We start from the raw sequence: 52837 nt of genomic DNA, 5'->3' as shown, positions 1-52837 counted from the left end.
TCATAACATTAATTTTGATTCATTATTATTTTTGAGGCAATAATGAATCAAAATTAATGTTATGAATTATTGACTTATATATAATATATATATATTATTTTTGAGGCTATAATAATGAATCAGAATTTACGTTATGCATTATTGACAGCTAATATATATATATTAGCTGTCAATAATGCATAACGTAAATTATTGACAGCTAATATATATATATATATATAAGCTGTCAATAATGCATAACGTAAATTATTGACAGCTAATATATATATATATATATATATATATATATATATATATATATATTAGCTGTCAATAATGCATAACGTAAATTCTGATTCATTATTATAGCCTCAAAAATAATATATATATTATATATAAGTCAATAATTCATAACATTAATTTTGATTCATTATTGCCTCAAAAATAATAATGAATCAAAATTAATGTTATGAATTATTGACATATATATATATTTATTTACATATATTTACAACATATATATATATATTTATTTATATATTTATATTTATATATATGTCAATAATTCATAACATTAATTTTGATTCATTATTTTTGAGGCAGTGACGGGTTTAAAAAACAAAACAAATTTTTTTATATATATAAAGCCCATTTTGTGTTTTTGCCATAAAAACAAAGAGCATAAATCTTTTTTTTTTTTTTAATGGCAGACCTGTAGTTGACCTAGAGATTTAAGCATTGAATAAAATTATTACAAATATTTTTATATTAGACTTATTTTGAGCATCAATGACTGAGGGGAGCCTAAGGTAAAATAAATGTACCGGTATATATTGAATTGGTTTTGAAAATAAAAACATCAAAATGGCCCCCGCATGCTTTCCTTTTCCGTGTGCAGCCCTCAGGTTTGGACACCCCTGCACACAGTTTGAGAGACGAGTGATAGTTGGCACATCCACGAACAACACGACTCTTATTAGTCAATAAAAGCGCAACTTGACACAAACAAATCCATTCAGAAGCATCTAGAACGAGGGACCAGCCTCCTTTTTTGTCATTCGACATGACTTGAGGCACAAAACGTCATTGGTGATTGCAGAAAACCACAATTGGAACGTTACAAAACGATTGTTCAACACCTCATTTGGCGCCTGGTCATCCATCCTCTTTGATTGGAACATAATAAAAAAATACAGTTTTAGGCGTCCACAAGGGGGAGCTGCTTCAGTTTTTCTTGTTGTCTCCCGGCAGGAAGTAGGGGTTCTGGTGGCCTTCCACCAGGTACGAGTAGCGTGACGGGTTTTTACTCTTGAAGGTCTTCATGGCGTCCGTGTTGAGGTCGTATGAACCCGACTAAAAAGGTGAGCCAAAGCTGTGGTTAGTCACACACCAACACACAATTACACACAAACACAGACTTAAAGTGGACGAGACGAGCTAGCCACCTGGGAGAGCCCACCACCATTTTAGTTAGCAGGAGGCAGGAGTCTAAAAGCCAACAAACCTTACCTTCTTCCATCTTGACTGCTTCAGCTGAAGCCCCTAAAGCGACACACGGGGAGTCAGGAAAAAGCAGGGAGCGTGGGCGGGAAACTAGTTAGCTAGTTAGCTGGCTAGCACTACACACATGATTGTGTTCCAATTCAATAGCTTGCTAGCTAGTTCTACACACATGCTTGATTCAAACTCAAGAACTCGCTAGCTAGTTCTACACCAGGCCTGGGCAATTATTTTGACTCGGGGGCCAAATTTAGAGAAAAAAATGTGTCTGGGGGTCGATATCTATTTTTAGGAACACTAATGCAAAACCTCACAATAATGTCTGATTGAATGCTAAAAACGCTCACCCACCCACACTGCTTGGTGCCTCGTCTGAGCTGCTGTGACTTAGATTACCATAGTAACTAATTAGATTACCATAGTAACTAGTATATCATGCAAAGGCACAGATTCCAACCATTGAAATACTTTGTATAGTTCAAGATTCACGGTCATTTGAAAAAATCAATGCACATCACAATGGCAGCTACAGTTTCCATCTTAAAGATCTAAAAAAAATTTGGGAATGTCCGGCGGGCCAGATTGAAAGACTTAATGGGCCGCATGTGGCCCCCGGGCCTTAATTTGCCGAGGTCTGTTTTACAGATGCTTATTTCAAACTCCATAGCCATTTAGCTAGCAAGTACTACACACTTGTTTGTGTTCAAACTAAATAGCTAACTTGCTAGCTAGTATTAAACATGTTTGTATTCAAAGTCAATAAGTACCTAGGTAGCAAGTAAGGGTATCAAATTGTTTCATTTTCGAATTAATCGTGATTCGTTTTTGTAACGATTCTTAATCAATTCACAAAAATCTAACATTTTTTTACATTTTTTTTTTAATCTGACCTGTAGTTAACTGGCACCCAACGTTATTAAAGTGTTTATTTTGAATCCAGAATCGTTTTGAATCATGAATCGATTCTGAATTGAATTGTGTGGAGAAAATCCTCAGTGCTGAACTCTGTAGAACTTGCACCTGGCTCGCTGACAACAAGCTATCCATACACTTGGGTGAAACGGAATCCATACTATTTGGGTCCCACATCAACCTTAAGAAAGTCAGTGACTTCACTATAAAAGTGGGTGACATTGTTATCACCAGGAAAGATTCTAGAGGCTAATCTTTCCTGTGATAAAATGGCAACCAAGGTAATCAAAAAGGTCAACCAACGAACGAGATTTCTTTATAGGATCTCCTCTCTGGTCAACAAAGGCACCATGAAGATTCTAGCGGGAACTCTCATTCAACCCTTTTTCAATTACGCATGCACCTCCTGGTACCCTAGCACCTCCAAAACCATCAAATCTAAACTACAAACATCCCAGAACAAGCTAGTCAGATTACTTCTGGACCTCCACCCCAGATCACACCTCACTCCTACCCACTTCTCCAAAGTGGGCTGGCCCAGGGTGGAGGACAGAGTAAAACAACTTGCACTGAGCCTAGTCTATAAAATCCGCTACACCTCCCTGATACCGAAGTACATGTCAAACTACTCCATCAAATGACCGCCATAACCACAACACCAGGGGGAGCTCCACAAACCACATTAAACCCAGATTCCGATCTAACAAAGGTCTTAACTCATTCTCTTTCTATGCCACATCAATGTGGAATGCACTCCCAACAGGTGTAAAAGAAAGGGCATCTCTATCCTCCTTCAAAACCGCACTAAAAGTACACCTCCAGGCAACTTCAACCCTAAACTAACACCCTCCCTTCCACATCCCACCTCCCCGGATTGTAAATAATCAAATGTAAATAATCAAATATAGATACTTATTCTTATGCTTTTTGATCTCTCTCTCTCTGTCCACTACTTGCTGTACATATCCTACCAAGTCAGACCTACACTGTTCCAATATCCATTTCTCTGATGATGCAATTGTTGATGACTGAAGTGTTGATATCAACCAAACCTAACCCCCCCACCCCCCTCCACATCCCACACCCCGGATTGTAAATAATGTAAATAATTCAATGTATATACTCTGATGATTATCTTGTGTGATGACTGTATTATGATGATAGTATATATCTGTATAATGAATCAAAAGTGGACCCCGACTTAAACAAGTTGAAAAACTTATTCGGGTGTTACCATTTAGTGGTCAATTGTACGGAATATGTACTTCACTGTGCAATCTACTAATAAAAGTTTCAATCAATCAATGGTGCCCAAAGATTCACAGCCCTACTCGCTAGTGCTACCCACATGTTTGTATTCAAACTCAATAGCTAGCTAGCACGTACGCTGAAAGGTGTACGGCTGCAAAATTTGTTAAAACCGTTAGCATGCGATGTTAGAAGGCCAGCTTGTTGATATTAGCATGCGGCAAGTACCATTTTATATGACTGAGGTGTACGGCTGTAAAATTAGCTGAACAAGTTAGCATTCTAACGTTAGAATGCCAGTTATTTACACACAATGTTTGTATTCAAACTCAATCTTGTGGTGTATGTTGGAGTGCAATGTGGACTAAAGATGGACTATAGGAACATATGTTTGATTTTGTTCATTTTAGTGCTTTACTAGTCTTGGCTTCACATTAGCTGCCTTGTTCAAACAAGTAGTGTCAGAACGTAAGGCTAAAAGCTAAATGTTTACATTTTAAAATTGGGGTGTCCTGATACATTTTCACTTCTGATACTGATATTAATAATCAGCAGGAATTATAGTACATACATACATGAAGTGGAGTGTTAATTGGTTTTTGGTGACACCTAGTGGTCCCAATAATTAATTCAACTAAGGAATATGTTTAACAATGCGGACACGTTTGATACTGGATACTGGATACTCATACACAAACAATAATTAATATGCAACTATACTTATTTTGATACTTGTTTATATTGACAAATGTTGTTTTACACTGCAATATTGTTCCATTAGTATGTATGTATAGCTTGTGTGCTATTGTGTGCTTAGCTGTTGTGTAGCTGCAGGTTCCTAGTAGCCTATAACCTAGCATGTTTACCTTTTATAAAGAATGTTGTGCTTATTGGAGGACATTTAGATGTAAAGTGGCTGTCCAGCTTTGCACAAGTAAACACTCTGCAGGACTGCTTGTATTGCACATTTTACATGTAAGCCCAAATCATCTGGTAGTAGTTTTTTTTTTGTTTATCAGACATTGATATCGGGCACAGGATAACATGTCGCAGTTCTGCTGGCGTCGGACATTTTCCATGCAAGTCAATGTCATCTGATACTTCTTTTATTTGCTGATATCAGACCTATATCTGCAATAAATATTGTGCACAAGTAAACACGCTGCAGGTTTTCTTCTATTGAACATTTTACATGCAAGCCGATATCATCCGATACTTGTCTTTTTGCTGAAATCGGACCAATATCAGGCACAAGTAAACATGCCTTAGGTCTGCTTGTATCGGACATTTTACATGCAAGCTGATATCATCCGATACTTGTTTTTTGCTAATATCTGACTGAAATCTGATATCAATATGGGGCACAAGTGAACACGCTGCAAGGTCTGCTTGTATCTGACATTTTACATGCAAGCCGATATCATCCGGCACTTTTTTGTGTGTGCTGAAATTGGACTAATATCAGGCGCAAGTAAACACACTGTTGGTCTGCTTGTATCGGACATTTTACATGCAAGCCAATATCATCCAATACTTGTTTTTTTTCAAATCGTACTGATATCTGATATCAATGTCAAGCACAAGTAAACAAACACGCCTTAGGTCTGCTTTTATCGGACATTTTACATGCAAACTGATATCATTCGATACTTTTTTTTTTTTGCTGATATCGGACCTATATCCGCTATCATTATCAGGCATAAGTAAACACGCTGCAAGTTTTCTTCTATCGGACATTTAAAATTTCTGGAACACTTGCGATACTGTATTTTAAATATTTTTTCTTGCATTAAACATTACTACTTTGAACATATATTTTCAATTTTAATAAAAATCCTAGAAAATTATATTTTAAAACTGTAAACATTTTTTGGGAATAATTTTACACGTTACATTTTTCATATAAAAATGTTAAACAAAATCATATTTAATTTCTAATACAGTAGAATTTCTGAAACACTTAATATTGTATTATAAATTATTTGTTGTATTAAATTAATTAAATTATCGGACATTTTACATGCAAGCCGATATCATCCAATACCTGTTTTTTTGCTGAAATCGGACTGATATCAGGCGCAAGTAAACACATTGTTGGTCTGCTTGTATTGGACATTTTAAATGCAAGCCGATATCATCCGTTAACTTTTTTTTGCAAATCGGACTGATAGCCGATATCAATATTGGGCACAAGTAAACATGCTGCAGTTCTGCTTGTATCGGACATTTTACATGCAAGCTTATATCATCCGATACTTGTTTTTTTGCTGAAATCGGACCGATATCAGGTGCAAGTAAACACGCTGTAGGTCTGCTTGTATTGGACATTTTACATGCGAGCCAGTATCATCCGATACTTTTATCAGTAAATCAGACTTATTTCCGATATCAATATCAGGCACAAGTAAACACGCTGCAGGTCTGCTTGTATTGGACATTTTACATCCAAGCCGATATCATCCAATACTTTTTTCAGTGAATCAGACTGATAGCCGATATCAATATTGGGCACAAGTAAACACGCTGCAGGTCTGCTTGTATCGGACATTTTACATGCAAGCTTATATCATACGAAACTTGTGATTTTTGCTGATATTGTACTGACATCAGTATCAATATCAGGCACAAGTAAACACGCTGCAGCTCTGCTTGTATAGGACATTTGACATGCAAGCAGATATCATCCAATACCATTTTTTTTTGTGCTTATATAGAACCGATATCAGTATCGTGCACAAGTAGTGTGCAGGTCTGCTTGTATTGGACATTTTACGTGCTAAACTTATATATCACTCTCGTGTTTTTTGCTGATATCAGACTGATATGGGTATCAATATCGGAAAGGGGAACCCCTATTTTACATTCACTTGTCTACAATGAATAAATTAAATCTTTTAATATTTGTTGAGAAATATGTTTCACTAGTTGGATAAACAAACAGATGCACTAACTCGCATTTTGCCAGTTTGGAGTTCAGACTCTAAAACCTAGATTATGCTCGTGGTGGTTTGCACCTCTAAATAGTGAAGAGTTGTGATTTCTCACACGATGCCACATCTATACAACATAATGTCATTAATATTCCACTCAAGCCTTGATAATCAAATCATTCATAACGACCATCTCTAACGAGGATGTATGGATTGGTTAATTGATGTTGCAAGAGTGGCGCTCACCACGCCGTTGGTATGATTCTTTCCGTCCACCAAGACACGAGTGCTGCCTCCCTCGGTCATCTCCATGGACGACGTGTCCCACGTGCTTGTGGCGGTGGCGCGGGGGATGGGCGTGATGTCAGAGGGCCACGGCTTGGCCAGCTCGCCTGTCGGGTACGGACTACTACTGCTGCCAGGCTCGCCTTGGCACCTCCGCCTGGTGGACGCACGGAGAAAGTACAGCTTTACATTTTTTTTTACTGTACATACTTCTAATACAGAATTGTTGCTTTCATACTGCATATTAAATTGTTCATTGGTTTGTTGTTGTAATCAAGACATTTAAAAATATAAAAAAACATTTTAATATATGATAACTTATATGTAAACAATAGATAAAAAGGATTAATAACATTTCAATACTCTAAAACTCTAAAACGTCAATTTAAAATATAATTTAAAAAATCATATTAATTATGCAAGTTGTGATACTGTGACATTTCTGGATCACTTGCGATACTGTATTTCAAATATTTTTTGTTGCATTAAACATTATTACTTTGAACATATATTTCCAATCTTAATAAAAATCCTGGAAAATATTTTAATGTTAACATTTTTTTAAATATATATTACACGTTACATTTTTCATAGAACATTTTTTCAACAAAATCATATATAATTTCTAATACAGTAGAATTTCTGGGACAATTGCGATACTGTATTATAAATTTGTTATTAAATTGGTTAAATTACATTAGAGATATATTTTAAATCTAAATAAAAATATTACAAAAATAAAATTCTAATACTGAATTTTTAAAAAATAATTACACTTAACATTTTTTTTTTGAAAATTTAAAACAAAATCAAATTTAATTTCCAATTCTGTAAAGTATCTGGAACACTAGCAATACTGTATTTTGAATATTTTCTTATTGTACATTGTATTACATTAAAAATATATTCATCTATAATAAATAAAAAAGAATGACTGAAAATAATTATTACATTTAAAAAAAAAAATTACATGTTACATTTTTATCATTATCCCACATAATATTTAATTTGTAATACTGTAGATTTTGCGGCGTTCTCAAGCTTTTGAATTAAAATGTTATGTATTCACAAAGCGTGACACTCAACTAGATACACTAAAAAGTATATTCAATTGAAAAAGTTAAAGATATTCCAAATGAAAACACTTAATGAGCATAAATTCAATCTTTTGTACACTGACTTAAGTTTCAATGTGCTCACCAGCAGCAATATGCGAGCAAAGCTGAGATCAGGATGAGTAAAATCCCTCCTAGGACGCAGGAGACCACCACCACAGCCAGTAGAGATGCTGAAAAAACAGTTTTTGACTCTTTAAGCTCACAACTGTTAGACTGAGAAAGAGTCAAAACAAAGTAACTCACAGTCCCTGCAGTTAAGGCCTCCGTAGCCAAACGCACATCTGAAAGACAAAATAGTGTCAGTGAATGTCCACAGGAGGGCGCCAGTAGTTGCACAACCCATGCAAACTTAAAAATGTGACACTCACGTCTTACAGATGTTGTCCACCCCATGTTGTCCACTTGGACATGCTGCAGAGACAGTAGTATGAACAATACCAACAAAGTGAACACAGTAGTATGAATAATACCAAAAAAGTGTACACAATAGTATGAATAATACCAATAGAGTGTATACTTGCTCCTCAAAGACGATGATTTGCACACACAGTGTGAAGTCTTTTCTATGGCAGCTTTTAGAATGTTTATGCTGCGCCCACTTGTCTCCGTGGCAACCATAATAAACGTAGACTCAGCGCTAAAGAGCTCTCTATTGCTCGCTCCCCGTGTACTCTGGCTGTCACGCTACAGTGTTTCATTGCGCAGCGTGTACAGACCTTAGTTATCTTTTTAATTTAGAGGCTTCAATAAGCGGAGCAAAGTCTTGTCACACACATTAAACACCCCTCGTGAATCTGTATGTCATCCGAGTGGAGTTAAAAAATAAAAAAAAAGTTTATTCTTTCCTTTATTCATAAAAAGCAGCATGAAATAACACTTCAATTACTATTATTCAGTTGGTTTATTATTCCTAATTAGTTTTCAACAGCTACCTATTAATCTGCCCTTTGACCCTGGAAACCTTAATTATCTCGCATTCAACTTTATTTCACAATTCATTATTTACCCTAAAGATTAAATATTACATTTTAAAATGTTAAACATGTATTTTCTATTTATATTATATCCATACTATATTTTTAGTAACTACAATTTATCAATATTTTTGAAACATTTTGATATATTTTTTTCTACATAGTTTTTTAATGTACTTTTATAAAATGTTGTTTTTAATTTACTTTAATTATACAGTATTTATACTATTCTCAACCACAGCAACATTTCATATTTAAAAACTTTTCAAATATATTTTTATTTTTTATAGTTAGTTTTTCCATGTTTTTTTATTTTACAATTTTTAGTTTTATTTACATAATTACTAATAATTTTATTAACCACAGAAAACATTCAATATTCGAGTGGTATTTAAAAAAACTATATATTTTAAAGATTTAGTTTTCTGAAATTTATTTTTCTTCATTCCAATTTAAAAAATGTACTTAATTTTCTATTATATGTATACTATTTTTTAGCAAAATAGTCGCATTTTAAAATATATATATATTTCATTTTTTATATGGTACGGTATTTAGATTTTTTTTTATTTTACAATTTTTTAAATGTACTTTATTGACACTATTTTTTTAACTAACCACACATATTTAAGTGACATTTTTTAAGACATATATATATATATAAATTATATATATATATATCATATATATATATATATATATATATATTTGTATGTAGATTTTCATATAAATTATTCTACAACCTTTAAAATTAGGTTTTGTTGTATTCCTATATTTATTTCTTGTATTTGTGTTCACTACAAGGGATATTTAACTTTCAAGAGCCAGCATTCAACATTTTTCAACTAATGTAACTTCTACATTATTATTAAATACACTACATATTAGTATAGAATGTATTACTAGTTACTGCCAAACAGTGCTTCAATGATATTATATTTTATTATAGATCTTAATAAATGTAATAAAAAGGGTTTCAACGGGAAAAAATATATTTTGTTAAACGTGCTGCATTTCTTTCCTAGCTTTAAAATTACAATCCGAAGATCATTTTCTACATTTTCTGTAATTTTTTTTAGCACCTTATTGATAACAATTACACAGGAAGTAGATATCTATGAAAGATGAGGATTGAATTTGGGATTATTGGGTGAGTTTTTATAATAAAGTAAATTATGATTGTTGCAAGACAAACAGTTTACCTTTGCAGCTGGTGTTGGAGTAGACTGTTGAGACATAGCCTTGTTTACAGGAGCAAATTACCAATCCATTGGTGCTGGTGCACAAAGCGGTGACGGTGTCACAAGGAAATGGCGCCTGACCACACAAGTCTGTGCCTAAAGTGAGTCAATAGAAACAGGATGTGAGCGAAAAGCCAAGATAAGCTATAGTTGCTGCTTTTAGTGCAAGCTAGCTTACTGCTAAATGTAGCGTTTATCAGTAGTCCTTGAGAGCTGTTGGCGATGGCCTCTTTAATGGTCTGCTCCACTGACTCTTGAGAGGCGGCCATGTTGGCAAATATGTTGTTTACCGTTGCTATCACACTTCCTGGTCTGCAGGGAACACAATCAGAATTGTGACATGCTTTCACAACACAAGGTGAGATATTATGGGGGCGTGCAGGGCAAACTTACGCAAGCTGCACCACATCTGAGCGGATGTACGCCGGTTGATCGGAGAAGGCGCCAGCGAGCTGCAAATGAAAATGTTAAGTAAAAACCCCAAAACTGCTGCTATTTTTTGTGACGAGTAAGCTAACCGCTGTGGCGATGTTCCCCGCCGTGTTCTGGAAGGCTTCGGAGGACCTGTTCAACATATCGCTGTTGAAGTCCAAGGAGCTCAGGTGGAGCTGTCCAGCAAACACTTGACCTGAGCGTGACGACGAAGAAGACAAGTTAAGACAAAAAGCTCACTGGCCTAATGACGGACGTTTTTGATGTTTACCACGTGTGCAGCGGCCGTCCACCAGGAAGCTTCCGGAGAGACACTGGCAGGTGCCGTTGAGGCAGACGCTTTCAAGAGGACACGGCTCAGCGGGACAAACTAGGGAAAAAGATGATGGTGCATTCAAGTCATCAGGAAGCTTTTTTTGGAGCAGGAAATACATCAAAGCAGCTTTAAAAAGTCAAGAAAATGTGCATGCTAACTAACATGTGACTAAATAGTTTCTGGAAAAGTCCTCAAATTAGACCAAAAGGTACAAACCCAAAACTGGACCCTGTGTGGGGAGTGGCGAGGTTCCAATGATAGTTGTGTCGGGTGACGTCGAGGTCATGTGACTTGTGGCTTCAAGGCTGGTGGTTCCCGTTTGACTAGTCACTGGGTCATTCAAGAACATGTCAGTCCAAAGACAACACAAACTTAACTTTAAAAAGTCGTACCTTCTGTCGTTGCAGGGGCAAGTGAAGGGGGTCCAGATGAGACTGTGGTCAATAGAGTTGCTGCGCTGACACTAACGGAAATCTCCGGAGAAATTGTCGGGGTAAGGATAGTTGTTAGCGTAGTTGCATTGAAGATCTCGGTGGTTGTTGTGTAGTTGTCGGCTGGAGTGGCAGTTGTCATCCAGGTTGTTGCTGTGTCCTCCTCATTGACGGTCGTCATAGAGTCAGGGTTGTTCGTCCATGCGGCGGTTGTAGCGGAATTGTTCGTCTCTGCTGCGGTCGTTGAGGTCGTGTCGTTGACTGTCAGGGCAGGTGTTGTAGGGCTGAAACTTGTGTTGTCAGCGGTCGTTTCAATTGACGTTCTCGAGACTGTCATGTTCGTCTGACCTGTTGTCGTTAATGTTGTGACGCCAGTTGTCGTCATTGAGCTCATGCCATTGATGGTTGGTCCCGTTGTCGGGATTAAGGTGGCGTCGTCGTTCGTTGTCATGGAGGTTGTGTCATCAGTGGTTGCACTGTGGTTGACTGTCAGGGCGGGTGTTGTTGGGCTGAAGCTTGTGTCGTTGGCGGTCTGATCGATTGTCGTCATAGAGATTGTCACGTCCGTTGGACCCGTTGTCGGTAACATTGTGACACCAGTTGTTGTCATTGAGCTAATGTCACTGATGGTTGGTCCCGTTGTTGGGATTAGTGTTGCGCTGCCGTTCGTTGTCATGGAGGTTATGTCGTCAGTGGTTGCACTGTCATTGACTGTCAGGGCAGGTGTTGTTGGGCTGAAGCTTGTGTCGTTGGCGGCGGTCGGGTCCATTGTCGTCAATGTCACATCCGTTGGCCCCATTGTTGTTAACGTTGTGACACCAGTTGTCATCAAGCTCATGTCATTAATGGTTGGTCCCGTTGTTGGGATTAAGGTTGTTTTGTCGTTCATTGTCATTGATATTGTGCTGTCAGTCGGAGAGGTTGTGAAGTGTTGGTCTGTAGTTGCGGGGGGATAGCCGCTGCCATCTGTCGGGTCGGGAGGCCGCATGGTAGTGCCAGTCTCCCTCGTGTTGCCATCTTGGGTTGTTGACATCAAGACAGGGCTGCTTGGCTCAGAGATGGTGGTCTCTCTGTGAGTGTAAGATGCCGTAGCATCACTCACGGCTGTCATTGGTGTATAACTTGGTGACGGTGAGAGCGTTGTGTTGCTGCTAAATAGACCGAGGCTTGAGAAACCGTCATCAGCGGATCCTCCCTCAGTTGTTGCAGTCAAGTTGTCGGGATCTATACCTACAGTTCCTACAGTCAAAGCAAAGATGGGGAATTAGCTCATCATCGGAACATTCTGTCATTTGTTTGCTGTAAGTGTTTGATAAGACGACTGACAGACAAACGTAATTACTCAAGAACGATGTACAACTGTGTTGTTTTTGGACCAGCAAAGTTGAGATATTTGTACATAAACATTGTAAGATACATTACAACGCTTGTCTCGGTCACACGAAGAACAATTGCCACTTCTGTATTCTGACACTCACAATTGTAAAATAAACATACTAGACGCACAAATCACCATGAAGACCTTTCCTGGATCCTTTTACAACCTTATCAGGATCTGAAGTTTGAAATTGAAACGTTCATCATTGAAAAGATGTCCGCCATTACATCCACTTCTTGAAGCTGGTTATTAGCCTATGTCTGTTCCCATTTAGCCACATGCCGTTTACGAGGGAACCGATGGAAGTTGTAATGTGGCTTTAGGAGCGCTCCGACTGGCGGGAGGTCTTTGAGGCTACTCGTGTACGCTTGCAATTGTTCAGCTTTCCGAATCTCTCAGCTGGCCAGGGAACACATTAGTGCCATCCAGATAGGGCAGCGGACGCCTTATGTAAACACTTTTGAGAAGGCCGAGGGCGCTATCAGCTGCTGCTGGACCTTCCTTGATTATTTTCTGTGTGTACAAGAACTTAACTACGTTTAGACTTGGAGAAGAAGAAAGCTGACTTTAATGGCTTTTGTGTACATAAACACGCCCAGAATACAACACTCAATGATGACGGATGGGAAAGATAATATTGTGAAGAGAACACATTGATGTGTCATTCAGTGACGCTCTTGTCTCGGTTGCGACATAAATACTGATCGTGGATTGGATGACCTTTGATGGAGATTAAGGAAAAAAACTCTTAAATCTGATCCAGGACTACTTGGGTTTATTAGCCATGTTGCTACATTCACAGTACAGAACTACGATCACAGAAGGTTATATTGTAGCTTTCACAGGAACATGTGGGGGGTTTAAGGTTGAGTTAGATTTCATGCTGAGACTCCTTTCTGCATTCTTTCCACTTTTAGAGTTTTTATGTAGTTTGTTTGAAATGTAAAAAAGACACATTTTGTCGATTGTGTTGTGTCACAAAGACTTATCAGATCCTGTTGCCATGGTGTCAATCATATAAAAGCTATGTACGATCCTACTGAGGCTTGGAAAAAACCCATGATTGATTGGCATTTTGGTAAAGAAGGCGGTCGTTATTGTTATGGTAACATAACAATAAGTCTTGCGGAAATGTGGCAAAAGCAAACATTAGTGTGTACATACCTGTGTGTGTTATCAGCACCTGTCATCTTCATAATTGTAATAGAGGAACATCGAATGTGTTTGTCTGCTGCAATAAAAGCGAAGGGAGTAAGAGGAAACAGGCCCTCTTTAAATATTGCATAAATTGTCAAACTTTTTTAGAGTTGCAAGGAGACCAAATTAACTTCTACTGACTTTTAAACTGCAGTAAACTTACACATTTATTGCATTTATTGGAATCATTGAATAACTTTCTTGGTGTCTTTTGTTATAAAGTTGTCTGAATAGGATTTTATTACATTCGCCGTAAGGTATGTGTAATTACCAGAGGTTTTCTGTCGGTCAGTTAGCAACATAACTCAACACGTTATTGGCTGATGTTGATAAAACTCTCAGAAATTGTCAAAATGTAATGAGAAACTAGTTGTTGTTGTTTTTTTTACTTTGTTTACGTTACGAGCCTGAACCTTTCTCCGTGTGTATGTTAGCGGCCCTGCTTCCACCAACAGAGACAAAGAGTTTATCGGTTTATTACAGCAACATAGCTCAAAGATATGGACGCATTCTGATGAAACTTTCAGAAAATCTCAAATGGAATACGGAAGAAGTCATTACATTTTGGGGTTGATCCAGAACACCGTCTGGATTCAGGACTTTCTTTTTTAAAGGACTATTTTTATTATTGTGTCATAGGGCCTGGTGGTGGTCTGCATTCTTGAGTGCTTTTCTAGCTACACACATAATCCTACAATTACTCAGTGAAGAACAAATGCTTTTTATTGTCTTATTATTTTTATGGATTTTTTTTTATACGTGTGTATTTCTCTCTCTGTGTGTGTGTGTGTGTGTGTGTGTGTGTGTGTGTGTGTGTGTGTGTGTGTGTGTGTGTGCAGAAAACATCGCACAGGGCGATGTGATGCGTCTAGTGCAGTAGCCTTGGAGTAGTAGTACCTGTAGTTAGTGCATGCTGCATGCCGCTTTTGCTTGCTATGCTGCATGCTGCTTCTGCCTGATACTCATTGCTTTCAGCTAGTGCCGCCGGCTAGCCCTCTGTCTCAGAGGGCGAAAAGAGGAGCCGAGTGCATAAGCCTCCTCAGCCGGTACATAGCCTCTCCATTGTCAAGACTCGTACATGCCTCCTCGTGGCCACACACGGTAACTGGAACCTCGCGGTTCCAGGCTAAGTTGTACGGGATCTCGGAGCAGCAGGGGGCCCCAGAGACGGGGCATGCAGGCCCACCGGTGTGTGGATATGCCCTGGTGCCCAGTCAACCCCTGTCCCAGCTATGGGTAAATAACCCCAGCTATGGGCGAATAGTGAAAACCGCCTCAACGGTGGACCAGGCGGAAGATGGCGGCAGCGGAATGCACCACAACGGCTGGGAAGGCGGATGAAGGCTGCAGCAAAGACGGGTCCCCAGTCGTCTTGGTTTCCATGCCACTGGACCCTGGCCCGCTCAATGCCAAGGACTGTGTGGTGGCTGACCGTGCACCAGTCTCCCCACATTAAAAGATTCCACGCACAGGCGTCCTCCATATAGGGAATCCACCCTAACATCCCGGAAGACCCTACGGAGGACAGTCATACTCGTTTCGAGTGACCGCCGATGATGATGATGTATGTATGTATATATATATATATATATATATATATATACACACACACACACACACACACACACACACACAAAACCAGAGAAGTTGGCATGTTGTGTAAATAAAGACAGAATACAACGATTTTGCAAATCTTTTTAAACTTATATTCAATTGAATACACTGCAAAGACAAGATATTTAAAGTTCGAACTTAGAATTTAATGGCAGCAACACATTGCAAAACAAGTTGGCACAGGGGCATTTTTACCACTGTGTTACATGACCTTTCCTTTTGGGAACTGAGCAGACCAATTTTTGAAGCTTTTTATGTGGAATTATTTACCATTCTTGCTTGAAGTATAGCTTATGTTGTTCAACATTCCGGGATCTCTGTTGTCGTATTTTACGCTTCATAATGCGCCACACATTTTCAATGGGAGACCGGTCTGGACTACAGGCATGCCAGTCTAGTACCTGCACTTTTACACTACGTAGCCACGCTGTTGTAACACGTGCAGAATGTGGCTTGGCGCAGGGGCGTCCATGAAAAAGACGTTGTTTGGATGGCAACATATATTGCTTCAAAACCTGTATGTACCTTTCAGCATTAATGGTGCCTTCACAGATGTGTAAGTTACCCATGCCTCGGCCACTAATACACCCCCATACCATCTCAGATGCTGGCTTTTCAATTTTGCGCCTAGAACAGTTCGAATGATTCTTTTCTCTTTGGTCCGGAGGCCACGACATCCACAGTTTCCAAAAACGATTTGAAATGTGGACTCGTCAGACCACAGAACACTTTTGAAATCCCTAAATTCCTTGCAATAGCTCGTTGAGAAATGTTCTTAAACTGTTCGACAATTTTCTCGCTCATTTGTTCACAAAGTGGTGACCCTCGCTCCATCCTTGTTTGTGAATGACTGAGCATTTCATGGAACCTGCTTTTATACCCAATCATGGCACCCACCTGTTCCCAATAACCCTGTTCACCTGTGGGATGTTCCAAATACGTTTTTGATGATCTAACAAAGATCTTAACTCATTCTCCTTCTATGCCACATCAATATGGAATGGACTCCCAACAGGTGTAAAAGAAAATGCATCTCTATCCTTCTTCAAAACCGCACTAAATAAACACCTCCAGGCAGCTACAACCCTAGCCTAACCCCCTACCCCACCACATCCGACCTCCCCGGATTGTAAATAAATAATCAAAAGTATATACTTGTTCTTATGCTTTCTGAGCTCACTATGTTCACTGCTCGCTGTACATATCCTACAAAGTGAGACCTACACTGTTACAATGTCCATTTCTCAGATGATAAACTTGTATTATGACTGAAATATGCTGATAGCAACCTAACCTACCCCCCTCCACATCCCATCTTCCGGATTGTAAATAATTCAGTGTATATACTCTGATGATTAACTTGTATGATTAAACAACTCTGCATACAGACAATTTGTTTGTGGATTAAAAAAAACATTTTGTTCCTGACAACATTAAACATGTTTTAAGTGTTGGTCAACATTATTTTACAGTACCTCAAATTCAACCTGCACATTAATGTATTTTTATTCAATATAAGGTACAAAATTTGCATTTTAAAAACTCCACAATGTGGGTCACCACTTGCCATTTGCCAAAGCACTGGTGAGAAGCACTGATGTATAATAATGAAATTAATAATTAAAGAATACAAATAATAATTTACCATTTGAAAGTGTTTAGTAAATGTTAACTTGAAATAAAAGTCGTATAGTATATTCACTACACCAATTATACTGTGTTTACTGCAAAATGTTTGTGATGACAAGCAAACAAACAAAATAACTTTGAGGGGAAAAAAAGTTATCTTTACACCCACAAAACATACTGAAAAAGAAGAAAAACTGTGGCTTTAAAACCAGGTACGGACCGTAGCGTGGTTTACCTGCAAAGTTGCATCTCTAGTAAACACAAATATAGATGTGAACAAAATGATTGTTGTCAGCTGTTAGCATATATTATCTTGATCAAACATGGTGGAAATGTCTTTTACAAGATACGGCAAAAGTAAAATGTAGGGATGCAACGGTACTCCCTGTAATCCTGCAGGGGACAATCCGCTTTAATATAAAAAGAAAACAAGTTTATTAATCGAGATTGGATGTTATTTGATGAAAAGAAAAAAAACTTTTCTGTTTTTTTTTTTTGCTGTATTGCCCATCCCTATATTAAATGTAAAAAATGCTACTACATCAGTTAAGGAATATGGGAGGCGGGGGATTCGCTGGCTGTTTAAAATATCAGCCAGAGAAACTTCTTTCATAACATGTTCTGTCCGAGTCCTCAATTACCGCATGATTAGCAGGCTGAATATTACAGTTTATAAATAGAGAAATGTAAGACATTGAAATCAAAATGCATACCATTATCTTGTACATGTAATTTACAGAATATCAGAAACATTTTTGTTAGGTAGTAATATCACAGATTACATTACCAAACATATTTGACAATCAAAGCATGATAGTTCCAATCCACATTTTGTGTTATTCATGGGTGAAACTTATCTAAACATGGAAGTGTAATTCCACCTCTGGGGGTATGTGGGCTCTGTACCGAGGATGTCGTTGTGGCTTGTACAGCCCTTTGAGACCCTTGTGATTTAGGGCTATATAAATAAACATTGATTGATTGATGATTGATTGAATGCAAGTGCTCCTACAGCAGGAATACAAATTCTCTATCCAACAAAATACAAAATCTAGCAAGACACCAACGCACAGCAGGTATTTTTTTTTCTTATTTTCATTAAAAGCGTATTTATCCTTTTTGTTTTGTGCTGTTTAAAAAAAGCATATATATATATATATATATATATATATATATATATATATATATATATATATATATATATATATATATATATATATATATATATATATATATATATATATATATATATATATATATATATATATATATATATATACGTGTGTGTGTGTGTATATGTATGTATATATATATATATATATATATATATATATATATATATATATATATATATATATATATATATATATAGTGTTTATTACACTGTCTTGGTATATACACAAATATACATATATAACTATATATACGTGTGTATATATATATATATATATATAAATATATATATATATATATATATATATATATATATATATATATATATATATATATATATATATATATATATATATATATATATATATATATATATATATATATATATATATATATATATATATACACACACACACACACACCACACACACACACATATATATAGTTATATATGTATTACCAAGACAGTGTAATAAACACAATAATGTATGTTCAGTATATTAATAATTCATCGATATAGCTATAGTGGGGAATTTACTGCACATTTTTGAAATTATTCATAGTAGTTATTATAGCCCTTACTTCCATGTACTACACATAATATACAGTCATTTAAAAACAGACATGTAAATTACATTTGTGTTTTGAGTATTTTTTTATGTACTGTGCCAAAGATTGATATAGATATTCTTTAATGCTTATGATGACAGCCATGAAATAGATGATTAACTTCTTTAAAATAATGAAATAAATAAAACAAAGTAGATGTCAGTCAGTGTTTGGTTGCCTTGCTAAAGTAATAATTAAGAGTGGATTGTCTTGTCATTGAGGACTTATCCTCCAGCAGGATTATCCCCTGCAGACACAAAAGGGATGACTGGGTCTAAGGTCGCCTGCACACACGTTCAGGAGGATGCGGATCAGAAGGTCCGGCTTTACCCACAATGCATTTGGTTGGGCCTTCAGCCTCTTTGACACCCAAGGTCTACCTTTGTCTCCACGCGGTACACCAGCATCTGTCACTATGGCGAAGTCGACACATAACTGCGGTGAAATCTACGCTTGTGTGCCTTCTGCTGTTTATTTTAATTTTATTTATGTGCCACTTAAGTCCTTATCCTGCTGGAGGCAGCGTCACGCCGACTCCTGCAGTCAGTGATGATGATTAACGCACATGTGGCGGACCCATGACAGCTAAAACACAGTTGACCATGTTAAGTTAAAGTTAAAGTCCCAACGATCATCACAGAGACACTCGGTGTGGTGAAATTTGTCCTATTGGACTTCTTCTAGTTCTTCCACACCAAACACCTCCAAGCATGGCTTGATGGACTTTGCCATGTGCATTGGGAACACAAAAAGGTGTTCACACTTAAGTGTTATGCATACATCAATGAATGTAACGTAACATGTCTTAAGATGTGCAACTAAGATCCAAGGACACCCTGCTGTCTGAGAGCAAACATGTCCTCCATCCTGCCATTTAAAAGGTGTGTACCCCCACTCCCCAAAGCCACTTCATAAAATGCTGGTTGGCGCCAGACGACCACAAACATTTTCGTCAACGGTTGTCCTGCAGAGAGTCACATGACTAAACGTCTTCATTTAGAAGACAGCCGCAGCAAGGCAAGAATGCAAGTACAACTTGAGAGTGTTTACTGTGTATTGTTATGTTTTATGTACAGTGTTCTCTTTACGGTTCACTTACTGCGATCTCAGTTCATTGTGGATTTTAAAGTTGAGTACATTGATATTTGAGTACCCATTTAAGTTTTCATGTTAAAATTACAGCATGAGAAGTGTTTAAGTGTTGGGGGGCTTGAAAAGACTTTAAATACATTAGTATAGTGTCCATACTTAGCAGAAATTCACTTACCACGGGGGTTCTGGAACTAACCCCTGTAATAATCGAGGGAATAGGGCAATGGAAAATGTGTTTGATAAAAAAATGTTTTTTATTTTTTATCTTCGTCGGAAGAAAGCGGCACTTGCTCTCTGGTAACCGAGCAAAAAAGGAAAAGTCACCTAGACGGTATGGCTATTTTTGTTGTTTTTTTCCAAAGGGACCGTAATAAGACCAATGTGGTCTGTAAATTATGCAAGGCGCTCGCCCCACCAAGATCGGTAATATCACACCACCTTAGCCGTGCTCACCCTTTAGAGCATAGCTGTAACTTCCTAGCACTAAACCTGCAGAAAATAGTTATTCTCAGGTTTTTCTAGGGTTAAATTCCATATCTATTGTTTTCTCAAAACTATTTATTTACTTGCTAATTTACAGTGTGTTTGGTTAAGTTATATGTTTGGTTACTTTGTGTTGTAACATATTTCTATCTACACTTTTGTTAAAATGTAATAAACACTTATTCTTCTATAGCTTGGATATTTTACATTAGTTCTGGGCGATACAACAAATGTGGGTATCGATCCATACTAAATTGTTACAGGGGCAGTATCGGTCATACCAATGCTGATACTGATACTCCCAACGTTCCAAGATCATTGAATGATTCCAGTTTTGATTACTATTATACTGAACACAAATATTTAATCGCAACTTTTTTGTTTTTGCTTCCATTTTTCATGAGTTGAACTCAAAGATCTAAAACTTTTACTATATACACAAAATACCTATTCCTCTCAAATATTGGTCACAAATCTGTCCAAATCAGTGTTAGTGAGCACTTCTTTGCCAAGATAATCCATCCCACCTCACAGGTGTGGCATACCAAGATGCTGATTAAACAGCATGAATATTACACAGGTGTGCAGTGTTTCCCATAAACTGCAAAGATACCTGTGGCGGTGGGGGGAGTGGCATGGGCGTGGCTGTGGGCGTGGTCACCATGACATCATCGAGTAATTTGCATAATTTACTACAATTATATGATTTTCTCTAAAAACGCTCAAAAAAGGTATACTTACTAATCAATAATAACAGTTTTGTTTTAAACGTCCATCCATCCATCCATCCATTTTACAATATAATTACAACACTTTATGTACATATTTATATACAGATTTGAACAATAAGTTATTCACTGAAATATATTTATTAATTGTGGTTCTTACAAAAAATATATCTTATAAAATATAAAAGCTAAAATGTCTCTTAAAGCTCTGCCCCTTTAATTAGTGCATACTAAATAATTTAACTTTAGCCTACTACTACAACCATATTATTTACCAGCAACATAAAGTGAAACAGAGGCAGAGGTGTTCTGCCACAGTTAGTAACAAATAAACAAAAAACAGTAGTGGTCAAATACAAATAAGGCAACAAGAGAAGTATCCTACACTTCTCTTTTGTAAAGTAAATCTGAAGAGCCTATATGGGCATCTACATCAACTATATGATTTGCCTGAGAAGCTGGACAGGACAAAAAAAAAAATATATAATAATTATTTGTGGCGGACGTAATTCTTTCGTGGCGGGCCGCCACAAATAAGTGAATGTGTGGGAAACACTGGTGTGCCTTAGGCTGCCCACAATAAAAGGCCACTCTGAAATCCGGAGTTTTGCTTTATTGGGCCTCTGGGGGGGTCAGAAAAGCAGTCGGTATCTGGTTTGACTATTATTTGCCTCACGAAGTGCAACACATCTCCTTCGCATAGAGTTGATCAGGTTGTTGATTGTGGAATGTTGGTCCACTCCTCTTAAATGGCTGTGCGAAGTTGCTAGATATTGGCAGGAACTGAAACACGCTGTTGTATACGCCACAGCATCCCAAACATGTTCAATGGGTGACATGTCCGGTGAGTAGGCTGGCCATGCAACAACTGGGATATTTTAAGCTGCCAGGAATTGTGTACTGATCATTGCGACATGGGGCCATGCATTGTCATGCTGCAACATGAGGTGATGGTCTCGGGTAAATGGCAAAACAATGGGCCTCAGGATCTCTTCACGGTTTCTCTGTGCATTCAAAATGCCATCAATGCACTTGCGTTCGTTGTCCATAGCATACTCCTGCCCATACCATAACCCCTGCCCCACCATGGGCCACTCGATTCACAACGTTGACATCAGCAAAGCGCTCTCCCACATGACGCCACACATGTCTGCCATCTGCCCTGAACAGTGAAAACCGAGATTCGTCCGTGAAGAGAACACCTCTCCAACATGCCAGATGCCGTCAAATGTGAGCATTTGCCTGCTCAAGTTGGTTATGAAGACGAACTGCAGTCAGGTCGAGACCCCGATGAGGACGACGGGCATGCAAATGAGCTTACTGAGACTGTTTCTCACAGTTTGGGCAGACATTCTTTGGTTATGCAAACCAATTGTTGCAGCAGCTGTCGAAGTGGCTGATCTCAAGACGATCATGGAGGTGAACCTGCTGGTGTGGTTACACGAGGTTTGCGGTTGTGAGGCCGGTTGGATGTACTGCCAAATTCTCTGAAGCGCCTTTGGAGATGGCTTATGGCAGAGAAGTGAACATTCAATTCATTGGCAACCGCTCTGATGGACATTCCTGCAGTCAGCATGCCAACTGCATGCTCCCTCAAAACTTGTGACATTTCAGAGTGGGATGGATTATCTAGCAAAGTAGAAGTGCTCACTAACACAGATCTAGACATCTTGTGAACAAGATTGGAGAGAAATAGGTCTTTTGTGCATATAGTAAAAGGTTTTGGATATTTAAGTTTAAGTCATAAAAAATTGGAGCAAAAACAAAAGAGTTGTGTTTATATTTTTGTTCAGTGTATAATCAGACAAAAACACAGGATGACGTTGTACCAATATACATTAAATATTCAAATTATTTCATTACTCCCTATTATTATATACAACATTTTGAGCAAAAATAAAGTCAGTAATACAAAATAACTAAACATAAGCAAAATACAATTGGCTCTGATTTAATTCCTTTGGTATTTGCACTAAAAGTCATCATGCGTCCAGGTCCCGGGGACTTATTTTGTGGTTGGAAAACCATGACAAAAAGGACCAAAAATTATTTTTTGTTTTGTTTGTTTTTTATTTTCTGTAGTATTAACCATATACTGATACCATATTTGGTATTGTTACTGTCGGTATTTGCCCACCCCTGTATACATTGTATTACATTGTATTAATGTATCTTCCTAAAGCAGAGCTATTCAACTGGCAGCCCGCAGGCATAAAACCAACCCAGGAATGACACCGAACCGGCCCCCAAATTCACTTCAAATCTTACAAATCTAACATTTTTTTAACAAATTCCTAAAAACACTGTAGCGTTTCTGGTGTATAGAGTGGACAATGGTAGATCTTGCATTGACATTTTAACCTCATATAGACCCGTAACAACAGCAATGGACACTTGTACTTTGCATAATAGGGCTGTTTTATGTGGAATTCTGACAAGATAAATAGACCAAAAACAAAATGTTCACTGCAGAAGATGCTGTTCCTCAAAATGAGAATATTAGTGAAAGGAGTAGTCCAGCACACCAGTCCTTAGCTTTCTGGAAATGTGGCCCCTCGAACACTTCAGTTGAATAGCCCTGTCCTAAGGTATGTAGTGTAGCATATTTAGCTATTCCTTGTCCTCCAGTGATAATACAGAAACAGTTTACTTGCTGACAGGGAGGCAAGGATTAGTGACTTGCCCCGAACAGGGACGTTAGCTGCTCGCTTGCTAGTGAGGACTCAAAATTTTGTTGAGGATGCGGTCGTTCTCTTGTCCCTGTCAAACTTGCGGGACACAGCAAGAATGTGTCAACATGCATAATGTCGATATGCCGATCGTATTAAAAGCTCTATCATTCATATCATCTGTAATCGCACAACCTTACAACACTTTGAGTCAACCATGTGTACGTGACTTTTATACGGCCTTATTTTAATTTACCGACAGCGTATAATTGATGCCAACTTGCTTGTGACGACCGGCTTGTAGAAAATGTCATTTGGTTGCGAGTTGATTGCGGTAAAACTGTGGATTAGTCACAATAGTGCTTGACATATTTTATGGTTTATACAACACAGTATTTGTATTGCCTTTAACTCAGTCAGTGCAAACACTAACAACTTGACTGAACTCGGCTTTCCAAACTTATTCCACCTACTGCTTCATACTGGAAAAAACAAAAGATGCCAATTTTACAGTTGTACACCTGCATTGGCCTTCTGTAACTAAGTATTGTCCATGTGGAGGAATGACAAATCTGTCAATATTACGCTCTTCTTCAGAGTGTGTGAGCGAGCACTTATTTGACTTTTCTCAAAGCGACAGATGGCTGAGTCGCACGACCTCTGCACATATCATATCCAATTTAAAGCCGGTCCAGCCAGCACGCGTTTTCCCCAGTGCGGCGTGACTGTGGCGTCATACTGAACGCCGTCTGTAAACGACGACAACGATGCATACAAAGAGGCGTGTCAGGTAGCCAGGAGGAAGTCATGAAGGCCATGAGTAGAAGTAAGAAGCGGAACTGGAAGTGAAGAAGGCACAATGGCGCTTTAAGAGAAGGCTAGCTAGCGGTGGCGCCACTTCAAACGTACTCGGTCACGCTTGGGCCTTGAAGCCTCCAAGGCCGTCCAGAACTCCTGCCCATGAGCACACTTGTGACAGGAAACGCTGCAAAGAGGCCGAGCCTTTCAGCACATAATGAGCCCTCCATTTTTAACCAAGCACTATGTCATATTGCTGTGAAGGGTACCAAAACAACTGATCAGTACCACTTTTTGGCACCCTTCTGCACCTCAATCAATGTTTCAGTACTTACTCCATTATAGTGGTACCTTCACATTGTTTTACCATTTGAAACGCAAGAATACGCATACAGTGCTGTTGGAATGTCACCTGCTTGTGTTTTTGTTCTTTTAATTGTAAAAGTACCAAACTATCAGAGCAGTACCATTTTTGGCACCCTGCTGTTATGATAGCCCCTACACTTATATCAGTGCTTCTCAATTGTTTTTTGGTACGTCTCCCATGGGAAGAAGAAAACATTTCGACCCCACAATCCTCCACACTCTCTGCCATCAACTATAAATAGTATAATTTGTCTATAAAATTGTTATAAGTACACCTCTGCATAACATTGTGTCCTTATTAACTAACATTAAATAAAATAAAGAAATACATATCAACTTACAAGTTCGAATAACTTTATGAACATTGTTTTTTTTGTCTGTAACAGAAAATATTTAAAGTGCATTAATTTGCCTAAAATAAAATAAAAATATCCTTATTTAAACTATACACAATTTTGACCAACTTGAATAATTTGGTAGTAAAAATTTAATAATTAAACTCAATAAATAAGACATTTTAATTGATCAGCAACATTATAGGGGAACTGCACTTTTTGGAGAATTTTGCTTATCGTTCACAATCATGAAAGACATGACGACGAATGTATTTTTTAATGCATTCTAACTTAAGTAAATCTGATCAAAAGTCCGCTTACAATGCCTAAGGGAGCCGCTCTTTTCTGCCTAACGTTCAAATACCTCCATTAGGGTTTTATATACATGATGTAAGTGTGCACACTTCTAATAACATTTTATATTTACCTATTTTGATCATTTCAAGCATATGCAGCACATTTATTTAAAATGAGCATCACGTTTTCTTTGTTTTTTCTTTATCACTGATTACTCACTGCAGACTTTATGAGAGCCATCATGATAAAATGTCACTTACTGTACAAGGTCTTCTGTCATTAGGATGTCGATTGCTAGGATGTTCATATATTCCCGTTTAAATGAAAAATGACTCATAATCCTTGCGAAGTAAGGGGGGAGTAGGGAAGCGAGGAAGCAGCAGACCACTCGATGTAAATATAGGCACACAAGCTTGTAATCACGGCGCTGCAATAAATAGTTTGTCTGCGTTAGTGCTTATAATAACAATATCACTAATACTTTGGTTAATATTAAAATCACGGAATGTAAATGGAGTATAATTAGCGGTTTTTGGATGGTTGTTCTTTGGGTTTTATGGGCGGGATAGAAGACCCCCAATTGGCTCCAATGTAAGCGGACTTGTATTTACATTTATTTACGAGTTAGAATGCATTATAAAAAAAAATCCATCCATCGTCATATCTTTCATATTGATTGTGAACGATAGGCAAAATTCCCAAAATGTGCAGTTCCTCTTTAACTCATGAGCACAATGTATCAACCTTCAAAAAAAATGCAATGAGCAAGTTTTGTAGTGCACAACTTTTTGAAGCAGGGTTGAAAGTATGATACTGATAAAGCATGTTCACACATGCCCACTTTGGCATCGCACCATGCCCCCGCTATTTGAGAATAATTGACTGATATCAATAACGGCAATAAGCAACATTTTAAGTATGGTACACAAACTACTTTGTTTTTTGTTTTATACTAGATAAGGGCACCAAAACAACTGATATATGCATCATTTGTGATGATATTGCTTATATGTTCTTTAAAAAGGCTAAACAATGTTATACTTACATTTAAAAATAAATCTGTTTTATTAATATTACCATAGTTTTTATTGTATTGTTTTGCTCAATGTTTACATTGTTGCTGCTTATTGTACAGTGTACTATTCAGAGTTTCGAGATACTTTTCCAATTCTTTTAGTGACTTTTTATTTATTTAAAACAACTAGCAACAAATCTAGCATCTTTTTCTGGTGTTATTGGAGGCTCTACTCGTGTTTAGAGACTCTTTACTTCTGTCGCTGGATGTCAGTGACGAACAGTGAGCTCTACTGCTCCAACTTCATTATCTGTCCTTAAAAGTCGCCACTGTCCTTGTAATATTTGTACATTACACATTTTGTAGATAGCTGTCTGCAGGTATATCTCGAATAAAAGTCGCCACTGTCCTTGTAATATTTGTACATTACACATTTTGTAGATAGCTGTCTGCAGGTATATCTCGAATATATTAAAATACGTCCACATCGCAGACATACTGCCTCCTTTCCAGACGATCGCATGCGTATTGCTCACGTCATCGCTCAACATTATGTTTCGCAGCGCTGTTTCGGACGACTTTTCAGTGGATCACTGTCGTCAATAACATCTATATGCGCTAATAATAAGCTATAAGTTATATGAAGATACTTTGATTACTAAGAAATAGTGATTTTTAAAGGACCGGAAATTACGTGCACGATGTGTACGTACACGTGTCGTGTACATTGCGTACGGTTGTTTACGGAAGTGAGTCGAAAAATAAAGCCGACATAGCTCCAAGCTGATGCCCTTGTCTCCTCTACTTAACAGCCATTAATAAATAAGAACCTCCCAAACATATTACACTATATTCATCCATTTATACATTATATTAATTTGTTTTCACGTGAAAAAAAAATAATTTTTAAGGTGTGGCAGCTTTTATTTTGCCGTGGTGGGTCACCATGATCAATTACACTATCAATTTAATTAATAATATTAGTTTTTGTGGATATTAATTCAATACTCTTTGGTGATCCATAAAACTACAAGTACAGTAAGCTGTTTCCATACTTCAGTACATGTTTTTCCATGTGTTAATGTCGTACAGGGTACTAATACCTTCTGTACCAATTTTGGCACCCTACAGTTAGCTTCTGTGATGAGGTGGTACAGGCCTTTGTGTCCACAAAGTAGCACACTTCAGTACGATGCAAGTTAATTGGAAAATGTCGTACAGGGTACCAAAATAACAGACTTTTGTCTCATGTTCTGTTGTAACATCACTGACATACAGTTAACATTCCAGTTTTTGCTTTTTTTTCCATGCGTTAATGTCATACAGGTTACTAATACCTTCTGTATCAATGTTGGCACCCTACAGTTAGCTTCTGTGATGAGGTGGTACAGGCCTTTGGGTGCACAAAGTAGCACACTTCAGTACGATGCAAGTTCATTGGAAAATGTCGTACAGGGTACCAAAATAACAGATTTTTGTCTCATGTTCTGTTGTAACATCGCTGAAATACAGTTAACATTCCAGTTTTTGCTTCTTTTTTTTCCATGGTTAATATCATACAGGGGGGTACTAATACCTTCTGTACCAATTTTGGCACCCTACAGTTAGCTTCTGTGGTACAGGCCTTTGTGTCCACAAAGTAGCACACTTCAGTACGATGCAAGTTCATTGGAAAATGTCATACAGGGTACCAAAATAACAGATTTGTCTCATGTTCTGTCGTAACATCGCTGAAATAGTTAACATTCCAGTTTTTGGCACCAGTTTTAGGATGCAAATGGCAGTATTTATGGCCTTCTCATGTAGCTAAATAAGTTTTGGTCCTTTTTCTGGTTACACTGTAACATTACGATATTTCTGACTGTGCGTGTGTTTGTCTTAAGTGTGATATGAGGTAAAAACATGTGATAAGTTATCACACAGGAAATATGTTTAACTTTCGATACAAGACAGCAGAACTATGATCAAGGAAAAGGATCAAGGATGACAAAAAGACAGGTCGAAGACTACATACAGAGAAAAGTATGAATGCTTTTAAGAATGATCTGAGAACAAAGTTAGGACATTGTGTACAGTGAAAATGATGTAGATGATGCACACGGACATTTTTTAAAATACTTTCATGAGGATTTTTTTCTATGGAAACAACTTACTAAAAAGCAAAAGAACAATCAACCTGAAAAAATGCTTGTAACAATACAAATACATTATATAGAACATGTATTATACATTGATCTATAAAAACAAAAAGAAAGATGGGGGGAAATTGTGGGGACAATAGGGGGATAAGACAAGAAAGACAAAAACAACAACAGCAAACACAACAATAACAACAACAACAATAGAACAACATCAGCAAATACGATATGTACAAATGTGATAGTTAAAGTGATAGGAAAGAAGCAGTTAGTGAAATAAATACAGAAATGACAATGTACATTATTACACTACAAATGGAGCAATACAAATACCATTAGAAATAGCACTATTGATAATGAATAATAACAATAACTTACCTCTATTATCAAGAATACAATTGTTCCAATGCAATAATACATATATGTAATGATAACTTGAAATAGAAAAGAAAGCAGATAAGTGGAGGGGAAGAAAGAGAAGCCAGCTATATTAACCTTTTAGATTGTTATAGTAACAATAGGTTAAGCTTTGTCAATGTGCCATGTGTTACCCAGTTTCCCCTGGGGCAACAACGTTAATATATGTTTGATGAAACGTGATTATATGCATGAGTATATGTACTTTTATATGTACAGTATGTGTATATGTATGTTTGTACAGTGAATGTATATGTGCAGTATGTATATATGTATGTTTGTACAGTAAAACATAAAAACAAACAAACAAAGTTCAAAACATACGAGAAGAAGCTAGTAAATAATATTACAGTCAAATATTAAAACCACAGAACTATGTTATCTCTCCCAAATTAGAGACAAAAGATCGTTATTACAATTACAAAAAATATTAACATAAATTAATCTAATGATTAAAAACATTACAAAAGTTAAAAAATACAATGTTATATTTTGATATTTTAATAGGTCCTGAGCAAACTTTAGTGTGTAATAAAACCTATTTTATTTTGTATTAAAATGTGTTAAACTTATTAAATATTAGAATGGGCTTTTAGGATGATGCAATATATATTATGTATGTATAATATTCTGATTGTTAATCCTCATTAGTCACAGATTATTTGAAGGGTTACATTTTTATGCACATTAAGTACTTAAACAGGAGTGTAGTTGCATATTAAAAGAGTCTTTGGAGATTCCTATCACTTTGAACTACTTTAATAATACACAGACTGTGATTAGTTTATGGATGAAATATTGTACTTGAAAGGAGAGCTAAACAACCGCAAGAGTTTAAAACTATATGAAGTGATGATAAACTAACGGTAAAATGTTAGGGAAATACAGATATGCGAGCTTTAGTCGACATAAAAAGTTAACTTTACTCACCCTTGGCGGCGACAGACAGCAAAATAAAGCTGCTCAGACAGTGTAGAAACATGGTTCCGGTTCTGGGAAACGATGAGTGAGCGGTACCGGCGTGTAACGGTCCTGTTGGGCCGTGCTGGGCGTTCGCTGGCCGGGTGGAGGCTGCTTGAACTTGCTGCTTGCTGGCAGGACGGCAGTTACAGGTGCTTCTCTCCCACTCATGCGCGCAGCATTAAAGGCTTTGTTCGCTCGCCTCCCATTGGATCGTCTCCACTGTCAATCATCATTAACAAGTGGCATGCCCCGCCCCCTTTGGCCGGTACTGCCAAATGGCGCGGAGGCACACAAAACAGCTACTGTACAATCAAGTTCTATTTTTAAGCGATTGTTTTTTTTTCTGTCTTTCTCTCAGGCTCACGCAGCGCTGCTGGGAAGGGAGGCCACTGGCTAGTAAGCCGTACCGCCGCCAAGGAAAAGCCGTTTCAGAACAAAACCAACCAATAAATCAGAGGTAGGCGACCCTCTCACAAGCTAACGTTAGCCGGCGAGCTAGGAGCTTCTGTTGGACGCAACATTAGGGACACCTGGGGATTTAACCATATCAATAATTATTCACTCATTAACACACTAAAATATCTTAACCAAGTTGTACAACTTGTACAAACAAAATAATCACACAAAATGTACTAGAGATGGGATTTGTATGCAGTGAAATTACTGCCGAAACTCCACAAACACACTAAAATGTTTTTACTCACGTTCAACGTGTAAAATAAACCAATGTTTTCTTGTGTATGTGTATACAATACAATTTAAAAAATACTTCGCAAGTATAAAAACAATTTTTTGCAAGGAAAAAATAGATTTGCAAGTATAAACATTTTCATCCATCCATTCATCTTCTTCCGCTTATCCGAGGTCGGGTCGCGGGGGCAGCAGCCTAAGCAGGGAAGCCCAGACTTCCCTCTCCCCAGCCACTTCGTCCAGCTCTTCCCGGGGGATCCCGAGGCGTTCCAAGGCCAGCCGGGAGACATAGTCTTCCCAATGTGTCCTGGGTCTTCCCCGTGGCCTTCTACCGGTCGGACGTGCCCTAAACACCTCCCTAGGGAGGCGTTTGGGTGGCATCCTGACCAGATGCCCGAACCACCTCATCTGGCTCCTCTCAACGTGGAGGAGCAGCGGCTTTACTTTGAGCTCCCCCCGGATGACAGAGCTTCTCACCCTATCTCTAAGGGAGAGACCCGCCACCCAGCGGAGGAAACTCATTTCGGCCGCTTGTACCCGTGATCTTGTCCTTTTCGGTCATAACCCAAAGCTCATGACCATAGGTGAGGATGGGAACGTAGATTGACCGGTAAATTGAGGTTCAGCTTCTTCTTCACCACAACGGATCGATATAGCGTCCGCATTACTGAAGACGCCGCACCGATCCGCCTGTCAATCTCACGGTCCACTCTTCCCTCACTCGGGAACAAGACTCCGAGGTACTTGAACTCCTCCACTTGGGGCAGGGTCTCCTCCGCAACCCGGAGATGGCACTCCACCCTTTTCCGGGTGAGAACCATGGACTCTGACTTGGAGGTGCTGATTCTCATCCCAGTCGCATCACACTCGGCTGCGAACCGATAAACATTTTTTGCATGTACAAAATTGATTTGCAAGTATACAATATTTTGTTTGCAAGTAAAAAATTGATTTACAAGTATATAAACAATTTCCTTCAATTAAAAATACGATTTGCAAGTATGAAAGCAATTTTCTTCAAGTTAAAACTTTTGCCAGTAATATTCCACCTTGCGCCATGCATCCACACACTTGCACTCAAAGCCCCCCTAAATCCCCCTCTACAACAGGTGGTGCAGCTGAGTCAATTTAAGGCGTCAGACCTACTGTTATTTGCTCATGGTGCTGTCCGCCAAAAATACCAAAGATGACTTTGGGTGAGGAGTACATCTTCGTCATGTTTTTACTTGTGGTTTTGTTTAGTTTAGAAAAGTTTTTCTTTCCTTTTAAAACTTTTTTTTTTTTTTACTTGCGAGTCTTTTTTGTACTTGTAGAAAATAGTTTTGTTTAACTTGCAAATTGTTTTTTAATTAAAGAAAATGGTTTTGTTTACTTGTGAATCTTCGGGCTTCAGTAAAAAAAAAAAAGTGTATCGGGGGAGTTTTGGCAGAAATTTCACTTCCTATTTATCATTGTTACGGTATTGTTGAATGTGTTCTAAAATGACTTAGAAACACAAAAATATCTGAACCATGTTTTATTTTATTTTTTAAATTATCACACAATGTTTTAGAAATCGGATTTATGGCTCTGAAGGGAGTCGGATCTTTTCGAGCAGTTCCTTTCAAAGTGTCGTTTAAAAGACTGGCTCGTTATTGAATTTTTATTTTTTTATTATCAAAGAAACAATCATTAGTATTAGTTTTATGATAAGATGTAGATCAAAATAATTCCATTTACACAGATATGACTTAGTGGAAATATTTCTGAAATATATATATATATATATATATATATATATATATATATATATATATATAATTTTTTGTTGTTTTCATTGTCAACATAGCATTAGGCGATGCCTTATTCCCATGCTATGTCAATGATATTAGTTTGAATTTTCCATCACTTAAAAAAATGTGTAGCATTTTAACAATATATAAAAAAAAAAGTTAAAGTACCAATGATTGTCACACACACACTATGTGTGGCAAAATTATTCTCTGCATTTGACCCATCACCCTTGATCACCCCCTGGGAGATACACAAATAATAAGTAAGAATAAAATACATTAATCCATATAAAAAATAAATGTGAAACTACATTACAAATTAGGGCATAAAAATGTGAGTACAAAATTATACTACCATACCTGGTGTGTGTACACCTGAACTACTACCTTTTGGACCAGGGGTCCCCAATCTACGGCCTGCAGGCCCGCCTGCGGGCCTGAATCTGGCCCGGTGGACGTACCAAGTTAAATATTCTTCTTTTCTGTCTTTTTAAATCTATCCTGTCTAGCCGCTCAGGCAATTTAAATTGATTTAGATGCCCATATCTGCTGTACAGATTTACTTTACAAAAGAGAAATGTGGGATACCTTTCTTGTTGCCTTATTTGTATTTCACTTTAGTAGATGTTTGGATATATTTAATGTTTGGCGCAGCCAGACCGGAGCAGGAGGGGATAGGCAGAAGAAGAAAAAAAGAAAATAGAAGGGGAAATTGCGGGGACACAAAGGAGACAAGACCAATATGTGTGTGCGTGTGTATATATATATATATATATATATATATATATATATATATATATATATATATATATATATATATATATATATATATATATATATATATATATATATATATATATATATATATATATATATATATATGTATGTAAGTGTGTGTGTGTGTGTGTGTGTGTGTGTGAGTGTGTGTGTGTGTGTGTGTGTGTGTGTGTATGTATATATGTGTGTGTATATAAATTTTTTGTTTCTTCATATATTTTTTTAAGGATGCCAAAAAGACACTTTGTTGACTATGTACAGACAAAAAGTATGAATGCTTTTAGGAATGATCTAAGAGAACAAAGTTATGACTATGTTTACACTGTACAGTAAAAATTATATAAACATTTTTCAATACTTTCATGATACTTTATGACAAACATTGTCCATGAAAACAACTTAGGAAGCAAAAGAAGAACAATAACAACCATGTAAGACCTTAAAGGAACTTAAAAACACTTGTAACAAGACAAAAAAGAAGACAACGATTAAGTACATAACACACAGATCTAAAGAGAGAAACTAAGTACAAAACGTACAAGAACAAGCTAACCAGCTGGAACTGGGTAAGAAACTACTTAACTAACAGGAAGCAATACGTGAAGCTAGGTGAACATATGTCTACAGCGCTGAATATATCCTGCGAAGTACCCCAGGGATAAACACTGGGACCAAAATTGTTCAATTTCTATAGAAACAACAATTATAAAGCTACAAATTATTTAAAGTTAGTATTATTTGCAGACGACACAACTGTGTTTTCTTCAGCAGAGAACACACAGAAGCTAATACCAATAACGACAGAATAAATTAACAAATTAAAGAGATGGTTTGACAGACTATTTTTAAATCTCAGTAAAACTAAAATAATGCTATTCGGTAACAGTAGAAGAGAAAGTCAGACACAAATACAAAAAGATTAAAATAAATCACATTTTTGGGTGTAATAATGGATGATAAAAGGATATAGAAATCTTGTATATAAAAAAATACAACACATGGTAGCAAGAAATAAGTATGTCAATAATTACTAAAGCAAAATATGTTCTGGACCAAACATTCCATATTCTCTACTGCTTGCTATTGTTACCATATCTGAGTTTTTGTCTAAAAATATGCGGAAATAACTACAAAGGTACACTTCATTCACTAACCTTGTTACAAAAGAGGTCAGTTAGACTAATACATAATGTTGGACATAGATAACATTCAAACCTTATATTTACTGAATCAAAAATATTGAAATTCAATGATTTGGTGCATTAGCAATCAGCTAGAATTATGTACAAAGCAAACTATAACCTGCTACCCAAGAATGTACAACAATTCTTCCCAACAAAAGAAAAATGTTACCTTAGAGATAAATTTAACTTTTTAAGCACTTAGAAAATTAAAACCTTCAGCATATCAGTATGTGGACTCAAATTAATAATAAACAATGTACTAATATGATCCAGTTTAAGAAACTGTTCCAAGTGTTTACAAAGTACAAGGAAGAAGAATCCTGATTAACATTTTGAACCTTTTTTCTTTTCTTTTTCTTTTCTTTTTCTTTTTCTTTTTTTTATAATTTTTTTGTTCTTTTTTTTTTTCCGTGCCAAACATCATTTTATTAAAGCAAACCCTTTGACATAGAAACAAGTGGGACACAGATGGCCAAATAAAGAATAGTTACACTTTGTAAACAAGCTTTAAAAATGCCCTGAAGGCGACAGAACCTTTTTGAAAATGAGATAATCTTATTGATCCCATTATGTGAATCACAACTTCCATCTATCCATCCATTTTCCTCCGCTTATCCGAGGTCAGGTCGCGGAGGCAGCAGCCTAAGCAGAGAAGCCCAGACTTCCCTCTCCCCAGCCACTTCGTCCAGCTCCTCCCGGCGGATCCCGAGGCGTTCCCAGGCCAGCCGGGAGACATAGTTTTCCCAACGTGTCCTGGGTCTTCCCCGTGGCCTCCTACCGGTCGGACGTGCCCTAAACACCTACCTATGGAGGCGTTCCGGTGGCATCCTGACCAGATGCCCGAACCACCTCATCTGGCTCCTCTCGATGTGGAGGAGCAGCGGCTTTACTTTGAGCTCCTCCCGGATGACAGAGCTTCTCACCCTATCTCTAAGAGAGAGTCCCACCACCCGGCGGAGGAAACCCATTTTGGCCGCTTGAACCCGTGATCTTGTCCTTTCGGTCATAACCCAAAGCTCATGACCATAGGTGAGGATGGGAACGTAGATCAAATGGTAAATTGAGAGCTTTGCCTTCCGGCTCAGCTCTTTCTTCACCACAACGGATCGATCCGCCTGTCGATCCGCCTGTCGATCTTACGATCCGCTCTTCCCTCACTCGTGAACAAGACTATGAGTTACTTGAACTTTTCCACATGGGGCAAGATCTCTTCCCCAACCCGGAGATGGCACTCCACCCTTTTCCAGGCGAGAACCGTGGACTCGGACTTGGAGGCACTGATTCTCATCCCAGTCGCTTCACACTCGGCTGCAAACCGATCCAGTGAGAGCTGAAGATCAATTCAAATGAACTTTATTTATAAAGCACATTTAAAATTTACCACAGGGGTAGCCAAAGTGCTGTACAATGGGCAGGTTAAAAGATAACACAAGAGAAACGAGCAAGCACACCACAACACAAACAGAGCACGATAAAAAATAAATAAATAAAACAAAAACAGGTTCACAGCAGGTGCATTGTGGGACGACCATAACAGGATGGAGATCACTCAGTGTAAAAAGCCATGGAATAAAAGTATGTTTTTAAGAGCGATTTAAAAACAGGAAGAGAGGAGGCCTGTCTAACACTCAAAGGAAAGCCGTTGGGAGCAGCAGCGGCGAAAGCTCTGTCACCTCTAAGCTTCAGCCTTATGTCAGGGACCGTCAATAGCAGCTGATCTTAAGGATCAGGGGGGCGGGGGGGCAGTAAGGCTGAAGGAGGTCGGAGAGATATGTTGGAGCAAGGTTGTTCAGACATTTAAAAACAAATAGTAGGATTTTAAAATGTATTCGGTAACGCACAGGGAGCCAGTGAAGGGACGCTAGTATAGGGGTGATGTGCTCACGCCTGCGGGTCTGTGTTAGCAGACGAGCAGCAGAGTTCTGCACGAGCTGCAGGCGGGCAAGGGAGGCCTGGCTAATGCCTACGTACAGGGCATTGCAGTAGTCAAGACGAGTCTAGATAAAGGCGTGGATTAATTTCTCAAGATCATGTCCTGACAGAAACGGTTTCACTTTCGATCCTGGCCAGATGAAACCACCAGGACCACATCATCTGCAAAAAGCAGAGACCTAATCCTGCAGCCACCAAACTGGATCCACTCAACGCCCTGACTGCGCCTAGAAATTCTGTCCATAAAAGTTATGAACAGAATCGGTGACAAAGGGCAGCCTTGGTGGAGTCCAACCCTCATTGGAAACGGCTCCGACTTACTGCCGGCAATGCGGACCAAGCTCTGACAATGATCGTGCAAGGAGCGGACCGCCACAATCAGACAGTCCGATACCCCATACTCTCTGAGCACTCCCCACAGGACTTCCCAGGGGACACGGTCAAATGCCTTCTCCAAGTCCACAAAGCACATGTAGACTGGTTGGGCAAACTCCCATGCACCCTCAAGGACCCTGCCGAGAGTATAGAGCTGGTCCACCGTTCCACGACCAGGACTTAAACAACACTGATCCTCCTGAATCTGAAGTTTGACTATTCGGCGTAGCCTCCTCTCCAGTACACCTGAATAGACCTTACCGGGAAGGCTGAGGAGTGTGATCCCACAATAGTTGTAACACACCCTCCGGTTCCCCTTCTTAAAGAGAGGAACTACCACCCCGGTCTGCCAATCCAGAGGTACCGCCCCCGATGTCCACGCATTGTTGAATGGTCTTGTCAACCTAGACAGCCCCACAGCATCCAGAGCCTTAAGGAACTCCGGGTGGATCTCATCCACCCCCGGGGCCTTTTTACCAAGGAGCTTTTTAACTACCTCAGCTACCTCAGCCCTAGAAATAGGAGAGCCCACCACAAATTCCCCAGGCACTGTTTCCTCATAGGAAGACTTGTTGGTGGGATTGAGGAGGTCTTCGAAGTATTCCCTCCACCGATCCACAACATCCGCAGTTGAGGTCAGCAGAACACCATCCTCACCATACACGGTGTTGACAGTGCACTGCTTCCCCCTCCTGAGGCGGCGGATGGTGGTCCAGAATCACGTCGAAGCTGCGCGGAAGTCGTTTTCCATGGCTTCCCCGAACTCCTCCCATATCAGAGTTTTTGCCTCCGCGACCGCCGAAGCCGCACGCCGCTTGGGCTGTCGGTTCCTGTCAGCTGCCTCTGGAGTCCCATGAGCCAAAAGGACCCGATAGGACTCTTTCTTCAACCTGATGGCATCCCTCACCGCTGGTGTCAGCGGGTTCTAGGATTACCGCCACGACAGGCACCAACCACTGTACGGCCACAGCTCCAATCGGCCGCCTCGACAATAGAGGCACAGAACATGGTCCACTCGGACTCAATATCCAGTGCCTCCCTTGTGACATGTTCAAAGTTCTCCCGGAGGTGGGAATAGAAACTCTCTGACAAGAGACTCTGCCAGACATTCCCAGCAGACCCTCACAATGCGTTTGGGCCTGCCAGGTCTGCCCGGCATCTTCCCCCACCATCGGAGCCAACTCACCACCAGGTGGTGATGGGTAGAAAGCTCCGCCCCTCTCTTCACCTGAGTGTCCAAAACATAAGACCGCACATCCGATGTCACAACTACAAAGTCGATCATGGAACTGCGGCCGAGGGTGTCCTGGTGCCAAGTGCACATATGGACACCCTTATGTTTGAACATGGTGTTCGTTATGGACAATCTGTGACGAGCACAAAAGTCCAATAACAAAACACCACTCGGGTTCAGATCCGGGCGGCCATTCTTCCCAATCACGCCTCTCCAGGTTTCACTGTCGTTGCCAACATGAGCATTGAAGTCACCCAGCATAACAAGGGAATCACCCGAGGGAGCACTCTCCAGTACTCCCTCAAGGGAATCCAAAAAGGGTGGGTACTCTGAGCTGCTGTTTGGTGCGTAAGCACAAACAACAGTCAGGACCCGTCCCCTGACCCGAAGGCGGAGGGAAGCTACTCTCTCGTCTACTGAGTTAAAGCTCAACGTGCAGGCTTTGAGCCGGGTGACAACAAGAATTGCCACCCCAGCCCTTCACCTCTCATTCCTTGCAACGCCAGAGTAGAAGAGAGTCCAGCCCCACTCAAGAAAACTGGTTCCAGAGCCCTTGCTGTTAGTCGAAGTGAGTCTGACTATATCTAGCCAGAACTTCTCCACCTCGCGCACCAGCTCTGGCTCCTTACCCCCCAGCGAGGTGACGTTCCACGTCCCAAGAGCTAGCTTGTGTAGCCGAGTACCGGACCGCCAAGTGCCCTGCCTTCGGTTGCCGCCAGCTCACATTGCACCCGACCTCTATGGCCCCTCCTATGAGTGGTGAGCCCATTGGAGGGGGGACCCACGTTGCCTCTTCGGGCTGTGCCCGGCCGGGCCCCATGGGGACAGGTGCTCGCCATCGTGCCCCACCTCCGGGCCTGGCTCCAGGGGGGAGCCCTGGTGACCCGCGTCCGGGCTAAGGAAATCCAAGTCCTTGATTTTTATTCTTCATAAAGGTCTTCGAACTGCTCTTGGTCTGATCCCTCACCTAGGACCTGTTTGTCTTAGGAGACCCTACCAGGGGGCATAGAAGCCCCCATAGGATCATTGGGACACACAAACCCCTCTACCATGATAAGGTGGCAGCTCAGAAAGGAATCACAACTTACTTAACTATTTATTAATGAGAACGTAATGTATTGACTTACTCATTTATCTTTTGATTTACTTCCCTGTTCATTTATGTATTCAGTTATAGATTGAGTACAAACATATATGATATATACCGATATACAACATATTATATGTTAAAAAATGCTATGAAACAAAAAGGGCTAGGATTAAATAAGCTCTGCTTCTTCCTACTCCTTTTCGGACATGCGTAATGAGAAACAAGAAATGTGATGTACATTAAAAAAAAACTAACAACATAACCCTACCGCTTTCCTGAAATAGCATCTAATCCTCTCCGATAGTTTAACAAAGATTTATTATCCATAATTTGTCACTGTTGAATCTTATTTGTCGTTGCCATGCGAAAACAACACCCATCCATTATGGCTGCCGTTGTGACAAGTGCCCGCCCGGGTGACATCACGTGATCGATGATAAGAATGGGGTATGTTGTTTCCAAATGGGGAAATAAGATAATCTCTCTTGTATTCATGTTTGCGTTTTATCGTGCTTTATAGTTAATACGGTTAAAAAAAAAATTCTCTCTCATTTTTTTTTTCATTTATTTATTTATTTCAGGCAATGACATAAAGTACAAAGTTGACAACACATAATAATATAAATTAATATAGTGCAAAAGGTAATGTATAGTATGTAATGCATGATTGTCCCGTTTTGCCTGAAGGGGAGTGGAAAGAAGATAAATTATTTATTCCCACCCCCAGTTCTCCATTCAGTGATTATTCACATGAGTTTCACTCTTACTTTGTTCAAGGATTATAATACAGATGTTGTATCATAGTGGCATTACCACAGGTAACAATAATTATTACACTGTAACAATAATTTGTATCAACAATGTAGGAATAATGAATATACCAACAATGGTAATAGACAACATAGCAATAATAGTAATAGACAACATAGCAATAATGATAAGGAAACATTGAGCACTTGTTAACACTATGAGACAGAGTTTAGCAGCAGGTCAAATTAAAGACCCTCATCTCTATATTTGAACCAGACCGCATGTTTGTATAATAGTTTAAATCGATTAATAGTTTGGCATTGCTCGTGTTGTAAGTCCAGTTTGTTCCATAGTTTTACTCCGCATACAGACACACAAAAACGTTTACGAGTGGTTTGAGCTCTCGGCAATAAGAAATATCCAAAGCCTCTCAAGTTATGAGCCTGCACTCGTCTTATAAAAAAACGTTGTAGATTAGGCGGCAATAATTTGTTAAATGCTTTATATAAGATTATTAATGTATTATATTTAACAAGGTCATCAAATTTCAGCAACTTTGATTGCACAAACAGATTATGAGTATGTTCTAAATAACCAATGTTGTGAATGATCCGCACTGCTCTTTTCTGTAATATGATCAGAGGATGAATTGTGTTGTGGTAAGTATTCCCCCATACTTCAACACAGTATGTAAGGTATGGGAGTACCAAGGTGCAGTATAGAGTACGGAGTGCATTTTCATTGAGGTATAGTTTTGCTTTGTTTATAATTGAGAGGCTTTTGGAGATTTTTGTTTTAATTTGTCTGAAATGAGGTTTCCATGATAGTTTATTATCAATTATTACTCCCAAAAATGTATTCTCATTTACGATTTCAATTTGGGTACCATCAATACTTATTTTCTGTTCAGACGTTATGTTGCGATTTCCAAACATCACTATCTTAGTTTTATTTATATTCAAAGATAATTTATTTGTGTCCATCCATTGTTTTACTATGTTTAGTTCTGTGTTTACTGTATTTATGAGCTCATTATAGTCATCACTACTGTAGAATATATTTGTGTCGTCTGCAAATAGTATAAATTTCAGTACTTTGGATGTATTAAACATATCATTAATATATACATTAAACAGTTTTGGCCCCAACACGGACCCTTGGGGGACACCACAAGCAATGCCAAGAGTATCAGATAAAATTTTATCCATTTTAACAAACTGTACCCTCCCTGTTAAATAACTTTTTAACCAGTCACCAGCCAGCCCCCTAATTCCATATCTTCCCATTTTATCTAGTAGAATTGAATGATTAATGGTATGAAAGGCTTTCTTTAGATCAATAAAAATACCAACTGCATATCTTTTATGCTCCAGTGCATTAGTAATTTCTTCAATAGCTTCAGTTATCGCCATTGAGGTTGTTCGTTTGGACCTAAAGCCATACTGACCGTCATTGATTATATGATGCTTCTCAAAAAAAGATTCAAGTCGAGAGTTAAATAGTTTCTCTAAGATTTTTGAGAATTGAGGCAAAAGAGAGATTGGTCTGTAATTGGTGAAAGCGTGTTTGCTGTCACTTTTGAAGAGTGGAGTTACCTTAACGATTTTCATTTGACTTGGAAAGCAGCTAGTCTGGAATGATAGGTTACATATATAAGTTAAGGGTTTACAATATTCAGTATAACTTTTTGAACCAATATCATGATCTCTCTGAATCAAACTGAGGGATTGTATCTAATAATCTGCAGTATGGCCTCTTTTATTGCTAATAATTTCTTCTAGGCCTGACCGGAGTAATTATAAATTTCTGCGATGTTGAAATTATTAAATATTTATCCAAAATGTTTATAGCTAGACCATAAAATTCCTGTTTACCACTTTCCAAATATGTTTTTTTAAACATTATGAGAGTCCTATGAAATAACACCCACTGAGCCCATCAGTGGCCATGATACTGAACAGCACTCTCGTGATTTGTTTGGTCTAATCTAGTGGCCATTACTAATGTAGTGTTCATATTTTTGTTCATGTTGCCATTTTTATGCTTGAAAAGGCTTCATTTACACCAAAAAGACAACATATGCTTAAAAAAACTGCAATTGAGTAAAGCCACACATTTTGAAGTGTGAAGTAGTGAGTGACAACCAGGGATGACGGTATTTTTTCATTTGAAAAAATTCTGTAGAAAACAGGTTGTCTTGTATTTGAGGTCTTGAGGGTGTGTTTTCTCATGTCATTTTAAGACCAGTTAAAACAAATTACTCTATAAAGATGCATGCGAAACCAAGAAATGGTATGAAAATGGTAAGAATGAAGTCTTAGCCCAGAAGCATAAATAGAATATCTTAGCAGTGGTACCTAAGTTTTAGTGCGCCTAAGTTTTCGTATGATTCGGTTTGCAAAGAAAATCTTCGTCAAAATATTGCCCTGATTTTAAAAAAATGTTTTTATTGTTAAATTGACCAAACATTGCGAATAAAAATGTAGTCTATTTGCCCATGTATATCGCTTCAAGGAATTACCGTATTTCCTTGAATAGCCGCAGGGGCGCTAATTAATTTAAAACCTCTTCTCACTCCTGCGGTTACCAAAACCATGCGGAATGAGCAAGCATGCTCTAATTATTTTAAAACCTCTTCTCACTCCGGCGCATACCTTATCATTAAAAACACATTTAATAAAAAAAACGTTATTATGATCTTACCTTTACTTGTAGATGGGTCCATGTGCAGCTGCTTCTGATCAAAGGCAGTCTTTCTCATCTTTCTTCAATTTTAAAAGTCTCTGGAGATATTCCTTTAATTATTACCTCCTGCTTCGATTGAAAGTCCAGTTTAGAAAACGGTTTTATTTTAGATATGGAATCCTCCATGTTAAAAGTGCAAGCAAACAATTGCTGCATGCTTGCTGCTTGTTGTCTTCTTCTGCAGTACCTGTCTCCTGCAGTACTGGTAGTCGCAAGAAGGATCACTAGCGCCCTCTACCACCTGGAGGCGGGAGTCATTTAATGACTCATATTTGACCCGGCGGAAGTGCCAAGCATGCGCTAATTATTTTGCGAAACGAGTTTGACCCGGCTGTAATTCTAGGCAGGCGAATACTATATTCCCGGCGCCAATTCAAGGAAATACGGTAAGTGTTTAAACAAAGAATACACGTGTTGGTTACTAAGTCTCAGTTTTTACAGAGTATGACTGCCAGTACTTTAAAACATAAGATTAGAAACATTGAATTCAATAAAGAGCAAAGTACGAGTGCGTGGTTCTCACCTTTTCGCCTTGTGAGTGTTCAATAAACGTAAAAGTAATGCCAAATGGTTATTTATAAATATTTCATATTGTTTTCTTCATGTAAAACTAAAACTGTTCCACATAAAATGTGTGTTGATGTTTTTGGGTTTACATTATTTCTTATGCGAAAAATGTATTCGATTTTTGTATGCAGCTGAGATAGGCTCCATCAACCCCCGCGGACCCGAAAGGGACAAGCGGTAGAAAATGGATGGATGCTTGTGTCGGTCTACATTTAACCTTTTAGAACAGATCACAATTGAAAAATGCGGTCCTTCTGTGCTTATTGTTAAAAAAATGGGTTATGTTGCTCTTTGCGGTTTTCTGATGTCATCTTTTTATTGCGCAGCTCGTCGTTACGTAATTTACATCCTTGGGATTACATCTGAGCTGGTAAAAATTCTGCCTTAGAAACGAAAATCCTACGATCGAATGTGACCCAAAAGGCGTCCTGTTGTTTTGGAATTGTGAGAACATCGGATGATGTACACGTCACATACGCTGTCTAATCAAGGTGCAACTTATAAAGCGTTATTTAGTCCGCTTTGTGTGAACGCTGACCAAACCACATTGAAGTGTTTTGTTTTTTTTACATTTGGTCCGGACTACAAAGGTCAACGCACCCACCCTGAGAACATGTCAGTAAAAGCTAGCCTCTTGTAATTAAGGTCTGTAGATTTTTTTTTTTTCAAGCAAACCAGCAGGTGGCTCCAAAATGATTCCTTGAATTTTAGAAAGCAAACAATAAGATAATGGTGATCAACAAAAGCAGATCGTCAAATGATTATGAAGCAGCTAACAAATATGATATCAGCGAGTTTATTGTACGGAGATGATAAGCCCAGAAAGATGGACTAAACGCACAAAGTCGTAAAATAAGGCTCATTATTGGGGTTCAAAAACTGGGCGATTCAATGACATTGACAGTAAAGATTATTAATATGTGACTGTAAAATGTAAAAAGACAACTCATGGACTTAGATTTGTTTTTGGGTTTTTTTATATAGATATTTTTACATAAACAAGAAAAGAAAAAAAGAAGTCGTCTTATATTCAGGTCAGTACAGTATTGTGTTTCTTTTGATTGAAGGATTTTTCTTGAGTGTATCAGCAGTACTAGCCTACCTGAAGCCTTGTGTTTAAGATAAATAAATCCCGATAAGAGGAATATTGTTATGCTCACTCTGAAAGAATTCCACTCATATCTGTGTGATACTATTGTGTTTGCCAAGTGGGTCTCAAAGTTGTCCACAATAGAGCGAAACGACAACAAAGTGGAGCTTTGTGCCATCAAAGCTGCTTTGCCATGCAAACACTCGACCAACAAATCTGTAAATCATAAAAAATTAGAGGTGTAACGATTCGTTTTAACAACGATTCGATTGGAATCATAATTTGACTTTGCCGATACGATTTGGGGACAATATTAGTTTATTTAGAACGTTCCCATCCGAATCGATTTAATGAGCTGAAATCAATTCAGTAACTTAAAAAAAAAAATCAAACAGTGTGACTGTGAAATACTTTAATTACTGGATATTGGACACTGCGGGTGAAGTTTCTTATAATCCTGTTATTTCGTGTAAAGAAATTATGTATAAATGAATTATGGATACAAACAAACATGTAATCAACAATTAATGGCCAATGCATTCACATTTTATTTGAATAAAGTGCAACCAACACTGTAGTTTGATTTAACAAGAGGAAACATTTTCTGCTCTCATTTTCAACATTCAAAACATTTTCAATAAAAGTACGCAACTAACATTTTAACAGTAAATGTACCTGCTACTTCTGCTTTTGTTTTTAAACATAAAATATTACAATATTAATATCAAAAAGGAAGTGCAACCAACTTCACTTCAGGTTAAATTAACAGTAGGGTTATCTAAGAAATGAAGTGCAACCAAATATTTTCGGATTAAATGAGCAGTGGTTTGACCTGCTACTACTCTCACTTTAATAAATAGCTGCAGTGGAAGAGAAAAGTCACAACAAATGCACATGCTAAAGCACAACAACATGAAGCCACAACACCAAATCTTTCAACTTTTGTTTTGCGATGATGTTGTATATATGCAGACTGACTTGAGTAACTTTAAACGTCCTTGTCATTAAAAGTGCTGAACTTCATATACAGCATGGCGAAGTAGGTTGAGTGGCCGTGCCAGCAATCGGAGGGTTGCTGGTTACTGGAGTTCAATCCCCACCTTCTACCATCCTAGTCACGTCTGTTGTGTCCTTGGGCAAGACACTTCACCCTTTGCCCCTGATGGGTGATGGTTAGCGCCTTGCATGGCAGCTCCCTCCATCAGTGTGTGAATGTGTGTGTGAATGGGTGAATGTGGAAATACTGTCAAAGCGCTTTGAGTACCTTGAAGGTAGAAAAGCGCTATACAAGTATAACCCATTTATCATTATATAAAGTCTGCCGCTTTTAAATCCAATGTTTTCGTTTTCCTAGTATCAATACATGCAATTGATTTTCTTTTAAAACGACATTGGATTGATAAATGTCTTCCAGAAGGTAAACTTTCCAAGCACAAATGGAAGTAGTTGAATCTTAAGAATATAAATCGACTTATCGAGGAATCGTTACAAAATATTTTTTAAAATGTAATTTGTTAATTTATACTCCTGCCCCTAAACTAACCCTAGTCTCAGCCCGTAGCCCCAACAATAACCCAATTCATAAATCTACACCGACCTGAGCGATGACTGTATCTCTACATACAACACTAACTCTAAACCTAGCAGTAAACCTAACTCTATCCCTAACCCTAGCAATAACCTTAATCCTAACTCTTTCCCTAACCCCAGCAATAACCTTGATCCTAACTATTTTCAAAACCCCAACAATAAACCAAATCCGAACTCTATCCATAACCCCAATTTCAACCCAAGCAATAACCCCAACTCCAGCAGTAACCCTAATCCTAACGCTATCCCTACCCCAACAACAACAAGTCTAACCTTATCCCTAAACCTAACTATCCATAACCCCATCTGTCACCCCTCTGATCCCCAACCTTAATACCAACAATAACCCTTGCTATAATCCTTGCTATAACCCTAATCCTAAAACCAGCAATAACCCTAATCCTAAAACCAGCAATAACCCTAATCCTAACTCTATCCCCAACCCCAGCATTAACCCCAAACCTAACCCCAACACTAGCCAACCCAAACCTTAACCCCAATGCCACTTTCCTATACTAGTTGCCAAATCAAAATAATTTAAGTTTGCTTCCATGGATACTTTCTGGTCTGGGAAATAAACAAAACTTCCCGCACATTTTCGTCCATTTCATCATTTTTGTCACACTGTTGAGATCACACTTTTTACAGGTCAAATCTGTGTCACCTTTTGGTCAATAAGCAACTGCCATAAACATCAAGGTCTTGGCTGCACCGAAGTATGTCAGAAAGGTAAATTTTACTGATTTGTGATCCAGGTGCCTAAAAAAGGACACCTCTGAAAACAAATTCAACCAAATAAATTTTGGGGTCCCGATAGGTTCCCCCCCTTTCCACCCCTTTATCTCTGTGTGTAACTGGTGTTTCCTGGTAAACAATAGGAGTGCCACATCATCTTTATTTGAGCAATATGACAGGACACAAAAATGTGTATTCACTGCAGTTAGTCATTAAGCATTTAGTATTTCAGTATGAATAAGAATGTTTGGCTAAGGAGCGCATGAAGAGAAATTAATGTTTTATTTTTCCTTGTTTGACTTCTTACATTCTGCTTTAATGAAAAAAAAGGCTCACGACGTCGCTCTTATCTCGCTCCAACACGCAGCTCGCTTTCACCATTTTTCACTTTCTGTTCTTGTTGTTGTCTCAGCCTTAGCAACCAGGACCACTTTAAGCCCTGCCTTTGTTTCCTAGCACATAACACTCTCTTATTTTTTCAGATCAAATTAACAAGCTATAATGGTATTAATAACAACATACATACTATTATTAATGATTCAAATATCATAATTATATGATGGATAATATTAAATATGCCTGATGACGTTTAGGATACAGGACAGAGACATATATCTATAACAAACATCATTAATAAGCTCAACATCCCTGATTTAAAAAGTTTCAATTAATTATCCAAAGCTTTTAAAAACTTAATATGTTTGTGAGACATAAACTTGTTGCCATGTATTCATTTTACCATACATTTGGTAACTACGGCGTGGCGAAGTTGGTAGAGTGGCCGTGTCAGCAATCGGAGTGTTGCTGGTTACTGGGGTTCTACTATTCTAGTCACGTCCGTTGTGTCCTTGGGCAAGACACTTCACCCATGCTCCTGATGGCTGCTGGTTAGCGCCTTGCATGGCAGCTCCCGCCATCAGTGTGTGAATGGGTGAATGTGGAAATACTGTCAAAGCGCTTTGAGTACCTTGAAGGTAGAAAAGCGCTATACAAGTATAACCCATTTACTTTCAAATTTAAAAAAATCTAAATTTCCAGTCAATAACCAAATAAACTTGCTCATTATTAGAAAACATATACAATAGTACCTCAGGATATATAGTTTAACTGGTTCTGTAATGCATCTTATATCTCAAAAAACTCATATTGCAAAACGCCATCGCCTATTACAGTGGAACCTCAATTTACAAATTTAATTGGTCCTTCGTGAATCAAAAAATGTGTATAGTGAAGCAAAGTTCCCCATAAGGAACAATATAAACATGAATAATGAATTGATTCTGGCCTAGACAAAAGTCTCTATTTTAGTAAAAGGATGCAAACTTGTGAGGACATTATAACAGGCTGCCCCAGACTGGCAATATACTTGTGGCGTTGGGGGCGTGGTCAATGTGACGTCATCATATAATTTGCATAATATTCAATGACGCATATTCCTTTAAAAAGGCAAAAAAAAAGTTATATTTACATTTGAAAATATAATATTAATATTAACATATTTTTTCTAATCGTTTTGCTCTATTTTTCAATTGTTGCTGCTTATACAATGTACTTGCTGAGACTTTTTCAAGTTTCTAGAGGCTTCCCCAATTCTCTTAGTGAATTTTTCTTTAGCATAAACAACTAGCAACAAATCTAGCATCTTTTTCAGGTGTTATTGTAGAGTGTACTCGTACGAGGTCAGGGACTCTTTTGGTTTGTCGCTCGATGTCCGCAACAAACATCGAAAGGTGCAGCGAGCGTGACGTCACACTTGCTTTTTGCTGCTGCTACAGTTGGACTTTCTCTCTTTAAAAGTCGTCGTAATATTTTGCACATTTTGCAGATCGCCGTCCACGTGTATATCTCGGATGTATTAAAGTACGTCCACATCGCAGACATGTTGCCTCCGTCCAGACAATCTTGTGCGTATTGCTCACGTCATCACAACATCCGTTTTCGGTGGTCTTTTTCGGCGGCCACATTTTCGGAATAGACACGTTATTGATATCAATAAAAAAAAGCATAGGATAAAAATATGAAGAAAGCCATAAGTAAAGAAATTTAGTTGCATGAACAAGGGCACTCGCTCTCTGGAAACCGAGCATTGTAGGAAGTGATCACTGTTTAGTGGGAGTGACATGCTAACAGCCAATCAGGTAACAGTATCAACTATCTGTTTGGTTGCGCCATCTTGTTGTCTTGCTGTTGACGTCCTGGTAACGACCTGGTGTTAATGTTCATGTTCGTGTGTTATTGATGTTCATTGTTCCCATTAACATGAACACACCGTGCCTGAACGGGGGATTGGAGGAGAATGAGGAAGTGTGTGTCTGGGTGTAAAGCATTGATATGGAAGTGCGTGCACCGCAGGGAATACATGTTGGAATCGTGCCGGTTGTTGGCAAAAATTGGCAATAAAAGTTTAAAAGACAGTCAGTCAGACTTTTTGTGACTTATTCTGGATGCTACAATACATTATATTAATTTAATTTGTTTTCACCTTTAAAAAAACACTGTTTTTTAGCTTTTATATACATATACTGTATATATATACGTATATATATATTATATGTAATTTGTATACATATGTATATATACAGTATTTGTATACAAATATGGGTATATATACTATATATATGTTAGATATATACCGTAATTTCCGGACTATAAGCCGCACCTGACTATAAGCCGCACCAGCTAAATTGAGGGGAAAATACAGATTGCTCCATATATAAGCCGCACCCGACTATAAGCCGCAGGGTTTTGATGTGTAATTAGCGTAGTATATAGTGTAATTAGCGTAGTATATAGTGTAATTAGCGTAGTATATAGGGGTTCCTGCTACCACGGAGGGGATTGTCGGGACAGAGATGACTGTTTGGGAACGCAAAGCGTCCCATTTATTAACTATAAATCTTTCAATCATTCAATCAAACTTTCACATCTTTGACATGGCGAACAGCATTCATGCAGAGTACAAATAATACAACGGTGCAAAGTAATACAAAGTACTCGCCTGTACGTTATCAAAATAACCAGCCTACCGGTATATGAAAAGTCAGTCTTTAATCATTGTGTCATCGTCTTCCTCCTGCGTACTAAAACCACCGAAATCCTCTTCGTCGGTGTCGGAGAAGAACAGGCCGTAAATAAGCCGCACCCTTGTATAAGCCGCAGGGACCAGAACGAGGGGGAAAAGTAGCGGCTTATAGTCCGGAAATTACGGTATGAATATATATATACAGGATACATATATACACTGTATCTGTGTGTGTATCATTCCAGCTGCTTCTCCATCAAACACACCATCAGCTTCTTCATATTTTCATAGATAAAATGTCCACTTTTTAGATATTTTTATCGTCCTTGACTGATGTTATGGACTCATTCTGCCTCAGCATGGTGCAGACTAGCAGTGCAATGCTTTAACTTTTTTGCCAGCTTAGCGAGCTCCTTAATTCAATGAATATGATCTGCTTAGTCTTGTCCTTCACACTCACTCTCTTAGTTACCATGGTTGCAAAATAAAGTTATGTCTATCTCTAGCTATAAGCTAATGCAAGCGAGTGAAACCGGATGTTTCCTATGGGTTCACTGTAGACACATTTATACTAGCAACCAAAAGAATAACAATTAGCCGAGATACAGGTTCGTATTTTGATAAACTCGTAAGATGGGGCACTTGTAATCCCAAGGTACTGTACAACTGTATCTCTAGTATATTATTTTAAACAATCAAAGAAAATAAGAACATGCCACAATTGGCAGTCATGACGAATAGACGCTTGTCAACTGTGACTCATCCAGAATGTTTCAATGAAATGGATGACGATGATGAGGGCAAATAGTCATGTAATGTTAACACAAGGCAGGCTTCATAAGTTGACTTTTTAAGGTGTGGCCAACCAAAGCACTTTTTTCCACACAGGTATTTTTATTTAGCAGAAAAAAACCCTCACTTCCTTTTCTTGATATACAGAAGTAGTTTTATTACCCAAAGCAACTGAAAAGAGGAATTACCGTAAATCATCATGCAACTTCTGTTCAGCGTTTTGTTCTATGAATAATCTTACACTGCTTATAGAAGAATAGGTTATTTCAATTATTTTCAAAAGAAGTGTGTACAAATTGTGAAGATGTTTGCCTCTCACTTTTGTAACAAAAGGAACAAGCGCTCCCTACATGGAATGGATGAAACCAAACGAGTGCCTCTGTCCACAAATATTTGACAAGGAGTGACTAAAAAGCACAACATATAATACATGTAGTTTACTTAAAGAAATAAAGTTTTTTTGATTGGCTACTATTGAGGAAGTTAATGGAGAATTTAAGTCTAAAATCTGTTTGGTTTTTTTAATATTGTATTTTTCTTTAATGTAATTATTGTGTAAAATGACCAATCAGCATCAGTACTATTACTACTACGTATTATTACTTGCTCCACAAGTAGGCCACAATAGCAGCCAATATTATATGTATCAATAAATACATGTCTATGTATAAGTGCTGTAAAACGATTAATTTTTAAACTTGGAATTTACAAACCCTGTTTCTATATGAGTTGGGAAATTGTGTTAGATGTAAATATAAACGGAATACAATGATTTGCAAATCATTTTCAACCCATATTCAGTTGAATATGAGGATAAACTTTTCTTTTTTTGCAAATAATCATGAACTTTAGAATTTGATGCCAGCAACACGTGACAAAGAAGTTGGGAAAGGTGGCAATAAATACTGATAAAGTTGAGGAATGCTCATCAAACACTTATTTGGAACATCCCACAGGTGAACAGGCAAATTGGGAACAGGTGGGTGCCGTGATTGGGTATAAAAGTAGATTCCATGAAATGCTCAGTCATTCACAAACAAGGATGGGGCGAGGGTCACCACTTTGTCAACAAATGCGTGAGCAAATTGTTGAACAGTTTAAGAACAACCTTTCTCAACCAGCTATTGCAAGGAATTTAGGGATTTCACCATCTACAGTCCGTAATATCATCAAAGGGTTCAGAGAATCTGGAGAAATCACTGCACGTAAGCAGCTAAGCCCGTGACCTTTGATCCCTCAGGCTGTACTGCATCTACAAGCAACATCAGTGTGTAAAGGATATCACCACATGGGCTCAGGAACACTTCAGAAACCCACTGTCAGTAACTACAGTTGGTCGCTACATCTGTAAGTGCAAGTTAAAACTCTCCTATGCAAGGCGAAAACCGTTTATCAACAACACCCAGAAACGCCGTCGGCTTCGCTGGGCCTGAGCTCATTTAAGATGGACTGATACAAAGTGGAAAAGTGTTCTTGGGTCTGACGAGTCCACATTTGAAATTGTTTTTGGAAACTGTGGACGTCATGTCCTCCGAACCATCCGGATTGTTATAGGCGCAAAGTTGAAAAGCCAGCATCTGTGATGGTATGGGGGTGTATTAGTGCCCAAGACATGGGTAACTTACACATCTGTGAAGGCGCCATTAATGCTGAAAGGTACATACAGGTTTTGGAAAAACATATGTTGCCATCCAAGCAACGTTACCATGGACGCCCCTGCTTATTTCAGCAAGACAATGCCAAGCCACGTGTTACATCAACGTGGCTTCATAGTAAAAGAGTGCGGGTACTAGACTGGCCTGCCTGTAGTCCAGACCTGCCTCCCATTGAAAATGTGTGGCGCATTATGAAGCCTAAAATACCACGAGGGAGACCCCCAGACTGTTGAACAACTTTAGCTGTACATCAAGCAAGAATGGGAAAGAATTCCACCTGAGAAGCTTAAAAAAATGTGTCTCCTCAGTTCCCAAACGTTTAATGAGTGTTGTTAAAAGGAAAGGCCATGTAACACAGTGGTGAACATGCCCTTTCCCAACTACTTTGGCACGTGTTGCAGCCATGAAATTCTAAGTTAATTATTATTTGCAAAAAAAATATAAAGTTTATGAGTTTGAACATCAAATATCTTGTCTTTGTAGTGCATTCAATTGAATATGGGTTGAAAAGGATTTGCAAATCATTGTATTCCGTTTATATTTACATCTAACACAATTTCCAAACTCATA

At 38.3% G+C, this 52837-nt stretch overlaps 1 protein-coding gene across 1 annotated transcript; it reads right to left on the bottom strand.

The window, feature by feature from the left end:
- Positions 1–526: 526 nt before the first annotated feature.
- si:ch211-198m17.1 (mucin-2) lies at positions 527–30437 on the bottom strand. The gene is made up of 14 exons (XM_062050146.1): positions 30235–30437; positions 11328–12605; positions 11152–11265; positions 10891–10989; positions 10706–10815; positions 10581–10639; positions 10366–10499; positions 10149–10283; positions 8341–8383; positions 8216–8253; positions 8055–8142; positions 6816–7011; positions 1489–1521; positions 527–1332 (listed from the first exon to the last, which is right to left on the bottom strand). The coding sequence occupies exons 1-14, from the start codon at positions 30284–30286 to the stop codon at positions 1204–1206; spliced, it is 2508 nt and encodes an 835-aa protein (XP_061906130.1). The 5' UTR covers positions 30287–30437; the 3' UTR covers positions 527–1203.
- Between the last annotated feature and the right edge of the window lie 22400 nt (positions 30438–52837).

The sequence above is a fragment of the Entelurus aequoreus genome, linkage group LG06 (genome assembly GCF_033978785.1).
Source record: "Entelurus aequoreus isolate RoL-2023_Sb linkage group LG06, RoL_Eaeq_v1.1, whole genome shotgun sequence".
Lineage (NCBI taxonomy): Eukaryota > Metazoa > Chordata > Actinopteri > Syngnathiformes > Syngnathidae > Entelurus > Entelurus aequoreus.
The sequence above is the reverse complement of the archived record's forward strand: the minus strand, read 5'-3'. Positions and strand labels throughout refer to the sequence as shown.

Excerpts from the sequence above, each read along its gene's own strand:
- si:ch211-198m17.1 (XM_062050146.1), bottom strand. The coding sequence starts at position 30,286 with ATGTTTCTACACTGTCTGAGCAGCTTTATTTTGCTGTCTGTCGCCGCC. Across the intron at positions 10,990-11,151 it reads CACACAGGGTCCAGTTTTGG|TTTGTCCCGCTGAGCCGTGT; the intron begins GTTTGTACCTTT and ends CTTTTTCCCTAG. Across the intron at positions 8,384-10,148 it reads CTCCAACACCAGCTGCAAAG|CATGTCCAAGTGGACAACAT; the intron begins GTAAACTGTTTG and ends CTGTCTCTGCAG.